Source organism: Pygocentrus nattereri, chromosome 4, assembly GCF_015220715.1.
Source record: "Pygocentrus nattereri isolate fPygNat1 chromosome 4, fPygNat1.pri, whole genome shotgun sequence".
In the NCBI taxonomy this organism is placed as follows: Eukaryota; Metazoa; Chordata; class Actinopteri; order Characiformes; family Serrasalmidae; genus Pygocentrus; species Pygocentrus nattereri.
Genome location: NC_051214.1, coordinates 17,655,370 through 17,727,061, shown reverse-complemented (window position 1 = coordinate 17,727,061; position 71,692 = coordinate 17,655,370). Strand labels below are relative to the sequence as shown.

General features: G+C 42.3%; 5 protein-coding genes across 13 annotated transcripts in view; 2 read left to right on the top strand and 3 right to left on the bottom strand.

Annotated features, from left to right (window-relative positions):
• mpv17 (mitochondrial inner membrane protein MPV17) overlaps nt 1-9,608 on the top strand; it is a 48,572-nt gene extending 38,964 nt beyond the window's left edge. The window contains exons 5-8 of the mRNA XM_017701033.2: nt 3,710-3,805; nt 8,037-8,069; nt 8,593-8,645; nt 8,900-9,608. Of these exons, the coding sequence (XP_017556522.1) occupies nt 3,710-3,805; nt 8,037-8,069; nt 8,593-8,645; nt 8,900-8,969 (252 nt within the window). The 3' untranslated portion in view covers nt 8,970-9,608. The remainder of the gene's footprint in view (nt 1-3,709; nt 3,806-8,036; nt 8,070-8,592; nt 8,646-8,899) is intronic.
• Nucleotides 9,609-14,479: 4,871 nt separating this feature from the next.
• Nucleotides 14,480-16,573, top strand: uts1 (urotensin 1). Its single transcript, XM_037538102.1, has 2 exons — nt 14,480-14,973; nt 15,384-16,573. Exons 1-2 carry the CDS (start codon nt 14,747-14,749, stop codon nt 15,991-15,993), a joined length of 837 nt encoding a protein of 278 aa, XP_037393999.1. The 5' UTR covers nt 14,480-14,746; the 3' UTR covers nt 15,994-16,573.
• A 6,453-nt stretch (nt 16,574-23,026) lies between these two features.
• trim54 (tripartite motif containing 54) lies at nt 23,027-56,386 on the bottom strand. The gene is made up of 9 exons (XM_017701032.2): nt 56,008-56,386; nt 52,420-52,592; nt 50,474-50,648; nt 43,668-43,763; nt 43,228-43,461; nt 42,023-42,045; nt 39,175-39,299; nt 27,719-27,848; nt 23,027-25,655 (listed from the first exon to the last, which is right to left on the bottom strand). The coding sequence occupies exons 1-8, from the start codon at nt 56,173-56,175 to the stop codon at nt 27,748-27,750; spliced, it is 1,095 nt and encodes a 364-aa protein (XP_017556521.1). The 5' UTR covers nt 56,176-56,386; the 3' UTR covers nt 23,027-25,655; nt 27,719-27,747.
• On the bottom strand, nt 29,762-37,981 carry LOC119263274. Its single transcript, XM_037538130.1, has 2 exons — nt 37,774-37,981; nt 29,762-37,228 (listed from the first exon to the last, which is right to left on the bottom strand). Exon 2 carries the CDS (start codon nt 36,680-36,682, stop codon nt 31,523-31,525), a length of 5,160 nt encoding a protein of 1,719 aa, XP_037394027.1. The 5' UTR covers nt 36,683-37,228; nt 37,774-37,981; the 3' UTR covers nt 29,762-31,522.
• Nucleotides 56,387-61,217: 4,831 nt separating the features above from the next.
• Nucleotides 61,218-71,692, bottom strand: part of dnajc5ga (DnaJ (Hsp40) homolog, subfamily C, member 5 gamma a) — a 19,313-nt gene continuing 8,838 nt past the window's right edge. For 5 of the 9 annotated variants that reach the window (XM_017701025.2, XM_017701024.2, XM_017701026.2 and 2 more), the window contains exons 3-5: nt 71,543-71,692; nt 70,737-70,896; nt 61,218-63,333 (exon numbers count right to left, since the gene is read on the bottom strand). The exon at nt 71,543-71,692 is cut by the window's right edge and continues 64 nt beyond it. In XM_017701025.2, coding sequence (XP_017556514.1) covers nt 63,233-63,333; nt 70,737-70,896; nt 71,543-71,692 — 411 coding nt within the window. In that variant the 3' untranslated portion in view covers nt 61,218-63,232. Of the gene's footprint in view, nt 63,334-64,741; nt 64,782-66,784; nt 66,927-70,736; nt 70,897-71,542 lie in introns of all 9 variants that reach the window. The other 4 variants (XR_005130211.1, XM_017701028.2, XM_017701029.2 and 1 more) reach the window with 4 other exon arrangements.

The window sequence follows — 71,692 nt, the reverse complement described above, 5'->3', positions numbered from 1 at the left end:
CGTTAGTTTGTGTTCATGGTTTGTGTTGAGTGGTGTTTTGGCCTTTGTGAGCTGCATTTACAGATGAAGCCTTATCTATGCAGATACATTTGTTGTGGTGTGTGTGTGTGTGTGTGTGTGTGTGTGTGTGTGTATATATATATATATATATATATATATATATATATATATATATATATAAATAAATAAAGCAATAACAAGGCACAAGAGGCTCCTCCCTTTTCTGTGATAAAATCACTGTAACGCACGGCCTCAAGTGGCGTATTGCTTTTATAACATATAGAGAAATATAATATATCATTTTATAAGAAATAGAAAATAATTTGTTAGTATTAATAATAATCAACATATGTGTTCTGCCAAGAAGTGTAGTTCCTTTGGAGTACGGTAAGCATGAACTGCTGAATGAAAAGAACGTTCGGTCACCTGTTGCTGTGCATTGCAGTCATGAATTTCATGAATTTGTAAAGTTTTTGTCGTATAACAATGAACATATGATGTCACAGCACTGTTAAATGCAGAAACCTTTATCACTGTTTATGATATTTTTAGACTTTTGTACAGCAGTTTTACAGTAAGTCACAGCGTCAGTGCTTTAAATCTGTGATCCTAATGACCATTTCTAGTGAGTTTATGAGAGAAACCTAACCTTTCAGTGATGCAAAATTCTTCAAAGAAAACCAAAGTCATACTTCAGCTTTTGGCACTTCTGGAAGTTCTTGTGAACTAAAATGAATCACTTGTTCTACTTCATACTTTAAGCACAAGAGCATTGAGGTGGTTATGGACGACCACTTATTTCACTGAAGTATGAACCTGATTTACTGTGTATACCAAGGACCTTCAGTCATCCACCACCACGGGGTAGATCAGAGCATTCACACGTAGAATGGACATTCATTTTTATAGCAAACGGCAACACACATAGCTTCACGGTTGAAAACAGAATCTTCCTGGAAGAGGATCCATCTGCAGTGCTGTGCAAATTATGCTGTGTTATATTAGAATAGCTACAAATAATATTAATACAATAAGGAGGCATTTTATATGCAGATGTAATCTTAGGGCACTGAATAAAATGTATATAATTTTATAAACATTACAGCCAGCAGTAAGAGTCACACTTACTAACCAGCTAAAAATGATCCTGGAAATGAACTGAAAGCTTAAGTAAGGAAAGTTAAAGGACTCCAGCACTAGCTGGACAAACATTTCTGTCTCTTTCATTCTTGTTGTTTGTTATTTAGTATTTTATTTATGTTAGTACTTTGTTGCAGATCTCAACTCTCAAGTCTTCTAGGCATCAGAGTTTTCGCAGCTGATGCTTAGCCAGGCTTATCAAATTTTCTCTGTTTGATCTGAGTTTTTACTCTTCAATACATTTCGAATTTGCCTTGTATGTGTACCATTTTCATTATTCCCAAGAATCCCAAGTTTTTTTTTTGTTTGTTTTTTTTATGTCAGACCAGTTAAACTCAATATTCAAGGTTTATTCGTTTTCGGACTTCCTCTGTCTTTCAGAATATTTATGAAATTAAGGCAGTCCTATCCACAGCGCCCGGAGAGCAGTTGGGGGTTAGGTGTCTTGCTCAAGGACACCTCAATCATGTATTGACAGCTCTGGTGATCGAACCACCGAACTTCCGGTCACAGGGCCGGTTCCCTAACCTCCAGCCCATGACTGCCCAAAATTATGTAACAGTAGTGACAAGCATCACCCACTACACCTACTACACTGTACCAAGTGGTATTCAAAAGGTAGAACCTTCTATAAGGTCAGGTGCAGGAGGAGTTCAAGGGTCACCAGTTCTGCAGATGACGCCTCTGTGTCAACAGACTGTTTAAAATGCTTGCCAGAAGAAAGTCTCTGTTGTCTTCACATCACCACTGTTAGAGCCTGGAGTAAATATCACTGAACCTTTCATTGGGATTTTTTGATCAGGTGAGACAAAAGTACAGCCTTGTGAGTTTGTGGAAATGAGTCGAGGTCATACAGAAAATAATGTGATCCCCTCTGTGAGGTGTGAGGGTAGATCTGTGCTGGTGGGGCTGGGAATCTTTTATTGGGCTGAATGGCATCAAATACTCCATCTAGTATCAAGAGATTTGCAATGTCTGGGCTGCCTCTGCTGAACCTGGGTTATGATTGGATCTCACAACAGGAACATGTTTACACAAAAATGTCCACTGTCACCCTCTTCCCCTCACTTTGACCCTCTTTGATCATTTGTGGAATGAGCTGAAGAGTCTACAGAGGAGGACCAGTAATGCTGTAGTATTTGGAAACAATTTTCCTGGAGGAATTTTTGTGTATGTTTATTTGTGGGTCTCAAACCTCACTTGACCTTCAAACATTGAAGTTTTCACGGACTCCTAGCTATTACTACTACTAATACTACTGCTATTAATGTTAGTAGGTAGTTTGACCAGAGGAGGATGGGTCCCCCCTTGTGAGCCTTGGTTCCCTTCCAAGGTTTCTTCCTCAGCTCTGAGGGAGGTTCTCCTTGCCACTGTCCCCACTGGCTTGCTCACCTGGGGGTTTTACATTCATATTAAAACTTTGTCTTTACTGGAATTCTGTGAAGCTGCTTTGTGACATCAGTTGTAAAAAGCGCTACAAATAAATTTGATTTCTTATTGAAGTCTCAATGTCAGTAATTGACATTTTTAAAATATTTTTTCCTCCAGCAAAATTAGTTTACTTCTCTCTTATTTCACCGTAAGATCAAACATAATAAAGACTTTTTTCATTTGTCTTTCAGAGCGGAGTTTAGTACAGACGGACGTAAATCTGATGCAACCCCAACAAGCAAGTCCTTCAGATTTACTGCTTGGGTTGTTGATCGTTTCATTTTCTGTGCATTGTCTCCTCAATGTTTTTGATGAAATGCCCAAAAAGCTTTTACGCAGAAGCCTTTAACTACATTTGCTTTTACCCTGTCATGTTTCTGAGTGGCTGAAACGCTCACAGCAATTATCTCATTTCTGTGGGATCAAGAGTTTTCATGGTGTCAAGTTTTATGATGAACGCAAATATTAGTCAAGTGTCTTATGGATAAAAATACATGTAATAGTTTAATGTAGATTTCTTTTCTGACAGTATTGGTCCATAAACGTGGACCTACAGTACTTCATATACATACGTTACTCCGTTTTTCAGGAGATCTTTCCAGGGACATTAGGTGAAGAAAAGTATAAGAAAATGGACAGTCAAGTGAAATTAATCTTCAGATCTGAAAACATCCACAGGTGTTTCTGTCCATCCTTCCACTATGAGAAGACCACTCAGCGCTGTGGGTCTGAAAGGATGTGTAGCCGCCAGGAAGCTCTTACTGAGAAAAGAAAACAGACAAAAAAGAACCTCCAATCAAAAAAGCTGCTGGTTTTCTCAGAAGTCCAGACTTTAGCATCACCTATAATTGAGATTAATTGGATCGTGAGAAGCAGAAAATACAACCAACTTCTCAACTGAAAGCGTGAACAAAACAAATCCTGAACATTTTGATGTTTTATTGTTGAGGTTTCTGTGTAGTTTTTGGTAAAATAGACACATTTCTGCATTTTTCTGTCACTGTAAAATAAATAACTTGTATTTTTTGGCTGTACTGAGTGAAAATGAAACAAATGAGAGACTTTCTTAGACTTCATGCAGTACTTTACATGCTGTTGATGCCTGTGAGTCTGCAGTCAGGCTTCTCTTTGTTCGCAGGTGTGCTTCGCTCCATGTTTTCTCTGCACCTTCCTAGGAATCTCTGGAACTCTCAACGGGCTGAGTGTGGAAGAGAACGTGGCTAAGCTCAAGAGGGTCAGTGTGCTACACATTCTTTTACACAGTACTTTCTGCTCCACGTCATACGGTGCTGCAGCCCAGAATAGGTGTTTGTTTGTCGATGGAGCCGTGTAAACCCAAATGACCTTTGGGTACCGCCTGAAACTGTCTGTCCTGAGCAGTGGGGATGGCCCTCAGATTCACGCGGTATAATTAGAAACTATTTCCGCTGATGGTGAAAAGGACGGGTTGACCAGTGTTTGGTGACTCATGCGTTTGGAAGCAGGTGGGGGGTGGAGTTGACGCAGTTGCTCTCTCAGCCTGGGCCATCAATTATTTATGTAAGGAAGGTGGTTGAGTTAAAATGAGGCTGAAAGGTCGATCACCTAAATGTCAGAAAAGACAGAAAACGGATGACAGATGTGCTCGTTAAGGTAGCAGCTCGTGTGAAATGAAATGCAAGGTGAAAGGCAATCATGGCAAATACCTACTTTTGGGCCGGATGTCGGGACGGTTGCTGCAGAGCATCCTGGAATCGGAAGGCCATTTGTCGGCCTTGGCCCTGATGATGTTCAGTAGGGTCTGTCCTCATCTCATCTGCCAGCCACGATGATTAAAACTATCCACTTAAAGCATCGCACCATGGGAATGAGTTAATTTACTACAGGACTAATTGTATTTGCCCCCGAGCGTTGTGGCCTCACAGCTCATGAGGTGAGATTTAGGTCACGTCTCTTCACTAAACTCTATCTTCCTTTACCGCGCTGCATACTGGCTTTGCCCCATAGTCGATGTTTGCTGGAAAGGTCAAGTACACATTTAGCTGTGAGGACGACAAAGATTAACAACAAACAATTCATCCGTGCATTATTGCTCTCATTAGGAGCTGTTGGAGGCTTCATGGGGCTGGAACTTGTACTAGAGCATAATGAGCTGACAAAAACTATTGGCAACTGGCTTTTATAGTCTCAGAATGCACAAGCTTGTTGTTACCCCACTGTAAGTGACTGGCAGCTCATTACTGGGCTTTGACTCCACAGTTGATGACATTTCTATTATTAGGAGTAAATTACGCTAAGCAGTTCGGGCCTGATGCACTTCCGTAACATTTAAGAGCTTGAATTTCAGAACACAAAAATCCCGTTCCGGCTATGGACTCCGCAGCCTCCTCTTGGAGAGTGTGTTACTGCTGTTACCTCAGGCTTGCCTCTAGAAGATCCAGGAACTGTTTGAAGTGTTTTGCTGATGGAAACAAGGAATAATTCATGTTAGAACCGTCTTCTGTTCTGCCTTGCTGCGTTTTGCTGTAGTCTTCCTGCAGAGCTGAATCGGTGTGACGTCAAACTTAAGGAAACGACGCGAAGGCGTGTCTCACCTGGAGCAGGTTTGCCCCAGGTGATCACAGTCTTGTTCACTCTTAATTAGAAACTATTAAGGCAAAGAGCACAAGCAAAAAAGCACAACTCTCCAAACACAGACTTCTGTTTATAGATCCAATGGTGCACAGCTGACCTTTCAAAACCTTGTGATTGTCAGTGACACAACGCTGCTGTTCCAGATGAGTTCATTTTTATAAGGCTGTTGAGGAGGAGCTGGTCGTGGACCCCCTCTTCATATCTGCTGAAAACGTTTAGCTGGTAGATACAACACCACACTGTCTGGACAGATCCTCTCAGCCGGGTTAGGATGGACGCTATGAGCTGTGATATAATTCAGATTGTAGGTTTGTGGTGCAGCAAAGTGAACAATTCAAGAACCAAAAGATTCACACAATGTTTGTGGTTCTTAAAAGTTAACTCCACCGATATTTCAAATTTCTATATAATTCAGTTTATATGTAAACAACGTCATTCAGAGTGTGGATTTCTTTACAGTGATGTTGATGGGAACAAGGCATCAGGGACACAATATATAAATATATATATATATATATATATATATATATATATATATGTATGTTTTTACTCGAAATGATCTTTGAGTGATATTAATCATGGTAAAATAGCGATAAATTGTTTAAAAAGGGTTCTTTGGGGACTATTTTGCCTTATAATTTTACATGTACCTCTCCACCATAATGGAATAAAAAAAATTTACTATTGTAAAACAATGTTTTGTGTAGTAAGTTTCTGTGAGAGAGTTTTTAGGGGAACATTTGGTTCCTTTCACTACACTTTGAACAGTTCTGGCTCTGAGAGTTTGTCGAGAACAAAGCATTTTACGTCTGAACGACTTTGTTTACACCTTACACCAGTAGTTAAAGTCTGCAGAAAGTTTTAAAAATTAATGAAATTTCCCCTTTAAGCTTACTACACATTTCAGTTCATGGATTTGTCAACCTGCATTGATAACATTGTTTTACATATCGCTGCTGTCAGAACAAAACCTCATCTCTCCATTTTTCAGTTTTTGACCATTTGAAAATACCTGTTGGTCTTTATATTGTGTGTAAATTTCATGACAAATGGACCAAAATGACTTGGAAGAAACTCTGGTTCCATTGACTTACAACCCCAATTCCAATGAAGTTGGGACATTGTGTAAAACATAAATAAAAACAGAATACGATGATTTGCAAATCCTTTTCAATCTATATTCAATTGAATACACTATAAAGACAACATATTTAATGTTCAAACGGAAAAACTTTATTGTTTTTTGCAAATATTCACTCATTTTGAATTTGATGCCTGCAACACGTTCCAAAGAAGTTGGAACAGGGACAACAAAAGACTGGGAAAGTTGAGGAATGCTCAAAAAACACCTGTTTGGAACATTCCACAGGTGAACAGGTTTATTGGAAACAGTTGAGTGTCATGATTGGTGTATAAAGGGAGCATCCCTGAAAGGCTCAGTCGTTCACAAGCAAAGATGGGGCGAGGTTCACCACTCTGTGAACAACTGTGTGAGCAAACAGTCCAACAGTTTAAGAACAACGTTTCACAACGTGTAATTGCAAGGAATTTAGAGATTTCATCATCTACAGTCCATAATATCATCAAAAGATTCAGAGAATCTGGAGAAATCTCTGCAAGTAAGCGGCAAGGCAGAAAACCAACATTGAATGCCCGTGACCTTCAACCCCTCAGGCGGCACTGCATTAAAAACTGACATCATTTTGTAACGGATTTTACCACATGGGCTCAGGAACACTTCAGAAAACCATTGTCAGTGAACACAGTTCGTCGCTCCATCTACAAGTGCAAGTTAAAACTCTGCCATGCAAAGCGAAAGCCATATATCAACAACACCCAGAAAGGCCACCGGCTTCAAGTTCAGCTGAGATGGACTGATGTAAAGTGGAAAAGTGTCCTGTGGTCTGACGAGTCCACATTTCAAATTGTTTTTGGAAATCATGGACGTTGTGTCCTCCGGGCCAAAGAGGAAAAGGATTGTCTGGATTGTTATCAGCACAAAGTTCAAAAGCCAGCATCTCTGATGGTATGGGGATGCGTTAGTGCCCATGGTATGGGTAACTTGCACATCTGTGAAGTCACCATTAATGCTGAAAGATACATACAGGTTTTGGAGCAACATATGCTGCCATCCAAGCAACGTCTTTTTCAGGGACGTCCTGCTTATTTCAGCAAGACAATGCCAAGCCACATTCTGCACGTGTTACAACAGCGAGTAAAAGAGTGCGGGTACTAGACTGGCCTGCCTGCAGTCCAGACCTCTCTCCCATTGAAAAAGTGTGGTGCATTATGAAGCGCAAAATACGACACCAGAGACCCCGGACTGTTGAGCAACTGAAGTTGTACATCAAGCAAGAATGGGAAAGAATTCCACCTACAAAGCTTCAACAATTAGTGTCCTCAGTTCCCAAACGCTCATTGAGTGTTGTTAAAAGGAAAGGTGATGTAACACAGTGGTAAACATGCCCCCGTCCCAACTTCTTTGTAACGTGTTTCAGGCAACAAATTCAAAATGTGTGAATATTTGCAAAAAACTATAGTTTATCCATTTGAACATTTAAATATTTTGTCTTTGTAGTGTATTCAATTGAATATAAGTTGAAAAGGATTTGCAAATCATCGTATTCTGTTTTTATTTATGTTTTACACAACATCCCAACTTCATTGGAATCGGGGTTGTACATTAAAAGTACATTAGCTTTATCCTTCTCCTGTAAAGTTAGCATTTTGGAGATAAGAGGTTTTCTTCTGACAACAGCGATGTAATTGTTATGTAATGTTGTATTGTTTATGATGTATAACACGTTGACATGTGACTGATATGGATTAACATGTTCTCTCACTCTCCTCAGGACTATACGGATGCCTTGATCTCCAATTATTATGTAAGTTTGTACATGTTCAGTGCAAAATAAGTGACCAATTAAACCAGTATAAAGGTTAAAACTGACAAAGGCTTTAAAGAACCTGTTTGAGAATTTGGGTCAGTATAAAAGTAATTAAAACAGTAGTGGAAACAAAAAGATGTGAACTTGTCAACTTAACGGCGATTCCACTTTATTGATGTGTGTGAGAGGTTCACCTTGTGACACAGCAAATAATATGATTGATCACATCCAGCTTATTGCGGTTCTCAGAGTCTTTGGAACCCTCAGCTCTTCGGTGAGATATTGGGTTGGATCTTCTTGAAAAATGATCCAATTTCCCACCAGAAATTGTTCAAACACATTTCAAACAGTATCTGATGACAAAAGTCAGCTAAAGTTCATATTATTGACATATCCATGTATAGCCTGGTGTTTCCGTTATTGTGTCCTTTTACCATGTATTCAGTACTTTCTTTTGCATTTTTATACATTTCAGAGCCAGTGTGCTTAAACTAACACATTTATTTTGGGTCTTTAACAGCTGTGGCCAGCTGTTCAGATTGCCAATTTTTATTTCATCCCACTTCACCACAGGTGAGTAAATGCCTTTAGACTTCATGATGCACATTCATTTCTGACTGTTGTTAAAGACGTGTACATGGAAAAAAGTTTTCTTTTAGGACTATTTTGCCTTACAACACCCTGCATGTGCCTCTGTGACATGAATAAATAAAAAAATAACATTTTAGGCCAAAACATTTTCACAGAATTACTGTAATGCAGCGAATTCTAAAACTAGTAGAATATTTCTCCGAAATGTCTAATGCTGAAATTTCTGTCCTTTGCAGGTTAGCCGTTGTCCAGATTGTGGCTGTCGTCTGGAATTCCTACCTTTCCTGGAAAGCCAATAAGCTGTAGTGACACTTCCCATAGTCCCTCTCCTTATATCATACAGTAAAGCAGGGCTCTGTTGGAATTTGGCTCAGTCGAGCATGATTACCATTAGAACAGAACCTCACTGTGTAAAGGGAGGATATTATAGTTTGAAGACTCACAAGCTGTGAATACAGAAATTCATTGCTTTCTGTTAGTTTTTTTTTTTTAATAACCTGAGTAATTGTGATGCGATATTTTCATTAAATGATCTTTAAACTCCTTATACAGAGATTACACATTTTTATATACCTGATATTGATGTAGAGTTCTTTACTCAGCTACTCTAACTTTTTCCACTTTTCTAGTGCAGACTTGAACAAAACCACTTGAACAGGCATTTACAGTGTAATTTGTGGTAACTGATTTTTTACACTACCATTCCAGTGTTATTTAAATACCATGAGAAGGTTTGCTAGTGTTCACCTCTCATGAACTTTACTCATGTTCTGCTGAGATCACCATTAAACACTAAATAATGAATGTTGCTCACTTGTAGATTTTTATAAAGTTTTCCCAACATATTACCTCAAGTGAGCATGATAAGTGGAATTTTTTAAATCCTATGCACTCTGAGTCTCAATATCAGCATTTTTGTGATAAATAAAAAAATATACAAATCAAGTTCATTAATTTTTCTTTGTTAGGTGGGAAATAAGAAAATATGTATTTAATAGAAAACTATATAAACAACTGATTAAATGATCACATTGTCCAGTATTTGGTGCGTCCAAAGTCTTGAAAAGTAACTTAATGTCCACCTTGTTTCTTTAACTTAAGGGTTTCCTCACTGTATGTCAGTTGGTGTTGCTGGTACACACAATAATATTATAATATAATAAAGGTAAGGTAAGAGAGCTTTATTGTCATTCACATCACATGTGGTACATGAGGTGGAACGAAACATTGTATTCACGGTCCAGTCAACCCCCAAAGTGACAAACAATAAACAATAAATAGAAGGTGTATAAAGGGGAGGACAGATAACAGCAGCATGGACCACAGCAGTATGAGTATGAGGTAGACGGTGTACATCTTAATACTGGTAATGTATAAAGTGACATGTGTAGGGTTTACAGACAGGCGGTAAAACATAGTTATACAAGAAATTATAAGTATTCATTTAGAATCGGAAGAAAATGAAATGTCCTTTCTGTGTGGAGTTTTCATGTTCTCCCCATGTCTGCGAGGGTTTCCTCTGGGTTCTCCAGTTTCCTCCCACATGTGCAGTCAGGCTGATTGGACGTGGTAAATTGCCCCTAGGTGTGGGTGAATGTGTATGTCTGTTTGTCTGTCCTGCGATGGACTGGTGACCTGTCCAGGGTGTATCCTGTCTTCTTCCCTATGACCACAGGGATAGACTCCAGCAACGCCCCCCCCCCCCTCCCACGCAATCCAGAAGGAGAAGAAAATGAAACAGATGAAGTAAGAAGATAAAAACCATGTGATGCAGAGTTTTAATTAAACACTGAGTTAAAGAGCCGCATTTTCAGTTGTTTATTAAAAGTGAGCTCTGAGCTCGACTGTCTAATAAAAGCTGAACTGAGCTCCACAATTTAGAAGCAGAAGAACTGAAAGAGTCTGTTTTCTGTGTTTTACTGAAGGTGTTTGAAGGTCAGAAATCTGCAGATCTAAGATCATAAACAGACATTTTGTGATGTCAGCGGAGCTTTAAGGTCATTTAGAGCTAAAACTAGTAGCAGAACTTTAAACTCTATCCTGAGCGATACAGACAACCAGTGCAGCTCTTTTAAACCGGACTGATCTGATCTCTCTGTCCTGTTTCTGTTAGGATGTGGACGTATTTTGTCCGAGTTATAAAGGATGTATTGTTTTCTTAGGAAGTTCAGTATGAAAACTATTACAGTGATCAACTCTGCTGGAGCAAATGCATGAACAAGTTTCTCTGCGTCACTCTGAGACAGAAAAGGACAGACTTTAGTGATTTTCTCACATGAGAAAAAGATGATTTAGTGACTATTTAAATGCAGATAAAACAGAGCTCAGAGTCTAAGATCACACCCAGGCTTCTACTGCAGGTTTGGTTTATGGAGCTAAAGAACCAATCTTTCTCAGTTTCCAATGATCAGTATTTCAGTTTTTCATGATTTAATTGTAGAAAATTCCACTGAAAAATATCTGACACACGGCTGGTCAGTCTGTACACAGAAAGAATGGAAATGTATAGGCGGGTGTCGTCAGCACAGCTATGAAAATTTATACTATGCTTCCTAATGACATCACCTTGAGGTACAGTGCATCCGGAAAGTATTCACAGCGCTTCACTTTTTCCACATTTTGTTTTGTTACAGCCTTATTCCAAATTGAATTAAATTAATCTTTTTCCTCTAAATTCTACACAAAATACCCCATTGTGACCATGTGAAAAACGTTTTCTCGAGAGTTTTGAAAATTTATTAAAATTAAAAAACAAAGAAATCATATTTACATAAGTATTCACAGCCTTTGCTTAATACTTTGTAGAACCACCTTTGGCAGCAACTACAGCCTCAAGTCTTTTTGAATATGATGCCACAAGCTTGGCACACCTATCTTTAGGCAGTTTTGCCCATTCTTCTTTGCAGTACCTCTGAAGCTCCATCAGGTTGGATGGGAGACGTCTGTGCACAGCCATTTTCAGATCTCTCCAGAGATGTTCAATCGGATTCAAGTCTGGGCTCTGGCTGGGCCACTCCAGGACATTCACAGAGTGGTCCTGAAGCCACTGCTTTGAGATCTTGGCTGTGTGCTTCGGATCGTTGTCCTGCTGAAAAATGAACCGTCGCCCCAGTCTGAGGTCAAGAGCGCTCTGGAGCAGGTTTTTATCCAGGATGTCTCTGTACATTGCGGCATTCATCTTTCCCTCTATCCTGACTAGTCTGCCAGTTCCTGCTGCTGAGAAACATCCCCATAGCATGATGCTGCCACCACCATGCTTGACTGTAGGGATGGTATTGGCCTCGTGATGAGCAGTGCCTGGTTTCCTCCAAACATGACGCCTGGCATTCACACCAAAGAGTTCAATCTTTGTCTCATCAGACCAGAGAATTTTGTTTCTCATGGTCTGAGAGTCCTTCAGGTGCCTTTTTGCAAATTCCAGACGGGCTGCCTTGTGCCTTTTACTAAGGAGTGGCTTTCGCCTGGCCACTCTGCCATACAGGCCTGATTGGTGGATTGCTGCAGAGATGGTTGTCCTTCTGCAAGGTTCTCCTCTCTCCACGGAGGAACGCTGGAGCTCTGACAGAGTGATCATTGGGTTCTTGGTCACCTCCCTGACCAAGGCCCTTCTCCCCCGATCGCTCAATTTAGACGGCCGGCCAGCTCTAGGAAGAGTCCTGGTGGTTCCGAACTTCTTCCATTTACGAATGATGGAGGCCACTGTGCTCATTGGGACCTTCAACGCAGCAGTAATTTTTCTGTATCCTTCCCCAGATTTGTGCCTCGAGACAATTTTGTCTCGGAGGTCTACAGACAATTCCTTTGACTTCATGCTTGGTGTTTGCGCTCTGACATGCAGTCAACTGTGGGACCTTATATAGACAGGTGTGTGCCTTTCCAAATCATGTCCAATCAACCACAGGTGGACTCCATTTAAGCTGTAGAAACATCTCAAGGATGATCAGTGGAAACAGGATGCACCTGAGCTCAATTTTGAGCTTCATGGCAAAGGCTGTGAATACTTATGTAAATATGATTTCTTTGTTTTTTAATTTTAATACATTTTCAAAACTCTCGAGAAAACTTTTTTCACATGGTCACAATGGGGTATTTTGTGTAGAATTTTGAGGAAAAAGATTAATATAATTAAATTTGGAATAAGGCTGTAACAAAACAAAATGTGGAAAAAGTGAAGCGCTGTGAATACTTTCCGGATGCACTGTAGCATGTACAAAGAGAAAAAGAGAGGCCCTAAAACTGAACCTTGAGGGACTCCACAAGAAATGTCCGGTCTTTTTGATGACTGATTTCCAAGTGAAACCATGAACTGCCTATTAATTAAATATGATTTAAACCATACTAAAACTGATCCAGAAAGGCCAACCCAACATTCAAGATGCTGGAGTAAAATCTTGTGGTCAACAGAACGAAAAGCTGCATTAAAATCTAATAAAACCAGAATAGAAGGATTTTGTGTGTCAGCACTGAGCCTGAGGTCATTCGTAACGCAAATCAATGCTGTCTCTGTACTACGGTTGGAACGAAAACCTGACAAACTTCTCATATAAATTGTTTGATATGAATTTAATTGTTTGAAAACAAATTTTTCTAAGACTTCATACTTATAAAGTAAGAGGTACGATATCAGTAGCCTGTACTTTATAAGAGCCCCTAAGGCTAAACGAAAGCCTTACATGAGCTCACGCTTTTAAACACATGTTATTTCCTTTTCTTTACTTTCTGTGTGTGTTTGTTTATTGGTTTTGGTTTGGTTTTGTAGAGGATTAAACCCAACAGGTATCGGTTTGACGCTGGAAGGTCACAGTGGTCATAATCGTGCTGAAGCTTATGTGCCCCGACTACTCCTGAGGTGCCACCAGCGGTGACACTGACCTCGACCCTGTCTGAACCATGTTTGCTGAACTTTAAGAAGTTGTGCTGCTGATTTTATTGAATGATACTCTCTCAGAAACCAAGGTACTAAACTTTCTCTGGGGCAGTTCTCCTCTCATCACTGGGGTGGTTCCCTTGGGGCTCCATTTCAGTACCTTTAGTCAGGGAACATAGCTGAACCATAATCCACTGAAATGATATGTTCTAAGCTGTCTGACTCCACACACCCCGCCTCGCCTCCAGACTTTTATTCTACTGTTCTGTTTTAAAACATTTGGTTATGAAAAGGTACAAATACCAACTTTTCACCTGGAGAAACTGATTTAAGGTTCACAATCAGACCTTAAACCCATTGTTGGAGCTTTGAGCTAACATTTACACTGTACCTTGATGAATGAAAATGGACCTGAACAGAACCTTCATTTCTAACAGTGTGGGATTGTTTTCTTATGAAATGATAGAGAAGGGAATTAATTCTTATCAGCTGTTATTAGAAATACCAAAATACCAAAAAATAGAATAAAGAAAATTGTCTGCTGTGTTTTTTGAACACACATGTGCATCTTCTTGGTTTAAGATTCCTTCGCTTTCATAGTCCGTAAACTGGACCCACTGCCTCCCTAGTGCTGGTCCTGGGTCTTGTAGTCTGAGCGGGTTTCAGCACCGCGGACAGCGTTGCTTCCCCCGCTGTTTCCCCCCACTGAGCGCTTTGCTCTCCTCGTGCTCGCGGTGGCCACTGATGCAGAAATGCATCACGACAGAAGGTCTCAGTCCCTCACACACACACTCACACTCACAGACACGCACACACACTCATACACGCACACACACACAGCGCACACACACACTCACACACACACACAAACACACACACACACACACACACACAAACGCTCATACTCACACTCACTCACACACACACACTCATACACACACACACACAAACACACACACTCACATACACACACTCACACACACACTCTCACACACACACACACACACAAACACTCACACTCACATACTCACACTCACTCAAATACACACATTCAGCAGTGGAGAGCTGCTCTCCAGTCCTCACATCCCAGGACAAACTTCAACTTCTAAAAGTTAGGAGGTTCTAGGCTCGTGTGGAGTAACGAGGTCTGGTCGGAGGCATCAAAGCCCCCGAGACCCTTTTAATTAATGCTGTTGTTGATCCCGCGCGCTGTCAGATGGACTCTTCACCTTCGCGCTGTCCACAGAGACGCGCACCTTCCGGACCCTCCGCGCCTCATTTACAGGCAGGTTTATGCGCTCGCACTGACGTCAATGGAGCGATGTTGGATGTATATAACGGTCCAGCTGCGCGTGCTTCGCTCCCAACGCCACTCGCGAGGACGCGTCCATTCCAAGTGCCCAGCCGTACCTCCAGGAACTCCCGAAGCCTCAGAGAAGCGAAGTAAGTGTCCGTGTTTGGTGTCTTGGTGGTCGGGACTGTTTGTGTTTCAGACTCGCTGTGCCGAGGGAATCGATTACCTGGCGCGTGATACCAACTCTTAATATTTAATGGTTCTGTTTAGTGGACTTTAGTGGTTACTCAGAGAACCGGGACAACTCGGTAAACCATGTGGAGTTTTAAAGGTTCTCCTGAGGGAGGTCCTGTTTATGGTTCTACAACTTTAGAAACTCGTTCAGTAAAGCACTAAAATGGGTTCGACTCTAGCTTTGGTTCTGTGTGGAACCCTGTTTGCCGAGAGTCCGTCTGGTTCTCGGGAACCTCACATTCATTAAAGGACATGTTAGTAAGTTTATCTTTCTTAAACTGTTGGACTGGAGGTTCATGTATATCTGTGGTCCCCTTTAATCCAGCGACGTCCTGCCTGCGTCCAGCATGAAGCCCGTGCCCGCCGTCCTCCTGCTAGCCGCTGTCCTCCTGACCACCCACATCCCACTCAGCGCGTGTCGACCCCGGGACCTGGGCGTTCTGGACGGCCGCGGGTACAAGAAGCAGCTGGACGAAGTGCTGCTGAGGGCGGGGGACAGCGCCGTGTCCTACCTGCTGGGTGAGAAGCTCCTGCAGTACCTGCAGCAGAGGAAGCCCTCGGCGCACCAGAGCGCCTCCATCAGTGCACCTGCAGCGGGGCTGGGACATGGGTTGGGACTGGGACTGGGACTGGGGCTGGGGCTGGGGCAGGGACAGGAACAGGGACAGGGACAGGGACAGGGACTGGGACTGGGACTGGGACAGGGACTGGGACTGGGGTTGAGCGCCGAGGGTCCAGAAAGGGGGCTCTGGCGAGAAGATGAGGGCGGCTCGCGCGAGGAGCTCGTGGGCTTCTCCAAGAGGAGCGAGGAGCCGCCGATATCCATCGACCTGACCTTCCACCTCCTGCGCAACATGATCGAAATGGCGCGGATCGAGAACCAAAGGGAGCAGGCCGAGCTCAACCGCAAGTACCTGGACGAGGTGGGCAAGTAAGGTGGGGGGGGCGAGTCCAGACCAGCCCCTCACACCTCAGCTCGCGCGCTCTCTCCAGGTTCTTGCAAAAACACAAAACAAAAGCATCGCATGCGTCGCCGGAAGCCGCCAGAGCTTTAAGGGAAAAACGTGGCCGAGTCGAGCAGTGACCTTCCCTCCAACAGGACCTCCCGACGGACATCGAGCGCGCGAGTGCGTGTGTGTGTATGTGTGTATGTGTGTGTGTGTGTGTGTGTGTGTGTGTGTCTCCTGCACAGCCCACATCTACACAGATTATCCGTCTTATAGTTCAGTTTCTCTTTAATTGTCAACTCATTTGGTCTTTTACGCTCCGCATAAACTGATGCGCTCAAATGACTTGATTTAAATGAGTCCATTATTCCCTCATTATTAAATATATTAACACAGTGTTTTGTTGCACTTTTGGCTGTTGGATGCAACACCAGTGGTACCAAGTACACAAACCCTGTACTTGAGTTAAAGTAGATCAAGGTAAAATATTACTCCAGTAAAAGTAGAAGTTCCTCCCTTTAGTTCCTCCCTTTCCTCACTTTACTAAAGTATTTACCTTCAAGTGTACTTAAGTATAAAGTAAAAGTACTAAAAGAGTAATTATGGCTCTGATGTCCTGTTATCATTTTTATAACAAGACTCACTTCATGAACTCATTTTAGATGAAAATCCTCCAGTGTCTCTCTTGGTAAACCAGTCTTTTAATAGAACGTCATTAATTAGTGACGCTGACGTCTATGAAAATGATCATAAGCACAAAACACTGAAGGCAAACAGTTTCCATCAGGGAGAACTGAGTGGCTCTGAAATTTTATAAACAAGCAAAGTTTCAGTTTCAGATTTATTTACAACTTAGTTCCAAGTTTCAGTTTAATAAAAACTGGCTTTAAACTCAGGATCACAAATGAGTTTCCTTTACTATATTGATCTGTAGGTCTCTGTTCATAAACATAAACCAGCCCAAACTAATTTACGATAAAATGAAATGGTGTTTGTATAAATTCAGAAAAAAGCCGCATCAGTCACGACTGCATATGTGGACATATTTCTATATTGTGCTCTATTTACACAAAGTTAGGTTAGTTCATCATTTATGTTGAACAGACTCTCCCAAAAGTTTACGCCACTGCGCCGACGTTGAATCGTGTGCTGTACTGGGTCGGTATGACCAACAGGTCAAAACAAACTCTAAACAAAGTGACCGCTGTGCCCTGATTGGTGTTCTTGATGCTCTTGATGGTGCTCTTGCTTTGCGCTTCTTTCGTTTTGGCATGTTACGTTTTTATACACACAGAAACCAAAAGAAACTACAGATTTCTCAAAATGTAGTGGAGGAAAAAGGAAGATATTTGACTTTGACATGTAATGGAGTGAAAGTAAAAAGTCGACCAGAAAAACTTCAGTACAGATACATGAAAAACTACAGAAAGTAATTACATTTACTTAGCTACTTAATTACTTAGTTACTGTCCACAACTGTGCAATATATAGTATTCATGGTGAAATGATGTGAACATTTGAATCAAGTCAGTCTGATACTTCCTTTATTTTCATATTTAATGTTTATCATATATTTGGATTATGTTAATGATGAATGAAATTAAGGAATGATTAAGGTGAACTCAAATTCCATGGAGCTCATCTGACTATTCTGTTAGTTTTTCATAACTTTAGCTGTGGTTTGTGCAGATGGAGATGCTCAAATGCTAAAACTCTTCTATCATTGTAAAAATCACTTTTCGTGGCCTTATTGTGACTATCTGGGTTCCCTGTCTCGATTCTGCCACTCCGGTGTAAATCACACTTGGCCTTCATGGAGAAACATGTGTCCTAATCTGGCTCATCTTAAAACCAAGTGCAGGAAAAATGGTGCCGTGACCCGAACTCTGCATGGCTGGGGAGGGAAATGAATCAGAGCACCTCTGAAATACCAGACATGATAAATGAAATGTTTTTGTGTGCCATGTTTAGCTCTGCTGTACATTGTATGTATATAAATATATATATACTGCTTGACATAATGCAAAAAGTACATAGACAACTTTGTATTTCCATCAAAATGCAGAAATAAATGATACCAAATGCTTTTCCAAGTGCGTGAAACCTCTCAAACCCAAAACTGCACATGCATTTCATATAAGACCATGTGAAGTAAACATGTGATGCAACGTGAAGGTGATTGCGTGTGAGATGTTAACCCCATGAGAAATGACTCTGAATGAATCAGTGATGAGAAAAGCACTGATTGAATATAAAAAGGTGCATATAACACTAAATAACACTCAGAAGTAGTGATTATTTCTCAAGTGAAAGTCATGTTATTTTTCTGTGAGGGCAAGAAAGCAGTGGTCTTTAATGTGGTAATCAGGACCCCCAACTCTGTCCACACTTTTGTTCCATCTTTATGCAGGTTGTAATGAAAATGTGGACAGACTGGTGGCCCTGATGACCAGTTTAAAGATCTCTGTTCTAAAGGCTAAAGAGACTAAATCAATCTGAAACTGTGCACTGCTTTTCAGACAGTTCATCCTGGAACAAAACTATCTTCTATGTGAAACAAGTGTTTGTTAGAGTTTAATCTGCATGTAATTATGTATTATATTCCCAGAAATATGGAATGTCGTTTAGAACTGAATCACAGGGCGATAGCTAATCAGATAACACTGAATAATCATTTACTTCTAAAACATTAAACAGATACATCCCACCTCATCTTACACCTTCACGGAGAGACTCAGCTGTCTAAAATCAGGAATTACTTTCAACAAAACTACAGATATAATATAGCATATAATAATACTGATTCAGTACTTTTAATAGAAGGTGAGCATCTAATGAAACTATTCAAACACTCACTGCTTCACAGAAAGAACTGCTCAGATAACAGTGGTGGCACTATTTTAGGACAGATTTGTTACAGGAATGGGATCTGATTCACTCTTTATCCCTCTGATATCCAGTATTTTCTGCGGATATCACTCTGATACTGATCCCTTGTATTGGATCAGCGCCGTAGGTAAATTAAATGCAAGTTTATTAGTGAAATGATGATAAACAGATCACATGCATTCTAGTATGACCTCCATGTATGTACTGTATGTAAATGACAGACTTGCAAGCAAGCAAAGTTTATTTTTACAGCGTTTTATACAGCAGCTGTTGTCACAATGCAACTTTACAGAAAAATGAGTATTACAGAAAGAAAATCTGGGTCCGAGCCCCCGTGAATGTCGCCAGTGCCGACGGTGGCCAGGAAAAACTCTCTAAGAGCAGGAGGAAGAAACCTTAAGAGGAACCAGGACTCAGAAGGGAACTCATCCTCCTCTGGTCAACACCGGACAGCAAAGTGTTAGTATGAAGTATTATAGTACAAAGTGGGAAAAACAGGTGGGCAGTAGTTAATCTGATTAGTTTATGATTAGCAGCAGCAGCAGCATCTGAGGGTGAGGACTGCAGAGTGTTGTACAGCAAGAAGCTCTCCCCCCTGATGTAGCTTTATTGATTCTAGGTACCAGTAGTGTGCAGCGCCTTGTGATCTAAGTAGGCATGATGGTTGATAGCAGGAGACTTGCTTTGCCTTAAGCAACTTTATGGTATATTCTTTCAGAAACTACTATATTTATAACCCTCAGTGATACAGCTCAGTTTGCCAAGCATGGGAAAGGCACATAATACAGTGTTGCTGAGTTTTTTTCACAGTAATGACTGTAGCCTCCCCTCCTCAGTGCTCACTGATTCAGAACGTACTTGGTCAACAAGTCAGAAAGTCCAGAGTTACAGATACACAGTGTGGGAAGGTAGGAGGTGTTTTATTGCACTGCCGTGACATGTTGCTTCTTCAATCCACAGAATAATACAAAATCAGAACAGACAAATGAAAGAAAGGATGAACAGCTCTTCTGTTTGGGGGATTAAGGAAGAAAAACCTCCTCCCTCCTGAGGCTTGGCTGGAGAATCAGAAAAACAGAAAATATGAGATGAATAATTCCACTTGGGGGGGGGGGGACCTCAGTCCTGTCATTAGATTGTGTCTATTTTTAGTTTACTGAAAAACGGGGACAACAAGTAGGAGCCACTTCGTCGATAAATGTGCTTTGACACCAGCCCTCATTGTTTTCAGGAAGGAGGAGTTCGCTTTACTGCTTGTTACATAAATGATTTTTATTCTTTCACAAACGCTGGACGTTCTAAACAGCGATCGCCTTAACTGGCCCCTTTATTCACCCCCACTGGCTTTGTTGTTTTGCAAAGAAAATGGCAATAATTTCTGTTCAAGTAAGCGTTAAACACACACAGACAACTGGCTGCCCCTCACAGAATCAGTGTCCCCCGTTACCCTGAGTGGTCTTCCCTTGTTTTGGGGAAAGAAAACAGCATCTTGGAGTTGCCAAAGTCATTCGTGACCAACCACATCTGCCACACTGATCCAGAGCTGAGGAGGTCTGCATACACAAACATGCTGAAACTCTGCTGGATCCCCAATCAATTCGGCTCTGCTCTCCTGAGCTCCGTCATGAATTCATCAGTAGGTCGGCCGGTCTGGTGACAAGGTCAGAGCCCGCAAGCACAGGCTCAGTCAGACACTCATATATCCCAGTGTCATAACGACCACAGCAGTTATTAAGTAATGGCCTAGGGTAGAAACAAGGCTCCAATGTGTGTGGAGAGGGAGGGGAAAAATGAGGAGGCCACAGCTCTGAGAACCTGCCCAGGCAATGTGCTCCAGGCTCCAAGACGACTGTAGGTTTGGTCCTTTTAAATCAGCTGATGAGCCCTGAGGAGGCGCCCATATCCTGCGGCCCTTTTTTAAAGCAGGAACGGGATTACCTGACTAAATACTGCGCAGCGTGTGGTGAAAACCAAAAAACATCTTAGAGCACAGAAAACAACCCGCTGCCGCATGAACTCAGACTATCTAATTAACTGTTGCTCCACCTGTTTTTCCCCGTTTTGCATTCTAATATTATACTAACACTGTCTGCGGAGGAGGACGGGCTTCCCTTTTGAGTCCTGACTCCTCTCAGTGTTTCTTCCTTCTGCTCTTAGGGAGTTTTTCCTTGTCACTGGCAACACACATGGGAACCTGGATTTTTCTGTAAAGCTGCTTTGTGACACCACCTGCTGTAAAAGGCATCGTATAAATAAACTTTGACTTCACTTGAACACCTCAGCCTGAGAGTGTCTACCAAACTGCTCACAGTCATGTTTCTGCATAGATATTTAAAGGTAAATCTCAGCTGGACCTGTTGCCTCGTTTCCACTCCATCCCCCTTCCCTTTACTCTGAACAAACAATACAGCCTTGTTTGCACAGTGGGGTAAACCGGTAAACATGATTACATGTGTCAACGTGTTCTGTGTTGTTATTGACTGCAGTTGCATTTGCTGTCATATCCACACTGGTTGACACAGCTGTGCAGGCAAAATATCATTTTTTGTTGCATATTCTGATGTCAAGAACTGCCGCAGAATGATTAAAAATATTTTTTTTGCTGTTCAGACTAGAAAATCTTTGCACTGCCTGGATGAAGGAAGCCCATGACACTTAGATGGGAAGAACAGGGAGGTCCAGCATTCCATTGCTTACTTCTATAACCAGACATTCACAAGATGATTTATGCAGGTCGAGTCTTCAGAGTCTGGGGTTTAAGTTGAACATCTAGTTTTAGTAGAATAAAAACTTGTCAGGTTCAGATTTCCTTAAAATAAAAAGCCTTTTTAAAAAGTTTTCAACAAAACGTCGTTTCTCATCTTTCCTCCAAACATCATGTTCACTGCAAACACCCTACAAACATGGTTTCGTTGTGACAGCCTTTTGTTTTGCTGCTCACAATGTCACAAAGTTGAGATGGAATTCCTTACAAAGTTGTGACAACATAGTGGCAACGTTGCTAGTATGTTGTCACAACCAAAGAGCTTGCAGAGAGAATTCCCACTTTGTAATGTGTTCTGGGGTTTCTCAAACGATAGAGGGCACTCCAAAACGAATGGGTTGATATGGAATGTTTGAGCAAAAACATAGTTTATAAACGCTGAAATATTTTTAATGTAAAAGAATTCAATAATTTCCTGAACAGCATAAAACATTTTAACACCGCTGTTATATTTAAGAGCTATCAAACTCGAGTTAAAGGCGCCTCATGTACATTCATGACGTCAGAGAGCGCGAACAGCCAATGAGCTGCTTCGCTCGCCAACCAATCAGCTCTCAGTATCAGTAAAGCCCGCCTTCTGCTGCCCAGAAATCTTTTGCTGCAGAATAAAGGAAACATACAGGTGAGTTTTCTCTGCTTTTTTAGTGAAACACATCCTTCTACTGTCTAACATCAAAGTAAAGTTCTGGGTGATTAGATACTATTTTAACTATTCACTCCCATTCATTGAGGACTCGCTCATGGGCGCTCTCTGCTGTTTAGCAGTCCTGCTTTTGATATAACGGGGTAAATAGGAAGCGACCAGACTCCTCATAAACCAGCTCTGGTCACAACCTCTTAGGATCTTTCATAAGTTCCATTATGTATTGTGTGGAATTCATTGGTAGTCATACTAACACATGGCAATGTTGTGACAGCCTTGTTTAGACAACAAAACAGCGCCACCCGTTGACAACACTGTAGGAAAGTAAACCATATTGTGACATTGTTGTGTGTGCAGGGTAGAGCTTCGTTCTGTCCATCAGACTGAAGGCCTGTATTTATATACAGCATGATAGACTCGTTACTTGACTTATCGATCCTGACACTGTTACGACCTGAGAGGGAACAGCATTTCTATAATGACCGTAGCAATGTCCCACATGGCGGAAGGTTGGAACTGAACTGTTTTATTCATTTACTGCGTGTTGATGGTCCAATGTTTTGCTTTTGTGTGTTTCTGCTCAGGTTAAAATTTTACAAGTCAAAGTTACAAATCAGTTAACATGCAGCTTAAGTCTGAGTCCACATCTCTGCCTAGAGCTCACTAGCTTGGCCAGTTTCCCCTGATTTTCACACAGGTACTGAATAACAAGGCTTTCACTGAAAGAGGTTAAAGTCCAGTGAGAAAACTGTTCATTTATTTGACTCAATAAGAGAAATGCATTTTATTATGTTACGATTGGTTATGATTTTCATATGAATGCACTTCACTGGACTTATGACCATCTGAACTTTCCATACATGTCCTTATATGTTGCAGCCGTACGTTTTTGCTCATGACTGATTACAAGTGAAGGGTCCATGCGTCTCAACTGACAGCAGCGCCCTAATAATTCACACAGCCGGACAGTTAATAAGCAGCATCTTGTGCCAGTATTTCAGGAGATATGTGTCAGGTATTCATCCTGGAGCTCATGTGTTCCGTAATATATCATCTCTCCATCCATCAACAGTAACATCAGTCACTCCAGCTTCTCCAAGGCTCAGCAATCTTGACGTACACCAGCAATGTTTGTGGGTCTGAAGGGTGCAGTGTTCTTGCCATGGGGTGAACAGCCAGCTTGTGGGATAAACAGAGGGTGCAATTTATTGTGTCCAAGAAACTCTGGGTACCTGATCCCAGCATTTATGAAGCCTTTGAAGAGTCCTAAGTCAGCAGAATCTCTGTAATGGAGCTCGGTGGGTGGTGACGTGTTTGCTTTTGTAATCCATTTTGTGGTTAAAGGAGAGACGGAGACTTTCATCTTTCATTAAAGATAAAGATGAAGATAAATCAAAAAGCCTTCAAACCAACAAACAAGGAAAAGATGCACTCAAAAGAGATTAGCTGAACCTGACCACAGGTCACCACGTCATCGAACATGACCAATCTGATAAACTGGGAGACAGAAAAAAGGATTTTTCTGACGCGAACAAAAGAAGGTGATTCTCATCGTATTTGACACGTTTGAAAATGAAAAGATATTTACATTAAAATACAACAGGTAATAAACAATAACAAAGGAGTTGCTTTTTGATTTTCGGCTGTATTTTGGCTCTCAAACATCTCTGATGGTCAGTAAGCTTATCACATCTCCACTTCCCGTGGTTCGACATTTCCTATATTGGAGAAGTTTTCGATGAAAACCTATTCCGCGCTCGTCACTGACAGCACTGCGATTCACAGAGACGAAATCCAGATGACACACATAGTCATTTTTTGCTTTTTGATCCCCCAAAACATTCTTAGTGATATTCCTGACTGACCCTGTGCTGTTTTTTCTGCTGGACTTCATTGGCCTTAATTCTCTAATTTGAGAACCTACAAAAATACTTTTTTTGACACCACTGAGAAATGTGTTCTCTGCCATTTTGATCTATTGCCTTGACAAAGTTCTCCATCAGTCCAAATTTATTATTATGCTATAATTACCCCTTACCAAAGGCAAACATACAGTTATATACAAATGACTGGGCACGCCTGGCCAAACAGCATATTAAACACCTCTGCCACAAACAATTTTAAGAAATGTGCAAATGTTAATTCACAGTAATTTTGTATTTGATGAACTTTTAATAAAAAATAAATAACAATTGTGGCAAAACTTTGTAGGGCTTAATTTAACTATTTAAGTAATTGTCAGCTGATGACCAGGCCAGAGGATAATACATCCCCTTACTCTTCAAACCTTGTGCTAACAAACACTCAGCAACCACTGAAAAAAAATGAATGGTGGAAAAAGAAATAAAAGAACTTCCAGCTCAGAAATGTTCACCGTCTAAAACGTCACTACGTGTGGGCACCAGAAAGGCAAAGCAAAACCCCCAAATGATCTACAGGAACGTTTAGCTGACACTGGAGTGGTGGTGCACCTTTCTTTCACAAACATGACATGGAATTGTCATCAGAAGGAAACCTCATCACAAAAGTCAACCTCTGAAGTTTGGAAACCACCACCTTTTAGGAAAGTAGAGTGATGAAGGAAAAATGGAGCTCTTAGGTCTCTCTGTTGTTCACAATCACCAAAAGCATGTTTGGAAAAGAAAAGGATCAGCAGCATTTGATGAAAAGAACACCTGCCAGCTGTTAAATGCAGGATGGATCTGTTATGTATTCGGGTTGTGGGTCACGTCGCTTGAAGGACAGAAGAATGGATTCTACCATCAGCAAATTCTAGAAGTAGAATGGTTAGATCCCATTCTGCAGCAGAGAGTGGGCAAAAATTCTTAAAACTAGAAAAGCTTCGCAAGGTGTGACATCTGCCAAAAATATGAAATATTTTAATGAATAAGTTCATTAAATATAAAGTTACAGATGATATAAACATGCACCAGTTGTTTTTCTTAAATAGCTGCCTATGTTTACTTTTTTCACTTAAAAAATATCTACAAAATATGTGATTTGGCCAGGAGTGCCTACATTTTTGCATCACATATACAGGGTGTCCCAAAAAGGCAAACGAAATTAAACAGGCTTCATGCTGAACAAGATTTATCAAATTTCAAGCAAGAAATTCAGAGGGATGTAGATTTTATAACCGATTTCACAAAGCTGATTGATGGTATCTTCCAATGCTGGTGGTTGTCCAGAACCCTTTGCCCCGAGTTTTTTGGGCTGTGTCCAAATCTGCTTTCCAGCTTTGGCATTTTTACTGAATTTTCTCGAAAATGCACTGCTCAGTCTTGTTTGACTGTGGTTGAGCGTATTCGAACACACAAAATGGCTTTTAATTTCTAGTGAACGCAGTTCTTCAACCTGAAAAAAAAAAACAAAAACAAAAATGTAACCTGGATAGTTTTTACACATTGTGTTAAAATTTGAGATTTTGAGGGAGAATTGGCTGCTATTAGACCACCATGTATAACCACCATCACACAAAATCTTACACCATATTTCAATTCAGCATGTAAAAACTGTACAAAATGTTTTCATGGGACAAAAAGGTGTTTATTGTCACTAGGGTGGGCCCTTTATATGGATACACCCAAATAAAATGGGAATGGTTGGTGATATTAACTTTCTGTTTGTGGAACATTAGTGCACTGCTCAAAAAAATAAAGGGAACACTTAAACAACACAATATAACTATATGCTTTCACACTCATGGTAGCATGAGACGGACACTACAACCCACACAAGTGGCTCAGGTAGTGCAGCTCATCCAGGATGGCACATCAATGCAAACTGTGGCAAGAAGGTTTGCTGTGTCTGTCAGCGTAGTGTTCAGAGGGTGGAGGTGTTACCAGGAGATGTGGAGGAGGCATTAAGAGGGCAACAACCCAGCAGCAGGACCGCTACCTCTGCCTTTGTGCAAAAAGGAACAGGAGGAGCACTGCCAGAGCCCTGCAAAATTACCTCAAGCAGGCCACAAATGTGCATGTGTCTGCACAAACGGTTAGAAACTGACTCCATGAGGATGGTATGAGGGCCCGACGTCCACAGATGGGAGTTGTGCTCACAGCCCAATGCCGTGCAGGACACTTGGCATTTGCCAGAGAACACCAGGATTGGCAAATTCACCACTGGTGCCCTGTGCTCTTCACAGATGAAAGCAGATTCACACTGAGCATATGTGACAGGCGTGACAGAGTCTGGAGACGCCGTGGAGAGCAATCTGCTGCCTGCAACATCCTTCAGCATGACCGGTTTGGCAGTGGGTCAGTAATGGTGAGGGGTGGCATTTCTTTGGAGGGCCGCACAGCCCTCCATGTGATCGCCAGAGGTAGCCTGACTGCCATTAGGTACCGAGATGAGATCCTCAGACCCCTTGTGAGACCATATGCTAGACCTCATTTTGACTTGTTTTAAGGACATTACATCAAAGTTGGATCAGCCTGTAGTGTGTTTTTCCACTTTACTTTTGTGTGTGACTCCAAATCCAGGCCTCCATTGGTTAATAAATTTGATTTCCATTGATTTTTGTGTGATTTTGTTGTCAGCACATTCAACTTTGTACAGAACAAAGTATTCAATGAGAATATTTCATTAATTCAGATCTAGGATGTGTTATTTGTGTTGAGCAGTGTGTTTGAGCAGTGTATATGGGAGGGCGAAAACTTTTCAAGATGGGTGGTGACCATGGTGGCCATTTTGAAGTCAGCCATTTTGGATCCAACAATATTTTTTTCAATGGGAAGAGGGTCATGTGACACATCAAACTTATTGAGAATTTCACAAGAAAAACAATGGTGTTTCTGACCACTTATAAAATGTGTTCAAAGTGCTGCCCATTGTGTTGGATTGTCAATGCAACCCTCTTCTCCCACTCTTCACACACTGATAGCAACACCACAGAAGAAATGCTAGCACAGGCTTCAAGTATCCATAGTTTCAGGTGCTGCACATCTCGTATCTTCACAGCATAGACAATTGCCTTCAGATGACTCCAAAGATAAAAGTCTAAGGGGGGCAGATCGGGAGACCTTGGAGGCCATTCAACTGGCCCATGACGACCAATCCACTTTGGAAGCTGGCACGTTCCCTGAGTTTTTCCAGCAAGATGGTGCACCACTCCATTATGGGTGTCGGGTCCGAGCATTCCTAGATGAACAGTTTCCTGGAAAGTGGATTTGTCGTCGTGGGTAAGATTACGTTAAAACCAAGCACACCATTGTTTTTCTTGTGAAATTCTCAATGTTTGATGTGTCACATGACCCTCTTCCCATTGAAAAAACTAAAGTTGGATGCAAAATGGCCGCCATGGTCACCACCAATCTTGAAAAGTTTTCCCCCTCCCATATACTAATGTGCCACAAACAGGAAGTTAATATCACCAACCATTCCCATTTTATTTGGGTGTATCCATATAAATGGCCCACCCTGTATATTATCTGTGACTCCAGATGTCCTAGCATTTCCCTGGTTCTCCTCCTATATCAGGCAGACAGGCTTGGTCGTCAGCCACCTCATCCAGATCACAGCCGTCTTCCCCGTCGTCGCCCAGAGAGACTACAACACACGGCATGTTTCACAATAATAAACAGATCACATAAATAAACTGTTCATGCCTCCTGCGTGCTAATGTTGCCTGGTCAACATGTGACATATGGTTCATATGAGTGTGTGTTTCCTCCACACTACAGGATGCTGAGCTGTAAATACTGTTTACAGCTTCACTTTCACTGTAAATTCTCTGTTTCACACCCACCCAGACAGAACAAAACTAATTTCATCTCCGTGTCTTTTCCTGAGTAAACAACCGCCCACCTGTCCAGCCAGACACTGAAGGACGACTGACTGTCGAGCCCTCCTGCTACCCGCTTCAGACCAACTGCCCACGCCTCAGCTATCGCCACCTGCCTTGGACTAGCTGCCCACCCTACATTGAAGTTTTCATGGACTCCTAGCTATTACTACTACTAATATTACTGCTATTAATATTAGTAGTACAATAACTCTGTAGGTAGTTTGACCAGAGGAGGATGGGTCCCCCCTTGTGAGCCTTGGTTCCTCCAAAGGTTTCTTCCTCAGCTCTGAGGGAGTTTCTCCTTGCCACTGTTACCCCTGGCTTGCTCACCTGGGGTTTTTTACATTCATGTTAAAACTTTGTCTGATGTTTTTACAACATCAGTTGTAAAAAGCGCTACAAATAAATTTGACTTCATTTGATATTCAAAATCAGTGCAACCACGACTGGCCTGCAGGTTGATGGAAGGGTTGAGACTGGATTATATCCACACACCACCTGAAAAGATCACGATTTAAGATGAGTCTGAAATCAGGATGATTGTCCTGTAGTTTGGGCTTTAACTGGCTCACTATCTGAAACAGTACCATTCAGTCGCAGAGTTAATGAACAGCTAATAAACAGATACTCTTGTTGTACTAAAACCTGCAAAAGACTTTTGTTTTAACTGATTACCATTCATAATTTCCACTGGCACTCTGAAGGGAACGACAATTATTATGTTATCCAGCACAGCAGTGGTGTTCATTCATATATTCCAGCTTAAACATGAACATTTAAGCTTTAACAGACCTTCAGGGATCACTTCATTGTTGTTTACAGTGATCTATCACTGTTGACCAGGTCATCCTATTCTAACGTCATGTTCTCTTCATGCTGTAGTTGAGCGACACTTATGAACTACAACAAAATCACGCCATTAACTAGTTAAAGTCATTAGGTAACAGTACAAAACATCTAAACACATCACCGCTGTCCAAAGAAACACACATATCTTCATTTTTGTGAGTTTTTATTTTTGCCCATTGAGCACAGCTGCTGGCCTTTTCATTGCATTAAAATCTCATGTTAAATGGACCAACAGAAACGCTCCAAAATCACGTTCGACAAAACCTCTTTTCATTAACTTACACTGAAAGTAAAGCACATTTTTGCCCTCACCTGTGAAGTTACCTGTTTTTCTTTGGACCGTGATGATACACAGTTACTGGTTAGCTTTTGTTTTTAAAAACAATCTAGAATATTAGTATTAATAGTATTGAGTAAATAATATATAAAGTAATGAAGATATGCCAGCAGATGTGGCTACAGACTGACCCAGAGAATTTCTAGTGAGGAGACCCGACACTCACTGATGTCTTCTAAGTTTGACAGACACTAGAGTGCGCTCCTGAGAGACATCAAAATGAATGGGGAACTATGGAAAGCTTGGCCAGTTCAATCAACACAGACCTGTATTGAATTAATAGTGTTTTGCATTAATTAACCAGACATTTTAATGACTGATACTTCTCCCCCCTCCATCAGTTACATTTAACCCCACCTGTAATATTTGCACTCACACCACTTTTGGGTGAACTCTTCATAGACGTTAGGTGTTGGAATGAATGTGTAGGTTGTTTGTACAGAAATAATACAGATTTGGCTGGTATAATGGTTTTCTGGTTTAGTGTATAAGTGTATTTTTTGTCTGTCCAGTAAAAAAAAAAAAAATTATAGAAACCATTAGAATTTTCTGCTGGTTCCTGGTGTTGTCCAGTGGACCCTGATGGTATTTTGTTTTTTCCTGATGGGTAGATATCACAGTGTAAAGGACTCTATGGGTTTAACAGGTGTTCTGGAATGCAACTGATGTTTTTCCAATGGGGTCTAAAGTTGACCTTCAGGAAACTAGTGGTGTTGAGGGGGCGAGACTCAGGAAGAAGAATTGCTGGTTGAGGCGGCAGATCATGGACTATGATCCCCGTTAAAGAATCAAGGCACTTGGATAGAGAGATGCTTTCTTCTTTATTAAAGGGTTTATCTTGACATCCCTTTGCACGTGTGAATGTGTGTGTATTTGTGTGTATGTGTGTGTGTGTATGTGTGTGTGGTCTGAAAATATACAGAAAGGTAATACAATGTGTTAGAAATGATGAGAACCTTCCTCAAATTACATTTAAACATTAACTAATAACCTGCCATACAGTTAGAAGTTGACTAGTAAGATTCCTTACTTCGATACAAATTGCCACTTACGCATAATACCGTAACAGCCATGTAATATCAATGGCGGAGAAAAGTATAGAATTGCCAACGTAATATTCGCAGAGGTAAACATGCGTAACAGCATAACTTTATATGGTATAAACGACAACAAATAAGTCGACGTTTCAAACTCTCAAATTAAGCTTAGTCACAATCACTACAATAAACCAAGTCGGATAAACCGAGTCGTAATATAAACATTGCAAATGAAATATTCGCCATTATTAAGCCATTACAGGCATTCAAAGTTAGCTGCAGTGCTAGCTAACAACATTGAGCTGCAGGCTACTTGGCTAACTCAAGCTAACCAAACTCCCACAATATATTTCCGTTTAACACAAACTGTAATAATAATCAAACTATCTATCACTAAGGAGATGGAAATCGCTTACATTTGTTCAAGAACGCACACGGGATATGGCAAATACACACGGAGAGTCCCAGCAGCTTCAGTCTCTCCCAGCAGCTTCAGTCTGACCCAGCAGCTTCAGGTTTCAGTGTGACTGGGCATGTCCTGACATGTTCAGACTGCGTTAATGCCGTTTTACCAGCAGATGACGTTTCACCTGCTGGGCTTTCTAACACGCCCCCAAATGTCCGTCCTGAGGACATTTGAACTCCCAGAGAAAGCCCATCAGTTAGTGCCATCCTCAGAGTCACTGATTTTAGGCAGCTGGATGAGCCGGGCGACAGGTCGAACGTAGGTCCTTTCCTTAACCTTTACAGTGGCTGTTCTGACGTTCCCATCTGCTCCAGGATGTAATTTGACCACTTTTCCCACTGGCCAGAGCGCTCGTGGGAGCTGTGGATCAACTATTAGAACGACCTGGTCCATGGCCAGCTGGCCTCCATCAGTCTGCCACTTAGATCTTCCCTGTAGGCTTGGCAGGTACCGTCGGATGAAGGTTGACCAGAAGTTGTCTGCTAACACCTGACTATGCCTCCATCGTCGTGTCCCCAGAATACTGCTTGAGTCATACAGGGCCTGCGGCAATGAGGAATCACGACGCCCCATAAGTAGAACGTGTGGCGTAACTGGGTCAGGGTCAGCAGCGTCAGCTGAAACGTATCCAAGTGGTTTAGAATTTAGAATCCCTTCCACTTCAACGAGAACGGTGTGCAGGACCGGTTCTGGTACTGACTGATCACGGAGGATGACTCTGAGCGCATTTTTCACGGATCGGACTTCTCACTCCCATTCCCGCTCTCCCCCAACGAAGTTGGTACCATTATCACACAGGAATTCAAACGGAGTGCCGCGCCTGGCTATGAATCTGCGCACGGACAGCAGGAAGGCATCCGTATCAAGACTCTCTAACAAGTCGAGGTGGACGCACCTGGTGGTCAGGCATTTATACACAATCCCCCATCGCTTCTCGGTCCTGCGGCGGATTTTCACAGTGAATGGGCCAAAACAGTCCACTCCCGTGGAGTAGAATGGTTGTTTGTAGATACGCAGCCTGCAGAGTGGAAGATCCGCCATCTTGGGAATGGCTGGCTTGGCGCGCCAGAGCTGGCACCCCCTGCAGCTGTGCTGATGCTTCCGTATCGCCTCCCGGGCACGCAGGACCCAGTACTGCCGTCGCATCTCGGCCAACACCCGTTCGGCCCCCGGATGGAGAAGCTTGTCGTCGAAGTCCTGAATCAGCAACTTAGTGATCTGGTGTGCTGGATCCAGAATGATCGGATTGATAGCATCTGCTTCCAGATCCTCTGCCTGCCGGAGTCTACCCCCAACGTGAAGTAGTCCTGTGGCCTTGTCATATTCAGGTGAGAGTGTGATCAGGCGACTATTAGCTGAAACAGGTCGACTAGCTTTAAGGGCCTTTAAATCCTCAGGGACAGAGTCCTGCTGAGCCTGGGCCAGGAGTAGCTTCTCTGCGAAGAGGTAGGTTGCAGCGTCTGCAGCCTGACAGTCACTAGAGGCAGCCGCCCCATGAAGGGATGTGACGGTAGTCTGGACTAGCTCCTTCCAGGTGTGGAACTGCGCCGGATCAGGTAGGTCTGGGTTCCGAGTCTCAGATGTTATACCGACAAAGGTGGACTTCCGGAGTTCGACAGAGTCAAATTCATCGTCTGCTGCTGTGGTCATAGCCGGCCACTGGTCCAGAGGCTGACGGAGGAAATCTGGACCATTGATCCATCTGTGTGAATGCGCCATATCTGAGAGCCTCAGGCCTCGTGTTACGTCGTCCGCTGGATTCCTCGCCGAGTCCACATACCTCCAGCTGGCTACCTCAGTTAGAGTTTGAATCTCTGCAATACGCGTGCCGACAAAGACCTTGTAACGACACGACTCTGATCTTAGCCATTGGAGCACCGTAGTGGAGTCTGACCAGAGGAACGTCTGTTGAATGGGTATGGTCAGCTCTGTCTGGATAAGCTTGGCGAGCTGAGCGCCAGTGAGTGCGGCGCTAAGTTCCAGACGTGGCATGCTAAGGCGTTTCTTCGGTGCCACTCTCGATCTAGCTAGCACAAAGGAGGTGTAGATGTGACCTTGGTCGTCGACGGTGCGTAGGTAGGCTACTGAACCATACGCTCTCTCTGACGCATCGCAGAAGACGTGAAGCTCCCTAGATGCAGTGGGCCCGTCGGCACATGGAGGCGCATAGGTTCGTGGAAATTGGAGGTGGATGAGATCAGGAAGCTCCGTCACCCAATCGATCCACTGTTCTCTCAGAGACTGAGGCTCAATTGGATCATCCCATCCAATGTCTTGCTTCCAGATATCCTGGATGATGACCTTAGCGCTGGTGATGAAAGGATTGATAAAGCCCAGTGGATCATACTGACTCGCCAGAGCTCTATAAATAATCCTCAGGGTTGGCTCGAGGTGGTCCACTGGACGGTGCTTGAAGCCTAGTGAGTCGGTGAGACAGTTCCACTGGAGGCCCAAGGTCGACTCCTGCAAGTTGTTGCTACCCTTAGACAGCCAAAGCTCACAGCTGTCTGATTTGGCTTCTGGGGGAAGATGCTCGATTACTGCTGGCACATTACTCGCCCACTGCCGGAGATCAAATCCTCCTTCCAGGAGTAGCTTGCGTAGGTTGTCAATGAGAGCTTTGGCTTCCGCAGCAGTGTGGGTGCTCTGGAGACAGTTGTCCACATAGAAGGAGTGCTCCACAACTTCGGCCAAGTTGGAATTGCCGCCACAGTTATCTTGAACGTGACGTTGGAGAGCATATACAGCACAACAAGGGCTGCATGTGGTCCCAAACGGCAGCACCTGCCATTCGTAGATAGTTGGCTCTTCCTCCCTTTGCATGTCTCTCCAGATGAACCTCAGCACTGGTCTGTCAGTGGGCTGCAAACGGATCTGATGGAACATTGCCTTTATGTCCCCACTCACAGCAACTGAGTGCTGACGGAATCTCAGTAAGACACCTAGCAGTGAAGGTCCCAATGTCGGTCCAGGCAACAGGAGTTCATTCAGTGACTGCCCTCGGTACTGGAAAGAACAATCGAAGACGACTCTATCCTTTCCGTTGTGTTGGACCATATGGTGTGGTATAAACCACGACTCTGGTGACTGGCTGGCTTCTTGTGGTGAGATCTTTGAAACGTAGCCTGATTCCTCCAGCCTCCGGATCTCAGCACAGTAAGATTTAGCTTGTGTAGGGTTCTTAGTAAGCTTCCGCTCTGTGCTGCGAAGCCTGGGGAGTACTGCTTCCGCAGGAGCCAGGAGAGCTATGTCGGTCGTACGGCGAAGAAGAGGAGTGGCGTAGCGTGGCACGCCATCTACGGTCACTCTAGTGGTGGTTGTCTGGAGCAGAGCGAGAGCGTGTTGGTCTTCCTTCGAGCGAGTGATAACTTTCTCACTGTAGGGCAAGGTGTCCATTTGCCAAAGGCATTCCACATTCCTGAGGAGCTCGCTGGGAGCTGAGGCCGTGGTGATGTGCAGGCATTGTTGGACTCCAGGTAAGAAATGGACAGTATCAACTGGCCCTTGAAGAGACCAGCCCAGCTTAGTGCAGATGGCAACAGGTCCGCCTGATGGTCCTGCGTGCACTGGTTGGACTGGAGTGATCAGGTGGGGCATATCAGACCCGATTAGGAGTAGAGGTTGAACACGGTTCACAGGAAGTAAGGGAAGTTCTCGGAGGTGTTTGTATTTCTGCTGCAGCACACCAACTGGATAAGTGTATTCAGCGAGAGCTAATCCCTCGGCGGTGAAGGCGTGGGGTATCAGGTGCTTCTCGTATGGCCGCAGCGGTGATGATATCTCCAAGGAGACTGATGCGCCATTAAGTTGCTTAACGCTTTGGTGCACAGTCTGCAAGTGAAGAGTCTCTGGATGGCTGACAAGGTTGAGCTGTTGCACCACTTGAGGAAGAACAATGCTTCTCTCTGACCCGTCATCTAGTACTGCGTAAGCCTCCATCATTTGGTCGCCGTTATGGAGGAGGACCTTGACCACCTTGAGCATTACTCTTTGAGACCTGTTGGGCCGATCCAGGAATACCCTTGTGGGAAGTAGGCTGACTGCGTACACTTTCTGTTTGGTTTCCTGGACTGACTCGTGCAAGATGGTGAGGTGTGTCTCCTTGCAGGTTTTACAGGGGCGCTTAAGTGTGCACCGGTCCTCGGGGTGATTGCGTCCGCATTTTCGACACCGATTGCCATCCTGAAGCCACTTCAGGATCTGATTGGTGGTCAACTTCTTGAATTCCTCACAGGAATTAAGGTAGTGGTCCTGACTGTCACAATAGGGACAGAACGGTTTGAACTTGGATTTGGCCTTCATCCGCATAAGCTCTGTGGAAGATGTCTCTTTCCTGTCAGCTACATTGAAGCACACAGTATCTAGCTTCTCTTTAGGTTGAGCATTTCGCTGATCCCTTCGGGCTGGTCGAGGGGTATTCATCTGATACAGTGCTGCCGCTCTACTGGAGATCCGCCTTGCTTGTGACTTTGTTTGGAGCCAGGTCGCCAAGTCCAAAAGGGTGTAGGTTCTGTCGGTGCCAGTCTGTAGAATACCATATCGCAGGCAATACTCAACAAAGCCATCGCGGTAAGTGGGGGGCATCTTACTGAGCAGACGATCAACGTGGGAACCACAGTGGAGCTCATATCCATTCTGTCCCTCGAGTGTCTTTAACATGCCTACCAAGGACTGGACTGACAAGGCGAATGAGTCAAAGGCGTCGGCATCACCAATCTTTAGAGCAGGCGCGTTGAGTATAGCACCTAGCTTACTCTGGACCAGCTGTCGTGGTTGCCCATATTTATCTTGTAGAGCCTGCAGCGCACTCGTATAGGGTGCCGGGTCATGCATGTACGCCTTGGCAAGCTGCAGCGCGCTTGGGAGCTTAATGTGTCCTATCAACACCTGATATTTATATTGCTCACTGAGGTGATGGTTGCTCCCCAGTATGTTGTCTAGTGCAAGCCTAAGCAGAGCAAAGTCACTCTCCCGACCACTCTCGAACACTGGAAGGGAAGGCCGAGGGATTCCAAGTGCTGATGCTATGAGTAACTCAGCTCCGGGTAGTGGTGTGTAACCAGGGTAGGGAGCAGAGAGAACTGGCACAGGCTGGTTCCCATGGTGAGTCGAGTGAGGCAGCAGAGCTCTGTGGCTGGCATGCTGAGCAGTGTTAAGTGGCTCCATGGCTGGTTGGCTGTAGCTGTACGCGGGTTGGTACGCTGTTGAGAACTGAGACTCTACAGGATTAGCGGGACATTGTAGGTTGGAGTGCAAACTCATCGCCGGTGCTAGGCGACTAGGGTGGTTTGACTCAAAGGTTGATGCCACTTGAGGCGCGTGATGAGTTAGAGGTGCTGAGGTGACATGCACTGAAGGGTGTGGCACAGGCTGTAGTCTCACAGACATAGGTGCCATGGGTACTGGACTCTGGGGCTGAGCTGTTAGATCTGTAGGAGAAGCTGGTCTCGCTGGGGTGGCCGCAGGTTGCAGCTGCTGTGATCCAGCAGGAAGTGCCATAGAGTTTGGAGTGGCTTGTTGCTTCACTTGTAGGGAAGAAATGGGTGAGTGCGGAGCAGGAGCAGGTGGTGGAAGTAACTGGGTCGACCGTAGCTGGGAGGAGGTTGTACGTTCGTTGACCTGTCTCACCTGCTCTGGCGTTGGTAAGCCCAGAAAAGGGTCTGACTTGTCAGAGTGCGCAGCTGAATGTGTAGGTGCCCAGCTACTGGAAAGCATAGAAGAACGAAGCTTAGCAATCTCAAGGTCTTGTTCAGCCCTCTTCAGGCGCCGCTCTCTTTCTAGCCGCTTAGTGAGTGCTTCTCTGGCTTTGAGTGCCTCCTCTTGGAGTCGCTGTGCTTCCTTGGCTTGACCATCCAGCAGTTCACACTCAAAATCAGCTTGAGTTTCATGCTCGATCATACAGCGCATATCTTCCAGCTTTACTCTGCTTTATTCTCTCTTCCAGGATTGCAGCTTGAGTTGTAGAGAGACCCTGAGTGGGATAACTGAGTAACATGTATGTCTACTAGTTCTGCTATGGATGTGGGAACTTCTGTTGGACAACCTGCTATGGTTACTGCTGCGATGGCTGTTAGAGCGGGATACAGCAGTTGTTAGGTCCATGGTCGCAGAGGGTTGGAATCCAACTTGGTAGTCATCCAGGTAAGCAGGTAAGTGATGTTCTCTCTGTGGACGTCTTCGGGGCTCTACGTTGTCTGATGCTGCATTGTCCATGATCCTCCTCTTAGGCTGCACTCAATCCGGCTCGAAGGACCAATGTTGAGGGGGCGAGACTCAGGAAGAAGGATTGCTGGTTGAGGCGGCAGATCATGGACTATGATCCCCGTTAAAGAATCAAGGCACTTGGATAGAGAGATGCTTTCTTCTTTATTAAAGGGTTTATCTTGACATCCCTTTGCACGTGTGAATGTGTGTGTATTTGTGTGTATGTGTGTGTGTGTATGTGTGTGTGGTCTGAAAATATACAGAAAGGTAATACAATGTGTTAGAAAGGATGAGAACCTTCCTCAAATTACATTTAAACATTAACTAATAACCTGCCATACAGTTAGAAGTTGGCTAGTAAGATTCCTTACTTCGATACAAATTGCCACTTACGCATAATATCGTAACAGCCATGTAATATCAATGGTGGAGAAAAGTATAGAATTGCCAACGTAATATTCGCAGAGGTAAACATGCGTAACAGCATAACTTTATATGGTATAAACGACAACAAATAAGTCGACGTTTCAAACTCTCAAATTAAGCTTAGTCACAATCACTACAATAAACCAAGTCGGATAAACCGAGTCGTAATATAAACATTGCAAATGAAATATTCGCCATTATTAAGCCATTACAGGCATTCAAAGTTAGCTGCAGTGCTAGCTAACAACATTGAGCTGCAGGCTACTTGGCTAACTCAAGCTAACCAAACTCCCACAATATATTTCCGTTTAACACAAACTGTAATAATAATCAAACTATCTATCACTAAGGAGATGGAAATCGCTTACATTTGTTCAAGAACGCACACGGGATATGGCAAATACACACGGAGAGTCCCAGCAGCTTCAGTCTGTCCCAGCAGCTTCAGTCTGACCCAGCAGCTTCAGGTTTCAGTGTGACTGGGCATGTCCTGACATGTTCAGACTGCGTTAATTCCGTTTTACCAGCAGATGACGTTTCACCTGCTGGGCTTTCTAACAAGTGGTCTCTAATGGTAACCATTAAGCCTGTTCAAATTAGAAAACAAAAACCGGATTTTAATGCTAATGGTTCTACTGATCTTTTTCCAGTAATAATAATAATATAATAATAATATTTTTTATTTATATTGCACTTTTCATGCCGGTGGCAGCTCAAAGTGCTTTACAGACAGGTGATAAAACAGTTATGCAAAAAATTTATTTAGAATCAGAAGAAAATTAAACGGATCAAATTAGAAGATAAAAATCACAAGACGCAGAGTTTTAATTAAACACTGAGTTAAAGAGCTGCGTTTTCAGATGTTTATTAGAAGTGAGTTCTGAGTTCGACTTTCTAATAAAAGCTGAACTGAGCTCCACAGTTTAGAAGCAGAAGAACTGAAAGAGTCTCTCTGCTTTCTGTGTTTTACTGAAGGTGTTTGTAGGTCAGAATCTGCAGATCTAAGATCATAAACAGACAGACACTCTGTGATGTAAGCAGAGCCTTAATGTCATTTAGAGCTAAAAACTAGTAGCAGATTTTTAAACTCTATCCTGAGCGATACAGACTACCAGTGCAGCTCTTTTAAACCAGACTGATCTGATCTCTCTGTGCTGTTTCTGTTAGGATGCGGTATTTTGTCCGAGTTATAAAGGATGTACTGTTTTATTGGAAAGTTCAGTATGAAGACCATTACAGTGATCAACTCTGCTGGAACAAACGCATGAACAAGTTTCTCTGCATCACTCTGAGACAGAAAAGGACAGACTTTAGTGATTTTCTCACATGAAAAAAAAATGATTGTGACTGTGTTTACATGCAGATAAAACAGAGCTCAGAGTCTAAGATCACACCCAGGTTTCTGCTGCAGGTTAGATTTATGAAGCTAAATAACCAAGCTTTCTCAGAGTTTCCATTTCATTTTTTCATGATTTAACTGTAGAAAGTTTAAGGTATACATAGTTTAACAGAGCCGAGTGTCGTGAAAAACAGCACAGCTAGTTATTTGTTATTGTGTGTGAGGGAGAAAAACCTTAAGTGCTTTTTTGGCAGACTCGCTTAGAGTCGCTCAAAAAGAACAACTGGAGGCCTAATCGTTCATCGTGGGTGAGGCGGTGAGTCTGAGGCAGTCAGCCTGTTAGTTACAAGCAAAATGCTTCTAAAGTTCATATTCTCCATGTGGTACCCTGCGCTTTTCTCTTAGAGCTCTAATGACTTCATATCTTTACCTGTGTGGAAGTCGATGGCTCTCAGCATGTCGGCGGCGTCGTCTGTGTTGACAGTGAAGTGAGCCATGCTCTCGTAGCCTGCCTCCGATCGCTCCAGGTTGGAGGCCTTGGCAGTCTCTGTAATCCTGTCAAGGACATACCGGCCCCACAAATAAAAGTGACGGATAGCTGCATGTTTTCCTGCGCTTGGCCGTGACGCAGGTGCACGAGACAGCGTTCCGTCCCTCCTCAGGTGGAGGAGCACGAGACATAGCACCATTAAACAAAGCAGCTCACAGGCCAGGCTGTAAGTGTTGTTTCCGTTCTGAGCAGTTCTATGAGGGGTTTGGGTCTAACGATGGAGGATGTCTGAGAGGAAAATGCTTTTAATGGGTTTTTTAATTTCATGTTTATAAGCCACTAGTCTTTCTTTTTTCTTTGTAATCCCTCCTGTCATCCATTTTACTGACTCAAGCTGATAGTCATTATTCCAAACTGCTGCTCCTCCTACAGCCCGATTTGATGCTTCAGGCTACAGACACGTGTCGCTGCCTTCTGAGCTGATAACCCACTTCTGTCCGTTTATCATCCCTTGTTTTTGTGAGCCCCATGGATTCTTCCAACTTCGCTAACTATTTGAGGGCCACTTTGGCTTTGTACCCTCTGTAATGAGAGTAAGAACAGGCTGACTGCAGAGCCGCAGCTCCAGATATGACGTTATAGGTGTTGAGAGGCCTAGTAGCTAACATAAGGTATGTTTCAGTACAGGGAAGGCACTACTCAACATTTTTAGAAACTCTTAAACATTATGGCTCTTTACGGCCTACCTAGTGCACTATATATCCTGTAGGGAACTGTGCACATGAAGCTGAATCAGGTGCTGGAGCCCTTATTGTAAGACCTGCATAGTCCACTACGTAGGTAGGCAGCCGTTCGAGATTCAGCCTAAGCAATCATTAAATAAAATGAAGTTGGTAGTGCAGTCCAGTCAGAGAGATGGGCAGCGTGAACGAGCAGCTAATCAGTAAAGATTTACACCTGTGTATGTTGATCTTCAGCTGGCAGTACGAGATACACTTTAATGCTAATAAATAGAAAAATGTGACTATAAACACAAGTAGGTCTAGTTTCTCATCTAATAAGAGTGATGTAGTAGAGGTTCAATCCACCGAGCCAAAAGTGCAGCTGTTGTTCTTAAACAGCATGATCTGAAAGTCCAACGTTGCCTTCAAGCTCTCCTCAGAAGTCCCTACTTAAGACTTCGGAGGTTGTAAGTACCACTTGATTTGTGTTCAAATGGTTTTGGTTGAAAATAAGAAACGATGTCTTTGGTTTACTTTTGTTTTTCTGTTATTAAAGAGAGTGTGTGTATACATTACATCTGTATTTCCACGTGGGGATGGTTTCAGGCTACAAGGTTGTGGCTGATGAATATCTGAAATACGGCCAACTCGAAAGCTCAGGCTCACTAAAAAATTCAAGTTTTTGAATGGAAAGCTATGAAAGTACAACATTGTGGTGACGTTCATGTGGCTCCATCTGGTCAATGCAATATATCCAACACGAATTGAAGGAAGCATAAAAAGCTGCAGCGCTGCAGCTCTGCAGATGGACACTACTTGAGTCTGTAATTGCTTTTATTCTGTTCTTCATTTGCTGTTTTATTTTTTATTATACAGGGTGATTAAAAAAGATTAATCCAATTTCAAAATGATTGATTTCACCTGTAAATCATTACAGATCAATGCAGTGAGCTGAAAACGGTTTAACTGAGCATAAAGTTTATTATGTAATTGTACAAGGTCTCAGTCTGAACCTCCTTCAGCTGTACAGATGACATCAACACCACAGTCAAACTCATCCCATACTGGATTGAGCGTGTGAGATCTGGTGATGCTGGAGACCTTTTTCTTGGAACTGTTGGTACCAACGACGAATGCTCTGAGCTGTTGGAGGTTCACTGCCAGACTGACAGTCAGAAACTCTATGACCCACTCTTACAGTTGGATTGGTTCCTAGGTGCCTCACGGTGGTAAAAATGGTGCTTTGAAATTGGATGAATCTTTTTGAATAAGTCTGTATATCCTTATGTTGTTTTTTTGTTTTTATTTCAGTTCAAATCATTGAATTCAGGTGTTTCAATCGCTTCCATTGCCACAGGTGTATAAACCCAAGCCCCTAGGCCTGCACACTGCTTCTACAAACACTTGTGAAAGAATGGGTTGTTCTCCGGAGCTCAGTGAATTCCAGATTAAGAAATGGATGTCACTCAAGTTCATATGCGTGTGAAGCCAGACAACCGAATACTTTTGGCAATATAGTGTATTTAGGCTGTAAGCAAAACCCTGTTTGGTGGCCTAAATTTACCTGTATTTCACTGTCCAAAAAGGTTTTGTTTTCCTTCTAAGTGGTGAAATGTGACCAAAAACAAAGAAAATGTCAACTTTAATGACTGTAATTCTTTAACGAAGTGCAGGACAAACTGAAGCTTAATGGGTCATGCAGCTTTATTTTTATGTGTAGCCTCTAGTTTGTTAGTTTGCAAGAGTGTCTATTAGCTGAGGTGGACATCTCAAACACAAACAGATCACAGTGTAATATTGTTATTACAGTGTAATTGTTGTAAACATGTCTCTAGGATAAAAATGCTTTCATAAGCATTAAAGGCCTTGGATAGCACTTTTATTACAGATTAGATGGAACTGAAAATGATCTATATGTTAAAAGGTGAAGTTGTTGTAATTCTTGCAGATTCTGAGAGGTCATTTATCATCATTTATTACCAATGTCATAAACATGTTTACTGACATGAACATGCAGAATGTGAATTAGTTCAAAACTTGCACAGCAGCCTTTAAGGAGGACTTACTTTTTGAACACTTCCTTCGCATTCTGTGGATGTGGGAAGCAGAAGATCTTTGTTTAGACAGTAAAATGCAACTCCAAAGACAAACACTTCAATCTTCTCAACAGCCCTCTCATCGTGAATGCCACCAAAGAACATGCTGTGACAAACTGTCCCAACCTCTTGTTAGGCAGTAAAGTGAGTGGGTGCCACGAGTGATTGTTAAACAGAAAGGCTCCTGGCACCTGCAGCTGGTTTATGAAGGTATTTTTCACTCTTCCATCTGGACGTCTCTTAACAGAGCGCAGCCCTCAGTTGAGGAACACTATCTATGGCTGGGAGAAGAACTACTCAAATACAAGAGCCTGGATTCCGGCGGCAGTGGAAGGCTCTGGAAATCAATATTTGCTTGTTGGCACTAATCAGAAAAGGATGCGTACAGCGTGAGGACAGGTAGTCTGTCAATCAGCAGCCAGAATATAGGAACATAGGAGCTTGAGGAGGAACTTGTCTCCCCGGGGGGGCTTCTACAAGCAGTGAGCTCCGCCACCCAGCTTCGCCATCGCTTCTCGGTTAATTAGGGTTCAGTAAAACTGCCAAAGGTGCACAAGAGCCAGAACCCCAAAACTTGTTTGGAATATAGTGTGAAATATTGTGTTTCATGTTGTGCTTCATTTTTTTCTGCACAGTTCAATCACTGACATGTAAATAAAGTAATTGAAAGTCATTTGATGGTAAACGTGCCTTTCTAGAGAAACTCTGAGTCACAATTGTTCACAGCTGTTGTGATTTGAAGTGTTAAGTATGTCTAAAAGCTAAAGCTGTTACCCAAAATCATTACATAACATTATGCTGCCTGATGCCAATTATAATAGTTTTGAATTTTTTTAATCCAAAGTTCTGAGGCAAAATAGTCCCTCAAAAGTTTACCACTCTTACCATTACATTCTAAATGACTTCTTTGAATTCTAACAATTGAACTATGCAGCAATTCTGAAAAATCTGTATGTGAACAACTGCAATTTTTCCTGGATTTGAACCGGGTTTATATTTCTGTAGAATGGCTTTGAGTGTATGTAACATGCATCAGTCTGTATCAGTTAAGAAGAACTCAGAATAATCAACATACTCAAACTCATTTTATGAGTTTAAATGAAGTTAAACACATGGTTAAACACCCACAGTTACGATGCCGCTGAGAAAAGGTCTAAGAAAGAGAACCTGAGTACCTGAAGGAACACAGCCATCTGCGGCTCTTCCATGGACTGAATGGCCGTCTCTACCAGTTTGACGGCCACCTCCAGATAATCTCCGTGGCGGCGGATGAGAGATCGCACATGGCTCAGTTTTTGGTCCTGCTCACGGCTGATGCACTCCACCAGCTCCTTCTTACGCTCATCCAAGACGGCGTAGAGGACTTCAAACTTATCGAATAGCTGCTGCTTCTGCCGCCGACCATTTTCCTAAAAAGCACAAAGTTATATGCCTACTCTGACTTCATTTATCAGCAGATGTCCTTCCTTAAACTCTTTTCTGTGAAATAGTTTAACAGTTTTCTTTTTAACACCATCACCACAGTCTTCATTGTTCTGGTCAGATTGCTCATCACAGTGTAAAGCAGGTTGGCCGGCTTAGATGTGGCCTTTAGGTGAATGGATTTCATTCTCACTTCGATGGTCCTGCAAATGTCCTCCATCTGTGAGATCAAGGCCTGGACTCTGTCATTTCCTACAACCAGGATGGCAATGCCGTCGCTCAGCTCGGTCTGAAACAAAACAGGGCAACACTTGAGCGACCAGGCTTCATACAAAACATGACCATCATTCTCTAAGTGTCATCTTTCACAAGACAACAGTGTCAGACTTGATTATGTCTCACTTGTCAAATCCGTTCTGACAAACAAGGGAGAGCAGTACAGCGAGTGGACTGGGAGCTGGGTTTGTAAGGATGTTCACAGTCATGACTGACCAAACTTTTGCTCATTTGCCTTTGTAATCTGTGATTCACTGGACGAGCGAAAATGTCACTGCAGCCACCTGTGTGGAAGCATGACTGTCGTCAGGAGCTGACCTGCCACTGCAGCATTTGAGCTCCACTTTGGCTCGGGCTGGCATTATATCATGCCATCGCCAAAAAAATCAAGCGAGGCCGTCTCTCAGCAGGAGCAGCCACAAGTAGGGAACTTCTCCCAGTCGTGCAAATTGACCTTCGGCAGAGCAAAGTTGCACATAACACACCGACATATGGTGTCCTCCATGCACGCAGCTTCGCTGTTGTGCGAGATGCTGGCTCTATTAGTCATTGTTCATCTGGTGGCTGGTAGATGTTGATGAGAGTGAGCTGAGAGCAGCACCTTACTCCAAAAACACAAACTCAAGTAAAAGACCAAAGGAGGCAAACTATGATTCAAACGCCGCAGGGAGGGGTGAGTCATGTCTCAGGGCCAGCCGTAACCTGATGAGAAGACTTTGATTACTGTCCAGCCCACTGGAAGCAGGTCAAGACCTTAGCACTGCGCCGGGCAGCCAGCGAGTTAATGAAGTGAGTTGCTGCTGTTAGGCAGACTGATATCTGTCTGGGTGCTCATAGTGCTCAGTTCATTTTCAGTGGAGATCAATCAAAATCTTATTTTGATATAAAACAATACTGGGTTGGCCAGTTGTCCTGGTTAATGATCATCCATCTGTTGTCAGTTAAATGCTCTAATTTATAGTGAACATGTTTTTATATGGACACATAATATAGAGACATGATTGGTCTCTGAATTTTGGTATTGGAAGCTTATGGCCACCAGTGGGCACTGTGCAAACCGCATTCTGATCTCATCACATTGTCGCCTCAAACCACATGGAGCTGTGAAAGACCCAGGAAACTGAATTCTGTGTTCTCTTTCTGATCAGGTTAATCTTGTTCTTGCAGTCAAAAGGTAAATATGTACTAAGTTCATCTTTTGAATAAACGAGCAATATATTTCACCATATTTCTCTCCTCTCAGGGGCAGTCAGGAGGTCAGGGAACCAGCCCTGTAACCCGAAGGTCACTGGTTCGATCCCCTGAGCCGACAGTACGTGACTGAAGTGCCCTTGAGCAAGACACCTAAACCCCAACTGCCCTGGATAGGGCTACCCACCACTCCGGGCAAGTGGGCTCACTGTCCACTAGTGTGTATGTGGTGTTTCACTGAAGGGATGGGGGTGAAATTTCCCGTCTATTAAAATAAGTGGTCCTAATTTTGGTTTAACGCTTATAAGCAGGATAGTAACATTACTGCTGCTGTGTGCTGATTAGCTGATTGGCTGATTGGATGATTTTAGGTCAGTATGAGTGGCAGAGCAGGCTAGGAGTGTTGAGAGCTGTCAATCAAGCTGCTCACTAGACACGCCCCCTCAGTTCTTAGACAGGTTTGATCAGTGTTTTTAAGATGTGTTTTATCATTTATATGTCATATTTATAATTCAAGCTTTGCTGGACATTTAATATGACACTCGTGTTTAATATCATATAAACATTTATTCATTTTCATATCCATTTTATTATGTTATCCTGTGTTTCGTGGGACTTTAAAGTCAATGTGAATTGGAAATTACATTCCATGTATTTATGAGTGAAAATCAAGGAGGTCCTTCAGAGACACTTTTGTCAACGGTGGGAGTGGAAGAAAGGATATTATTGGTCAGTAATGTTTTGACACACCCACTGATGCAAGGTGAGAAGAACGTTCTCCTTTAGGTCAAATATGATGAGTCAACCTCCACATGACGAGGTAGAGCTGACAAAGTAAATAAGGGCCATTTTGATCTCAGGTGGAGATGTAATCTCAATCAGTGGGAACTGGAAAAAAGTAGGGACAGAATTTAGGCTTCAAAATTGCTCCTATTAATGTTTTGAGCTGTTTGATGTACTGCTGTTTTGTTTTGGTGTGTGTGAGTGTCTGATGAGACACCTGAGCTGTGATATGAGACTCAGCCCCTTGTAGTGCGAGATGCTTGCTGGGTTGTGCATCATCCACACACACCTGCTTCTCCTCCTTTCAGTTCACACTGTCGCTCCAGGTTTACTCGGCCTTCCTCGGTGTGGTGAGTCGTGTGGTGAAGGTGAAGACTTCGCAAACCTTTGATTAAGTGGCTGAGTTTGGAACTACAGTGAAGCACAAGTGCAGTGCCTTTGGCTCCACAAGGACCTGATTTTGCAGTCCTCATCCTGTTTAAGCCCTGGACTGCACATTTTAGTGTTTTATATTCTCTAACTCAGTGGTTCCCAATCACGTCCTCAGGGCCTCCAGACAGTCCACATTGTTCCTTCATCCATTTGTGAGGTGGGTTGGAGCAAAAATGTTGTCTGTAAATGGGGGCTTTGAGGACCAGTTTGAGAACCACTTAATACACTTTAATGTACTCTCATTTCCTGAACACTAAGGCCCAGTCCCATTTCACCCCTTGCCCCTACCACTTGGCCCTTAGTCCGCAAGACGGAGCACAAGAGACCAAAGAAATCCACAAATGTGAGAATTTTCTCTGTTAGAAAATTACAATAACCATTGTTTTATCTTACTTAAATATCATTTGGGTATTTGTCGTTTTTCTTCATAACAAGCATAAAAAATCTCTAATAGAATGCTATTAGAATGGGGGCAGTCGTGGGCTGGAGGTTAGGGATCTGGCCCTGTGACCGGAAGATTGCCAGTTCGATCCCCAGGGCTGACAGTTCATGACTGAGGTGTCCTTGAGCAAGACACCTAACCCCCAACTGCTCCCCAGGCGCCGTGGATAGGGCTGCCCACCGCTCCGGGCAAGTGTGCTCACTGCCCCCTAGCGTGTATGTGGCGTTTCACTTCACGGATGGGTTAAATGCGGAGGTGGAATTTCCCCATTTGTGGGATCAAAAAAGTATCACTTAACGTCTCTGTAGGAAGCTAGCTAACTTTCCCGTTCCACCTTAAATAATCCAGCAGTTCTGATGCCTGCAGCGCTAGAATGTAACTGCTGCTCCATTTAAGGTTGAACGGTAAAATGTGAACAAGAATCTGGTGAATATCTGACTTCAGCTTCATATCACTGAAGAATTCGGAGGTGGGTGGGTGATAAACAACTGCCCCTCTCTTTGAAGGCATATGATCCCTAAATGTAACTAAAGCCCAGCAGTGAAGAGCTAAACTTTACCCTCCTCTGATGTCACTGCAGACAGGCAGGGTTGCCTTAATACATAAATACTACAGACAATCTATTTTAATCCCTCAGTAATAATATTTAGTGTGTCAGTATCGGACTATTTTCAGCTCAAATATGCAATTTGCATTATTTCTCTAACTGAGCTGATCCTAAGAGCTGATCATACTTTGCCTGAGGTGCCAGAATGTAACTGCTGCGCTCTGGAAAATCTGTACAAGTAGCTGCTAAATATGAAGCCAACATTATCCTTGTCGCATCTATCGCACTACTGAAAATCATATTTCCAAATCAAATATATTGCAAATGCGGCTTCTATTTCAGTGTAATCTTGCTGTGTGAATGTGTAGAGCTCAGAGAGGATTCATTTCTGTTAGCATTTTAGTATCTGTGCACTACTTTTAGCTTACAGTGCACCAGCTTTATGACCTACCCCTGTGGGAGGGGCTGAAAATAAAAATAAGACGCAGAACTACAAAAGTGATTCTACGTTAGCCCTTCTAGCCTTTTCAGTACTTTTAAAAGCCCATCAGTGGAGCAGGGGACTGTTCTGTCTTGTTAGCTGTGGCGGCTGCAGAGGCCCAAGGTTATTTCAATGCTGGCCTGAGGCACCAGAAAGTAACTGCTGCCTCATTTAAGTTGGAACAGGAAAATTCAGATAAGAAGCTGGAGAAAAAGAAGCCAATTTCAGCTTCATTGAGAGCTGAAAATCATGTGACAACTTATTTTGCTGTTTCACAGAATCAAGAGGTCACTACCATATGCATACCTCTATGTAAGGCGATACGTCTGTGCATCTGCCACATTGGAGACGTCAAGATCCGCTTGTGAACAGATTCACTTGTATTGGGAGACAAAGAGTCTCAGGATTAAATCAGCCACAACTTCCTCATTACTCAACCCATTTTCACCAAATCTGTTTTATTACAATCCTCAGACACAGATTAATCCAGGCTGCACTGCTGCTCGGTTCTCTCGTTCCACCTTAAATGGTGCAGCAGTCACTTTGTGTAAGAAGGTGCTAAAGTTAACCTATTATGAATATCTACGCGGATTAAGGAACACTATAATTCACTGAGCAACAAAGCTTTAACCATCACTGTAAATAAATAACTACTACATATAATTAAGATCCCCTGAATAGACTATTAAATGAAATAAGCTTAATATAAAACCAGAGGAAAAATAATCACATCAACAGGTTCTCTGGGCCTCATTAACCACACGACCATATCTACACAAACATCACACAGACAATAAACATCACACAGACATGAGTGTGGATCTCTGCGTTCCCTCCGTTATATAATCCTATCCCACTTTCTGAGAGTGATATTCCTGAAATACTGGAATTTTGGACAGTATCTTTATCAAAGCTGTAAAGGTACTGAATGCAGTCCAGCAGTGATGTTGACTTCCCCAAAATGGCGGCATCCCCTGACGCGCCTGGCTGGACCCAAGGCGGCATCTAGGCATGTATATCTATGGTCAGTACAATTTTGTCCTGTTTGCTAATGTTTGTGTTTGGCTTTGTTGGTTACATTTCTTGCTGTGCCGCTGTTTGTCCTAAAATATGATGGCTGCGCAATGTCTGCGAAGAGTTTTATGGTCATGAAGATCTAATAAAAAGTGTTTCTTGCTTTCAATCCTCTTCGTCTTCTAGGGATGACAATGTTTGTGGTGATCTTTATGACGGCCAACTTCTTACTTTGTGTACCTTTTTTCCGAGTAAACAACCACCCACCTATTCAGCCGGACACTGAAGGACGACTGACTTTCGAACTCTCCTGCTACCTGCTTCAGACCAGCTGCCCACGCCCCAGCTACCACCACCTGCCTTGGACTAGCTGCCCACCCTACACTGATGTTTTCATAGACTCCTAGATATTACTACTACTACTACTGCTATTAATATCAGTAGTATAATAACTCTGTAGGTAGTTTGATCAGAGGAGGATGGGTCCCCCTTGTGAGCCTTGGTTCCTCTCAAAAGTTTCTTCCTCAGCTCTGAGGGAGTTTCTCCTTGCCACTGGCACCCCTGGCTTGCTCACCTGGGGGGGGTTTACATTCATGTTAAAACTTTGTCTTTACTGGAATTCTGTGAAGCTGCTTTGTGACATCATCAGTTGTAAAAAGCGCTACAAATACATTTCACTTGATTTGTACTTGCAATTAAGATCAGGGCTTAAAGCCTATGGACTTCCATGGGGCTGTCCTATAGCTGCTCATCCTATTGTGGATTGGATCCAACCATATATGCCCTCCAAAGGATGTGTAGCTAGGATCTATCGTAAATTGATTGAAGCTACTATGAAATCTCTTTCTGTCACTGCATTACGGAGAAGAGGGAGCTTTTCTGCCTTAAATTAACTCCGGAATGGGGGACTATTTGGTCTAATCTTAGCAGAAAATCCAAAAATCTCACATACCAACTTATTCATTTTAAATTTATTTATAGATAAAATAAATTAATAGCGCAGGTTTTATAAATAGCTATAGCTCAATTCATTCTCTGAGGGTACAGATATTAAAATTTCTATTTTTTTCTTCTTCTTAATGTTTCACATGTTCTATATGTTACCTTTTTTCACCTTTATTGCCCCTTGTAATATTTGTTTGCTTGTATGTTTGTAGTTTGTTGTCCTCCCTCTACACGATGGCAGCATATATGAAAAGAAATTTGTAATACCAGTAATAAAGAAAAATTGGTCCTCTGAAGAGGTGGTGGTGGCGGGCGAATTAAAAAACAAAATAAAATCATTTTTAAAAATACCTATTATTGTCATGTACACTATATTGCCAAAAGTATTTGGTCGTCTGGCTTCACACGCATATGAACTTGACTGACATCCCATTCTTAATCCATAGGGCTTAATATGATGTCGGCCCACCCTTTGCAGCTGTAACAGCTTCAACTCTTCTTGGAAGGCTTTCCACAAGGGTTAGGAGTGTGTTTATGGGAATTTTTGACCATTCTTCCAGAATTCCATGCCCAAGAGGGTTCAGGCAGTGCTAGATAATAATGGTGGTCACACTAAATATTGACACTTTGAGAACAATTTGGACACATTCACTGTGAGGTGGACTCATGTTGCCAGCTATTTAGACATTAATGGCTGTGTGCTGAGTTCTTTTCAGAGCACAGTAAATCTGCACTGCTATACAAGCTGCACACTGACTACTTTGTTATATCCAAGTTTCATTTCTATAGTGTTGCCCCTTGAAAAGATAGAATATCTGCAGAAATGTGAGGGGTGCACTCACTTTTGTGAGATACTGTACATGTATGTCACAGTAGACTGTTCTCTACCTTCTGACTCTTGTAAACAGTCTGCAGTGGAGCCACATCACAGTCCTTGTGTGCACCAAACACTTTGCACATAGAGCAAGTGGGCATTTCACAGGTGAGGCAGTAGATGTTGATCTTCTCCTCCTCGTGCTCCTCACACATCAGCTGCTGCTGGTCTGGTTTGGGTAGGAGTGGCCTACAAAGAGAATAAGAGGCTGAGAGAAAGAGAGAGGAGGTTCCTGAGGCCGACATGGATATGAAGCACTGTTGTAAGGCTCACTTTGGTCTTTGTCTAGTGAACAGTTCAAGGCTCGTCATGATCATTAAATTTACTGACATATAAATATTTGCGATTAATGTTTTCTTGAAAGTCAACTGAATGGTACCAAAGCCTGAAATGGCCAGACTGACAGAATAGACAGTTTGTTTCTTAGCTATCGTTACTTTATAGCTCCCAGGTGTGATAAAAATCTTCAGCTCAAATAAACAAACATGACTCAGTGCTGCCCCTAAAAGTGGTGCAGGGGATTAGAAATAGGAAACAGGATATCGTACCAATGAGATGTTCAGACTATAGTGACAGGGTGTCTAAAGTGACCCACCAATTTAAGTAGAAACATTAAGTGGAAAGAGATCTTCCTATTTTTTTAAGATCAGGGTTGAAAAACATTAATATGATCCTTCTGCTGTCGCCACAGTAAAGCTTGTGTGATTTCCAAATACTGGTCTTGTGAGATGCTATTTTTATGACAACACTGCCATCCTCCTGCTGTGACATCATAGGTGTGATGTCACGTCCCTCAGACGGGCAGCGCCATCCTCTAGCTTGGTGATTTCAGAACTCTGCTGCCTTTTAGAGCCACTGAAAGTGACTGATAAGTCTCATTCAATATTCTGGACCAAAATGAGAGGAATACTCACAAAGACCTTTTCAAAATGCTCCTGTCATGATGCATTCATCTTTAATGGCTTGTCAAGTGGGTGAGGGATGGTCTGTCCAGCGAGCTGGCCAGGAGCTCTCATAGACCCAGAATTGAAATTTGGGAAGCAGTGCCACCCAGTGGCTGGATCAAGTGGAAGCTAGGTTTTTTTAAAACTGATTCATCAGAGCCGGATGAACAAACAACAACAGCAACAACAACCACAACCACAGCAAAAGAACAAGCAAATCTCAAATATCGGTTCAGGTCTTGATCCAAGGTGAGAGCTTCCTGAGTGTTTTTAAGCATGTGATCCTTTGAGTAGATTGTATTAATGATATATTAAGGTTATATACTGTAAAAGGATGTTAAACTTAAGTGCATCACTGATAAGAACAGAAAACATGAGAAAAAACAAACGTGATATTTGAAGGTTGGACATTTACTAAAGAAATGATTTAATAAAGAGATGATTAGATGATTTAATGAAATGATGATCTTACAAATGACACGGTTTCAGTCACATGAACAGAATGAATGAGACAAACTACTTGCTCCTCGTTGGCGTTATTTAGATGGGTAAATGATGCCACACTCTCCGGCGTTCTTTCGTGCTTGAATGCCAAGTTGGAACTAATAACAGACAGTAACATCTGAATGACCATATTAAATTTTCTTTTTCTACACACTTCATATCTCAGGAGGTTTCATGACGCATTGTTTACTGCTTTAGGGATGAAGCGTCCTGGTTATTTTTAGCACTTTGGCTCAGGATTTGAAGCAATTACTAAAGCCTGAGGTCCTGCCTGTTAAGTTTACATAGTACGTCAAAAAATCTCTCTCAACCTGATGAAACACCCACATGGCCCACTGCACTCACTCGGCTCAGGAAATGCTGTGGCAGTCTGAGAAGTTACGACAGCTCAGGGTTCCTCCTGATATCAGACAGAGATCCTTTAAAGCCTGAAGTGAAGGTAACTGTAACTTTATCACTAATCAGGTTTCCTTCTGAACCACGACTGAAACAGGTCCACTACACAGACTGACCTGGTGGACTCTTGTTTGTAGATGTCAATTATGTTCTCCACTAAGAGGTTCCTCTGAAGGCCGTACACTCCATGCCGGTCTAGCACCACCTCGTGTCGGCAAGACGGGCAGCGGAAACGGCCTCCAGTGGACACGGTGGTGGAACCACGCGTCTGCCAAAGAGGGTTGGAGGCCTAGTGAAATGAAAACAAAGGACTACATCAAAGTGGTGTCGTGTCTTCTTGGCAGATACATACTGTGCAGTCAAAATGTGATGTGTGTCCCATGTCCCGGCACCCAGGAGAAGAAGCTCCCCTGATGCCATCTGTCTCTATCTGACATATAATTGATCTGTCAAATCATTTATCATTGCATTCTTCAAAAAAATGTTCTTACCACTTTAACCCTTGTGTGGTGTTCAGGTCTGTGGGACATGTTTTCAATGTTTACAAAAATAAAAATGATGAGATTTATTAATATTTCATCCTCAGATTCTTGGTCTTTGCTCATTTTCTTTGAAGAACATATAAAATAACCCATTTTCAGTGCTTCACTCTGTTCACCCCCCACACATTTATACTACACATGTCGTGCTGGGCTGAACCCGGTAAAAGTGTGGAGGTGCTGTGTCCTTCACTCTATTCTCCTCCTATATGGCCTGCTGCTAGTGTGTGGGTGTGTGGGTGTGAGTGTGGACAACATGGCCAAGCTGCTGACTGGCTACAGCTGCTAAAGTAGAACCCTACGCTAGACACTGTGATATTTTAAACACCTGGTATTTTTACATAAACTGTTCTGGCTGTACTGATTAAACAAACAATAATGTGGTGGGTCCAGCAGACCACTGAGTAACACACACCCACACACACACACAGGTTAATTATCCTCTTTGAAATTAAAATGAGAGGCTTTGATAAACTCAATTCTTATTGACTGCTCTTTACTAAGCTATGACAAAAAACTAAAATAAAAATACCATTTTAATTAGTTAATAATTCTTGATGATAGACAGACAGACAGACAGACAGACAGACAGATCTATCTCTCTCACAACTGGAAATATACAAAAATATGCAATAAGATTAATAATTTTTTTTCTTAAAATCCAACTTTCTTAAAAACTCACTAACTTCATATAAATGTAATATATGCATACATAACAACAAACAAAAGAATGAATGGATGGATAAATGAATAAAAATTACATTAGACTTCAAAAGGTTTCCCGGGAGCAGATCTCAGGAACGTGGTTGGTCTCAGAGTTAAGCAGAGCTCAGTCACTCCGTAAACATGCAGGAATTAGATTTGCCCCATCATTGAGTCAGGAAGGAAAATAGAGAGAGACACCGTATGCTTGGAGGGAGGTGGGGTTGCGTGGGGGCTTCTTCCCACATTCCACCCTACAATGACTTTGACGTTCAGAGCTCTGAAAACACCTCCAGATCTTCATATAAAGCACAAAGCCAAAACTCTTAGAAATGGGAAGAATCCAGGTACTATTTTGACTGATATCACACATCAGTCACAACTCTCAGGAGCTCAGCACCACTCAGACCCTTCTCATGCTGCCAGATCGTGATGTCTGTTCTACTCCACCCCCCGATCTTCTGTAAAGAATTGAATTTTCTACCCAGAAAGACTTTGTCTACATCTTTAACAGGCAGTTCTGACACACTAGAATGGAGGAATACACGTCTGTTTTATCCTAATCTTTTCAGTTTGAATTGGATTTTTTTAACTATCCTAATTTAATTTCTCATTTGATCTTTTTAAATAATGTTTAAATAGCATTTTTAAATCTAAATCATTTTTAAGTCTATTTTCGTTTACTTTTCTAAAACAACTCTGTACTTTGTATTTTCTCTTTTGTAAAGCACTCTGAATGAGAGCAGTGCATAAAAGGTGCTGCATAACTAAACTTCAAGTCAAATTTATTTGTATGCTTTTTACAACTGATGATGTCACAAAGCAGCTTCACAGAATTCCAATAAAGACAAAGTTTTAACAAAAATGTAAAACCCCCAGGTGAGCAAGGAGAAACTCCCTCAGAGCTGAGGAAGAAACCTTGGGAGGAACCAAGGCTCACAAGGGGGGACCTGTCCTCCTCTGCTCAAACTACCTACATAGTTATTATTCTACTAATATTAATAGTAGTAGTATTAGTAGTAGTAGTAGCTAGGAGTCCATGAGAACTTCAATGTCCACATGCATGACAGCTAGTCCAAGGCAGGTGGTGGTAGCTGGGGCATGGGCAGCTGTTCTGAAGTGGGTAGCAGGAGGGCTCGACAGTCAGTCGTCCTTCAGTGTCCGGCTGGACAGGTGGGCGGTTGTTTACTCGGGAAAAGGCAGGGAGATGAAACTTGCCTTGTTTGCACATCACTACACATTACAGCAGCTCATCTCAAAGTGTTTCACTGGTGTTCAGTGACTTGACTGTTTACCAAATTCAGGGGATGAGTTGCTGTGCTATTCAGTCTATGATAGATCTCAGTTCAACGACAGAACCTAATCTTCTCAGTTTTGAAGTACGTTGAAGTGCTGATGTCTAATATCACCAACAGCTCACATTTCCCAAACAATGGTCCTCACGTTAGCTTTTAGACTACATACACCAGAAGAAGAAAGTGTTCTACCAAAAGAGGCTGTATGACACCTACATAAGCTTGTCATGATGACTGACATAAGCCTACATAAGTGTTTATAAATGCTTATTATGATAGGCTACTTTAGCTAACTTTAATTAAAATTGGCAAATGTAAACTTTCTAGTGAATGAGGCCTGTTGGAATAAGCATTTGTAAATATTTATGTAGACTTATGTCAGTCGTCATGACAAGCTTAAGTAGGTGCCATAGCCTTATGAACAGAACCCTACAGTAAATTGTTACTGTTATGCTTAAAAGAGCTTAATACTGCTATGAATCGCTCTATAAAGCCCAGTGAAAACTAAGGAACAGCATCCATAAGAAAAGGTCAAGAACTCAGAGATCTATAGATTTTCTGCATGGATCATTGTGTGTTATCAACCTCTTCAGACCTCGAAAGGACACCACGCTGTTGCCCTGAACAGAACCATGTGCTGCAGAGCAATAAAAAGCAAAAAATAAATCAATAAAATAGAGCGGTGTCTCGATAAGAGTACATCATTTACCCAAAGCAATGAGCAAAGATCTGTTCATGTAAAAAGGCCATTTAAAACACGGACCACTGTCAAGAAATAAATCGTGAACCAGTGAAATGACCTCATTTTTTTAATGTGTGGTATTGATTTGTCAATAATCAGTGATAGTAAATGGTTCATCAGTGTATATTTTGATAGAATTGCTGGGACTAAGAGTCCAGGAGTCTTACATCCAGCTTGTCAACATGTTTGATGAATAGGGCTGTAATAGGTTAGCCGAGTTACATGATCAGTATCAGTATCAGACCTTGCCCATATGACAGCTCAGGTCAGAGGTGAAACCCACCTGTTCACTCAGTCGCAGGGTTTAGATCTAAAACTGGCCCGTTTGTAACTCGTTAATTCTTCTTTGCTGGTATCCAGTTACTAGTTACAGCTACTTCACCAAAGTCAGTGACACTGGAGCCCATTTCAGTAAACATGGATTACCTGGAAGACGTCACTGGCGCACTTCCTGCAGAGGTTGTGTTGGCATGGTAGTATGACCACTGGCTTGGTGAACATCTCCAGGCAAATGGGGCAGATGAGCTGCTTCTCCAGGTTCTCCATGGAGCTGGACTCCCCCACTGCCAGCTTGAAACCCAACGCAAAGTTCATTCCCACCTGCTTATTTTGCCTTTTCCCTGAAACGATGAGTCTCTCCGAACAGCGTCCTGATTAACAGAAGCTCTGTTGAACTGCCCGTCTTCACTCTGATGTCCACACCCTTCGAGCTGTGGATAAAATTGGTCTGTTTATCCTGTGTTGGGTTACTATCCAAATTGCACCCCTCCTCCCCGGCCTGAAGCCACGGCTACTGCCCTTTTGGAGACGCTATATGGCAGAGTGTTTCATCTCCTGTAACCTGAGAGGGGCTGCGGGCTGGTACTGGGGAACGGGAACAGTTGGTGTGTATTGGCTCAACGGCTCCAGAGTCACCAGAGTGACAGAGGAGATCTTGCGCCGATGACACGAGCTGCTAAAAACAAACCCTGGACACAACACTGAACACACATTTAACCTTATTATGAGGGATCAGAATGTTCTGTCCGATCTCTCTTAGTCAAATGTAAAATTCAAACTTCTACGTGAAAATCAGTAACCCGTTCTCCACAGAGGACTGAAGGGTGACATTTTCTGCACATTTTAGTACAGCATTTATTTATTTTTTATATTTTTTTCATTTAACATTTTGGAGGAAAATAAAACAAAGTATAAAACGTGGCCTATTGCACAGGCTGCATTTTGTGTTATTCACTCTAAATTATCTTTTTCCAGCATGTTAAACTCAGCAAAAAGACTAATTGTGGATCAAAAATCAATGCAAAAAATGCAAATGTGTGTCTCTGCAGATGACGTAGTCATTCAATCAATAAGACACTGTTTGACGGGGTGCCAAAACTTTTGCACAGGACAGTATCACTAATACTCGGCCTCATGCAACGTTCGGGCACCCTGGTCAAACTACGTAATCTGTTGATTTTGTTATTGCACGCAACAACATTCAACATTTTCTACTGGGGAACTAACATTAATATAACATGTCCTGCAGGTTTTCTGTAAATTTTTTTGCTGAATTTATTACTTTGGGGAAAAGGAAACAAAAAGGCCAAATTAAAGAAACATCGCCTTAAAATATGCAGAATTTTGTTCTATGTGGAGGATGTGCACTTATTGTAACTTAGAAAAATAACATGTTAAAAAGGGGTGATAAAAAATATAACAATAATAATAATAGACTTGTTTTATTAGACCATTTATTAGCACACCATAAGGATCTGTGCCCTAATCAGAAACACATAAGAAAAACAGAAATATTGATGGATAAAATGAGTTAATAGGTTTTTTCCATTGTGGTCCCTTAAGATAGAAGCTCACACCAAAGGCGGCAGATTTAATATGAGAATGGCACAATCAATATAAATCTTATGATGTATCCAAATCACAAGGATTAAACTATAATACATGTATTTCTTTTTTTATTAAACCATCTAAACACAGTCCGGAATTATTTAAATTTTCTATTCTTATTAGAACAGAACTACATTCTTATTATTAGAACTACAGTCCCCAGCATGCACTGCAGTGTAGAGCGCATACTGACCCCTTTCTTCAAAAACAATCTCTGGTTCAGCAGTTAAACTAAAAGACGCATTTTATTTAGGATTATTTTCGCATAAGTATTCAGTATTGATGTGATATGATGGCCATTCAGTTCATGGCAAAACATTCAGTAAAGATTAAATAAAAACAGATTGGCTGAGATCTTTTAACACGGCCCTTTTAGTGGTTGAGTTGGACACCCCTGCTTAATTGATGTTTGGATTCAATAAGGCTGGCAGTAATGAGGTCCAGGTTTTATCTGATCGCAGTTCTCGAATAAATTTGAGTTAACTTGGTTAAATCTGGTTTAATATCGAGTTGGAGCTTCACAAAGTTTCTGTATGATGAAGGGATTAATCTGCTGAACAACGACCACAGCATTATAGAACAGAAGTAGAGTCTACATATTAACCAAAACAACTCACCGGCCACTTTATCAGGTACACCTTGCTAGTAAAAGGTTGGACTCCCTTTCTTCTTCGTGGCATACTTTCAACAAGGTGTTGGAAACATTCCTCAGAGATTTTGGTTGGTGATTTGAGTTCCTGTTGCCTTTCTATCATCTCGAACTAGTCTGCCCATTCTCCTCTGACCTCATCACATCAACGAGGCATTTTCGTCCACACAACTGCCGCTCGCTGGATATTTTTTCTTTTTCGGACCATTCTCTGTAAACCCTAGAGATGGTTGTGTATGAAAATCCCAGTAGATCAGCAGTTTCTGAAGTACTCAGACCAGCCCGTCTGGCACCAACGACCACGCCACGTTCAAAGTCACTTAAATCACCTTTCTTCCCCATTCTGATGCTCAGTCTGCACTTCAGCAAGTTGTATAAATGCACTGAGTTGCAGCCATGTGATTGGCTGATTAGCTATTTGTGTTAACAAGCAACTGAACAGAGTTGAGTGTAAGTTTACCGCATATGTGTACATCATTCAACTCTTAACATGAATATTTAACAAGTCAATTAAAAAGATATTCTCAGCTTAAATTCTATTTAAAAGCTCACAGTGTCATTTTATGAGAATTTCTTATAGTATGTACATTTATTTATCAGTAATGTTGGCTCGCTAGTGGAATCTATGATCAGTCTAGATGAGGATTGTTTTTTTTTTAAATGTTAAATCTATTCACTCTAAGATTGTCATTCTCTGACAGGCCAAACAGCCATACACTAAATGTGACTACTTGGTCATCCAAAGGCATTCCGATCATGGAGAAATCCTGCAGCCATTTTCTTCCACGGTCTTCAATACACACTGAAAGCGCCCTTTACAATGGCTCCACATCAGGGAAATCTGGCCCTGTGCTTAACTTGGAGGCAAAGTGGCAGGACCATTAACGAGCATCTGCCCAGGGCTAAGGGCTAATCTGATTACTAGCTTATCAGCACAACTATAGCGCACACAGAGATGGAGTAAGCCACACACACACACACACACACACACACACACACACACACACACACACACACACACACACAAAGCTGGAGTGAGCCAGCATCACACACACATATACAGTGGGGAAAAAAAGTATTTAGTCAGTCACCAATTGTGCAAGTTCTCCCACTTAAAGAGATGAGAGAGGCCTGTAATTGACATTATAGGTAGACCTCAACTATGAGAGACAAAATGAGGGGAAAAAAAAAAAAAAAAAAAAAAAAAAAAAAAAAAAAATCACATTGTCTGATTTTTAAAGAATTTATTTGCAAATAATGGTGGAAAATAAGTATTTGGTCACCTACAAAGAAGCAAGATTTCTGGCTGTCACAGACCTGTAACTTCTTTTTTAAGAGGCTTCTTTGTCCTCCACTCATTATCTGTATAAAAGACACCTGCCCACAACCTCAAAACAGTCATACTCCAAAATCCACTATGGTGTAGACCAAAGAGCTGTTGAAGGACACCAGAAACAAGATTGTAGACCTGCATCAGGCTGGGAAGACTGAATCTGCAATAGGCAAGCAGCTTGGTATGAAGAAATCTACTGTGGGAGCAATAATCAGAAAATGGAAGATCTACAAGACCACTGCTAATCTCCCTCGATCAGGGGCTCCACGCAAGATCTCAGCCCGTGGGGTCAAAATGATCACAAGAACGGTGAGCAGAAATCTGAGAACCACATGGGGGGACCTAGTGAACGACCTGCAGAAAGCTGGGACCAACGTTACAAAGGCTACTGTAAGCAACACACTACGCCGCCAGGGACTCAGATCTTGCACTGCCAGACAGACACTTCAAACTTCAGACGAGCTCGTCTGAAGTTTGCAAGAGAGCATTTGGATGTTCCGGAAGAGTATTGGGAGAATGTCATATGGTCAGATGAAACCAAAGTAGAACTGTTTGGTACACACAACTCGTTGTGTTTGGAGGAGAGTGAACGCTGAGTTGCATCCAAAGAACACCATACCAACTGTGAAGCATGGGGGTGAAGCATTTGGGGCCGTTTCTCTGCAAAGGGACCAGGACGACTGGTCCGTGTACATGAAAGAATGAATGGGGCCATGAATTGTGAGATTTTGCGTGCAAACCTCCTTCCATCGGCAAGGGCATTGAAGATGAAAAGTGGCTGGGTCTTTCAGCATGACAATGATAACAAGCATACTGCCAGGGCAACAAAGGAGTGGCTTCATAAGAAGCATTTCAAGGTCCTGGAGTGGCCTAGCCAGTCTCCAGATCTCAACCCCATAGAAAACCTTTGGAGGGAGAAGTACGTTTTGCCCGCCAAAAGCCCCAAAACATCACTGCTCTGCATGGAGGAATGGGCCAACATACCAGCAGCGGTGTGTGCCAACCTTGTAAAGACTTACAGAAAACGTTTGACCTTGGTCATTGCCAACAAAGAATATATAACAAATTATTGAGATGAACTTCTGTTATTGACCAAATACTTATTTTCCACCATTATTTGCAAATAAATTCTTTAGAAATCAGACACTGATTTTTTTCCTCATTTTGTCTCATAGTTGAGGTCTACCTATGATGTCAATTACAGGACTCTCTGGGAGAACTTGCACAATTGGTGACTGACTAAATACTTTTTTCCCCACTGTACACACACACACACACACACACACACACACACACACACACACACACACACTTGGATTGAGCCAGCATCACACACACATACACACACACTCACACAGCTGGAGTGAGCCACCATCACACACATACACAGCTGGATTGAGCCAGCATCGCACGCACGCACGCACGCACGCACGCACGCACGCACGCACGCACGCACGCACGCACGCAACCGGAGTGAGCAAGCATCACACTCACACACACAAACATACACACAAATCCACACAGAGCTGGAGTGAGCCAGCATCACTCACATGCTCAAACGCTCACAGTGGTGGAGCCATTCAACATTCATCTGACTGCACTTTTATGGATCTAAAACTTCCATTATTAATGGTAACAGCTACCATCAAAGGATAAACAGGGCAAAATAGGGCACAACTGCAGAAACAGAAAGCCGATGGACAGACTGAACGACACCTCTGAATCTTCTGCAAAGCTGCAAACTCAAGAAATAACACGACCAGGTAATTTAAAAATCCTCCCCCAACTTTAATTCCTTTAGAGTCAACAGTATAAATAGATGTTTCTGGATAACGAATCATGTTGGACAGTAACAAAGAAAACAATGACCAAGCTTTGATTGCACAGGTGCAGCAAGGGGTCCCTGTTGTTTTCCAGGTGTGGCGAAGTAGAGACGGACCCACAGGCTCAGGCCTCCTTATGTCCACTACACTATTTAAAACTCCCAAGTTCATATGTTCACTATTGAAAAAAGGCTAAAAATGTCTAAAAGCATTCCAGATCGCAGGGTATTTTCAAGTGTACTAGATGCTGGTGGCAAAACATGATATATATAAAAAAAAATATTTAAGCCAGTATTTTTTAAATCTAGTCCTCCAATCCCACTGCACACCTCAGCTAAACAACAAGTCCTTCATTATTTCAGTGAGCCTGTAAGAGCAGGAAAAACAGTCCTGCAGAGGTGGTTCGAGGACCAGTTTGAAAAACCACTGATTCAGTCCATTAAAATGATCGTGCGCTCAGAGGTTCATATATATCTGGCTGAGTTACTGGGCGTAGTGTTCACCTAACAAACCAACACGGTACGCAGCATCGCGAGATAGGAGAAATATGATGAAATGCTACGGACTCGTACATTTTCATTTGGCATCTTAACTCCAACATCTAAGAATTATTTTAATGGTTACATTTTGGGAAGAAAATATAAAGAATGACCACAACTGCAGGGACAGGATCAACAATAAAAGACAAAATTTGGCATTAACCCTAAATGATATGGACCATCCAACAGTGCGAAACAGCAAGCTTACAATACAAAACCAAAACTGACTGATGATATTCACACATAATATACTGAGCTTCTCCTTAAAGGAGGATGAGAATGTTTGCTCAGAATTAAGATTTTTTTTTAAAGCTTAACAAAATACATGTGACAATGACTGAAATCTATAAAAACTAGAACAATCTTCAAAATAAATAAACTCATTTATAAAGATGTTATGTCACTGGATACTTTTACAAAAAAAAAAAAAAAAAAAGCAAGTACAGCAATGTTATGTGATTTGGCATCGCGTTCACCTAACCTCAATCAAGCTGATCCCATATCAGTCCACTAACTGCATAAAAACTAAAACTGCATTCAGCCTTAAGACCTACTCATGCCTCTGAGAAGGCTTGCATTGCCTTCTGAAAAACCTGACCAGCGCAGGAAAAGTGCATAGCCATAAATTTCTCTGACCAGCAGTTTTCGAGTGGTACGCCGTTAAGACCTGTGCAGCCACCGGACAGAGCTTTGAGCACTAGGCACTGCACCTCTATTAAAGATGTACATGTTGGCTTTGGTCAGAAGAGACTGGCAGAGCAATGCCTTGTCATTTGCAGAAAAGGGCAAAATAGATAAAGCCTAAAATGAAATGACCTGGTTCAATTTGTTGCAAATGCTCGGTGAGCACAGCCCAACTAGAAGAAAATCTGCTTAGATAAGAGTCACAGACACTCCAGTTCAGAAATCAAGAGTAACAGGATATTTGTGGCCCCTCAGATTTACTTTAGGGACAGGACTGGGAGCGGGGTGGTGGAGTGGTGGGGTGTGGGGGTCGCGGAAGGTGTACAGGAGCATGTACAGTGTGCGTGAGTGCTGGACAATAAGGGCATGCAGTTATTGCTGTGCATGCACCCGGATGAGCCTTCAACTCCATGCTACTTACACAAGATAGTCCCAGCGCTGTTTTACCGATTTAAAAAACAGAGAAAAAAGAAAATCAGACCCAGAATAGACCACCCCCCCCCCACAAAGGAATCAAGCCCATTTCCTTCCAGGCTCACAGTTAGATGGGTTTCCAGATGAAAGTGACAGACAATTGAGAAGAATAATTGAGGTGAGCTTGGCAGAAGATTCCCATCCCATTCGCTTCCGATAACGTCAGTGCCGAGGACTTGGGCAGTAGCCACAGTTTGGTGCCCTGCATTCCATCAAAGGTGGGGAAGACCTCACAATGAAACCCCTGCAGCGGGCAAGGTGCTCACTGCTGGGCGGAGTACATGGGCTGGCTGGCTGCGAAGTGGGTGGTCTCCGAAGTGATGATGGTGGAATGCGGCTGGATCACAATAGGGGGACTTGAGCCTGCAGGAACAACCAGGAAAAATTCAAAATCAGTCATTTATTCATGACACAACCATTTGGTTCTGCAGCAGAGGTGCTTTCTTAAAGGGGAGAGCCACACAAATATGAAGATGTACAAAAGCACACAGGACGTGGACGTGGTTTCCAAACCAGCTCCTGACAGAGGCTTGCATTTTCCCTGCTTCAACCAATCAGCTCATTAACAGTGCCTGAATAGAAGTGGGTGGGTTAGAGCAGGGGAGGGTATACCACTGTACCCCACTCATCTGGCCAGTTCTCTTAAGAGTAACCTCCTAGTGTCTTATATTTGGCATAATTTAGTAGACATGGGAGAAAAAAAAAAATAATGCAGTAAATCTTCATGCTAGGCAGCATTACTGCATAGAAGCCCTAGAATCAATTTCCATGATTTAATTTAACATTATCTGCTGCGTGCACGTCTCGATCCCTAATAAAACCACCTGATCAATTTCAGCAGACTGGATGGAATTGGATCTGCCTTAGAGGGTTAATTATGACTGACTGGACATGTATTAAGCCCAGTTTCAGTCAGTGTGTCGTTATGAAAAGTTAGTTTAGTGGATTATATGCTCGGTTTGTATATAGAGGCACACTGATTTTTTTTTGTTGTTTTTTTAAAACACAAACTTATCAGCCTCCTCAGATTTTATTAAGAACTTCAGTGTTTATAGAGAAGCCATTTTCTATTATTCTTGCTTTGGATAGTAAATTAAAATGACTGTAATTACGTTGCAGACATCACAACCCCTGGTTCCCATCAGCACCACTGTAAAGAAATCCAAATTCCTCTACAATGCACTGCGTTTCAGATTAAACCACTCTGAAGGACTTCGTTCACGTCTCAGTGACGGAATTATGAAGGATTCCTCTTTAAGAAGCAGGGAAAATCTGTTTGAATGTTGGAGGAATTATTTGCAGTTAAGCAATAAACCACAATACGGCAACATACACCAAAATAGTCATTACAACTGAAGTACAGCCAAATCATATCCTGGGGGCAGTTTCAACTCCTACCCCTTAGATTATTGTTATAACCATGTTTAAGGATCTAGTTTTGATACTGAGAATGAGATGAAAGTCTATTTCAACTCAAGCACAGCTGATCAACTCCTCTGTACCTTAAAAGGCTGAGATGGGTGTGTCTGTGTACTTGCACACCACATATCACAGGACTAGCCCTGTGTGATGTCACTATAGCCACACTGCAAAACATAGACACAAATCCACAGAGACTGTTACCGATAGACCTTGCAGGCAGAGTCTAATGAATTACAGGAGTATTTTTCAACATTACACTCTATTCAACACCACAGCAGCTTCTTTGAGCTCGTCAGTGCTACCCTCCGCTCCTGTCGGAGGTGTAGACACGTTCAGCCAAGAAACCTACCTCCCCATCCCTGACGCAGCTCATCCAGCTCATCGTCTCTCTAACGGACACCATCCATATGCAGCAAGGAGGGGCAAGACAAAAAGAATGATTATGATGAATCCATAATGAAAGCACCATCTCTCACTAAACAAAGTTTCAGCCATGCACAGAAACTGCATGGAAGGAATGAGGAGGAAGGAAAGGAGGGGGGGGGACTAAGGAGTGAAGGGACACTCAGCACCATGTACCACCAACTGGGACAAAGTGGGGCTTAGAGGTGAACTGAGCATGATAGGGCGCAACAGATGTCTGGCTTTGACAGGACAGCAGCGTCTCTGTGTGGAACTCCCGTCTCACTTCTCAATGACAACCTGGAGCTCACTACTGCACCCAATTACGTCCGAGTTCTACAGTTAAAAGCCCCCACACTCACTAACTTGTCAAAGCTTAAAGTAAATAAGGTTTTGTGCCGCAGTAAGCTTTTCTGAGCATACTGTGGATATTTAATACTTAAATAACACAGAAAACCTGTATGCTTCATCAAAAAGAAAACAATTATTTCCGTTTATCTAGGTTTTCTGTAGTATTGTATGTATTTCATTAAACAAAAACACTACACTGTATAGTGTCCGAGCATTATTTAAATTCTGGCACTTTATTCTGTTTCAACTAGGGCTTATTATTATGCACTACAGTATAAATTCTACTTATTTATTTTGTGATTTCATAAAATTTTACTGACATACTACAAGATAATGAACAAACATCACTGCTAATTTTCATAGCAAGTTGGATGGTCCTGCTTAATCTGGCAACCCTGAACAGGTTGCCGGTTCTGTTTGAACAGACATGCAGTGTAGCAGAGCAGAGAAGACAGCGTCTTTTTAACCAACTATATGGTCAGCTCTTGCCAGAGAACAGTGGAGTGATCAAGGTTTTAAAGCTACTCAAAACACTGGCGTTAACATGCAGTGCAGTCTGAACAGATTTCCTACAGGTCTCCTTTATTTTCAGTAATATGTGCTTTTAAGAACATGATACCTGGCTTACAGTTTGGAGCGGCACCTGGAGTTGTTGAGATCTTCCCTCTGAACTCACTTCATTAACAGCTACTAGCGCTGCTCTGTAGGCGACGCTGCCTGTCTGCAGTGACAGCAGAGGAGGGTAAAGTTCAGCTCCTCACTGCTGGGCTTTAGTTATATTTAGGGATCATACGCCCCCTCCCCAAATTCTCACATTTGTGGGTTTCTTTGGTCTCTTGTGCTCTGTCTCGCTGTATATTTTCTCGTTTTCTCATATCTCTCTGTTTGGAGTCCCTGAAAAGCCTCCATTTGGAGGGTCATGTAGCCCAAACACTTCACCCTCCCACCCCTCTCTCTCACCCCACCCCTCTATCTCAACAAGAATTGGGACACCCTACCCCTAGACGTGAACGCACAAAACAGAGGGGTAAGGGCTGAGTGGTAGGGGCGAGGGGTGAATTGGGACTGGGCCAAAGTATTTCTTGGTGTAATCTTGACTCAAACTAAAATACATGAAGCTTATAAAATTTTTGGCAGCCTTTTAGAAGATGTACGGTTCTGATACGGGGCAGAGGGGACAAATCTTAGTAACACTGTGAAATCCAGATATGATTTCTACCAGTTCTGTTAGACAATTAAATTCAAACAGTCTCTGAAAACCAGATGAGGTTTCAGCATTTGAAACTGCATTGATTGGTACTGAATATTGATGTAGAAGCACCAAGTTATGAACTAGTTTTACTAGGTCTGATCAAACAAGGCAAATCTGAGTTTCACACTGTGTAAATCCTCACTAAATCACCCAATCCAAGCCCATAGAAACTCAACCAAGATGCAATGGTCAAATTTTTTAATCAGAGACCATTTCATTTAATCAGATTTCATATTTTATATCATGCTGTAAACACAAACTTCCAGGGATTAATCGGCATGCAACAAACAACAAGCAACAAACAAGCAAACCACGGCAAAGCAGATGAAATGAGAGACGGGTCACGAGATGGACACTCGCAGCTGATTAGTAGAAACGAGTGCGTACTGAAGGAGGTGGGCGGATCGTGCTGACAGGAGTGTGATATTTGAACAGGTTAATCTTACGAGTCATTTCGACTCCGGCAGAGCGTCACTGGGATTCTCTGGACCTGGACTTGGCATGGGCTGTACAATTATTATTGTCTCACCTGTCCAGTGAAAGAAAATAACACACTTACACTCATTCGCAAGTTTTTTTTTGTTACATTATCAACTCATATGTACAGGTTCAAAAAGTACTTATTTATGCTTGTTTACAAGAGTTAAGTTAGTAAACCTGCTAAGAGCCGCCACACTTTCAACTAGTACACTAATTAACAACAAAACTATATGACCAAAAGTCTTTACTTGTATTTACAACACTAATTATTTTAGCTCATACTGTCAAAATTAGGGCAGACCATTATAAAAATAGGTCAAATATTTATTATGACCACACACCAATCAGTCATAACGTTAAGTCTGACAATTAAGCTTGTATTGCTGTAATAAAAGGTGACAACTTGGTTAGAACATAATCTGCTTGTTAAAAAAATATAGGCAATATTAATATATAATACATTATATATAATATAGGCAATATTAATAGCCAACCAATATAACAGTCAAGCCCTACATCCTAGGAAAATAGTGTACCTTTAAATAAGACACACATACACCACATAAGACAAAGCCACATATCCAACACAGTAAATAAGTGAGGCTTGTAAATCATAATATGTTCATCCAAGTTAAAGCTACAATATGTAGGTTTTGGGGATCTGGAGACCTCTCTGGTGGACACATTTAACTGCACACAACACATTTTGTAATGTCAGATGTACTTCAGACACTTCCCAGAATGGATAAATATGACGGAAGACGCTGATGAATTATCTACTGTCATCATATCTTCATCAGTATAATGTTGATTTTGCATTTGAGACCTCAAGCAAGACCTTCTTTGAGCCTGTGCGTGTGACATTAATAAGGCACATGACGACGTGTGTAAAACTCACCTGAAACCTGACTCGACACCTCTGACTCATATCAGGCTTTACAGGGTGATTCATCGCAGCGCATGCACACTATATCTTTGATTTTTCTCTTCTGCTACTTCTTTCAATTTTACTAAAATTTTACATAGTGCCGCTTTAAAAATAAAGGCTTAAAAATGCTCACTTTTATTGTTGCGCTACGACAAACCATACATTTTCTACACAATGGATGTCACAAACCACTGAGCCAAAAACACGGCCTTGCTTGCACTCGGCATCAACTGTCAAAAGCCTCAAACAGGTATAAAACCAAGTCGTCAAACGATGTTCCAGTACTTCAGAAAGATGTAAAAAGATGACTCTTCTCTACCAGAGAGATGGCCAAGGACAAAAAGGCTCTTGGCAGGAACGCTGCCTCATTTGACACTTCATTCATCTCCATACTACACATCAAGGCAAACTGGGCTTCAGATGGACTGAAAAAACGAAGTGGTTTCAAGCAGTGGACAAAATGAGGATTCTGTTCTTGTTGCTGTTTTACAGTTGAAGCAGTCTGCAATACGCAAGAACTACCGTCAGTGCGTGACAGTAATATTGTCATGTCTTGATAAATTGGTTATAAAGCAATTTGCAAAAAAAGCAATCCAAAGTGAGGAACAACTTGCATCCTCAGACATGTTCTACTGCTTCTAATTAACTCCAAGCTTTTTAAATAGCTGCTCTTTCTGCCTGATTAGAATAACAGAACTGCAACTAATGACTTCTTCTACAACAATTCATCAATTAATATAGTGATTATGCTCCTATCTCAGTGAGAAAAAAAAATTTAATTACCGACCGAAAAGTGAAAACATTAAATTTCTTTTGTTTACATTATGGTGACCTTAATTTCTCAGTTGAAATTCTTTTACAAAAATCCCATTGAATCCAAAAACAGTCAGACAGCAATAGTCTGTAACAAAAGCAGGACTGAACACAAGAAATTATAAAGGATATAAGAAAGGTTTCCAAAAGTCTCCAAAGTTAAGAACAACATTAAAGGACTTGTATCTTTGTATCTTGTAAGTTTTTGAAAGTCTTGTATACTTGAAGTGACACGAAACTCGCAAGGTTTGTATTACAGCAAATTCACAAGTTTAAAAGCTTGCATACTCCGTGATATACTGTCTACTGTTTTGCTTTGGCTGTTGCATTTGATCCAAATAATCTCAGGCTTTGTCACATAGCATGTCTGTCCACGGAGATTTCGCCCATCAGCCACATTCATGACATGGCAAGCGTCTTTATGATCACTTCATACTGTTCACCCAATCAGATGAACGTAGTCTCTGCAACTTTACCAAAGCTTTAAGTGTTAACGCAACTTAATTGTGCAGAAACAGCCTCATTTACTATTTCTTCTCTGGGACAACTTACTTCGTCTCTTCTGAGAGACATTAAATTTCCTGACAAGTAGCCAAATATTACAGGCACTGACTCAGAATCAGCGGGAGAAGAAAACACAGTGGAACATTTTTGCGCACCAAAATCGCATTGCTGAGAGACAAGACCTCCAGTTCTGTGTTTTGTGCTTTGACTTTTCTGTGTTGTAACTTTTGTGGGTCTTGCTTTCTTGACATCATCTCACTTTTCCACAACCATCATTTATACTTGTCTGTGAAAATGATTTCTGTGGACAAATGCCATACTGCGACCATGTCCACAGAACATGTGGAATATATTTAATAAACGTACCTACACTGTTAAAAAGATTCTGTTTAGGTACATTTTTCATTCATCAAGGTACAAACAGTGTAAATGTTCCCTCAAAGGTTCTACAGTGGTTCTAAGGTCGCAAGGCGGGGTGTGTGGAGTCAGTACAGCTTAGAACATATAATATCAGTGGATTATGGTTCAGCTATGTTCCCTGACTAAAGGTACTGACATGGAGCCTTGAGGGTTCCACCACAGTGACAGGAGAGGGGACTGACCCAGAGACAGTCTAGTACCTTTATTTCTGAGAGCGTATGAACATTATAGGGTGCAATATAAAAAATAAATTAAATCCTACATCAACAATTAGTCAGCTTTGTTTTCTAAACTGTTGCCCAAAGTAACGTGTTAGATCAGAATGAAGGGTGAATCAGACGTCTCTGTAGGGCTCCCTTGTCCCCTTCATTAGCCACATTTACATGCAACCCAATTATCCGTTAATAATGCAACTAATAGCTCAATCGGAATCATATACGTCCATATATACACCGCAGTCAGAATAGTCTAGACAGATTGAGACCATTCGGAATATAGTTTCTATCCAATTGATCGAGGTGGATAACCCTGTAAATAATCCTTTAAATAAAAGAACAATATCAGTGTAAACGTCTGTATCTGATTACATTCCCTATCGGAAAGTTTAAGTCCATTCTGCAGAGGAGACGAAGTTTATACTCTGATCTTTAAAAGATGACGGTGGGACGGACGTCCAGCTTATGTGTCTCAGTACAAGACGTCTTTCTCTCGGCCTTCTTTAATAAGGACATGCGAAGGAAGTTTTCCTGAGTCTGACGTCATTTTAAAGCAGTTAAAAACACAAGCACTGCCCACTGCTGCTCATCTCACTGACTGGAATCACGGGATGCTGGTTGTCATGGTAACATCTACACTAAGCGGTTCTCTGCGCACTCTCATAATTTTGGATCGGATTACTTGTAGTGACAATGTTAATGAAGATTTCCCATCAGATTGTTAAGCAGAGTGAGAATAAACAGCACAGTCTTAATCTGTAATCAGAATATATTCAATCGGACAGGCCAAAATATTTGCATGTAAACACAGTCACTGCTCCTCTCTGAAAGAAAGTGAGTTTCCCGTCAAACAGAAAAATTGACGTATGCTCCGATATGGACACCACAACGGTGGAGAAAGGATCATGGGGCAGAGACAGATTTCTTGATTTCCACCTTTCCCCAGCCAGATGATACAGAAAATGTCACAACGACTCACCTCCCCCGTCCTGTTCTGCTTTGATCTGAGCCTCCAGGTCCTCTGGATCCACGTACTGGTAGTTCTCGTCATCCTCGGGGGGCTTGCACTTCCCGCAGCAGAAGCAGCAGCAGCAGCAACAGCAGCAGCAGGTGAAAAGCGTGCAGCACAGCGCCATCGCCTGCGGAACAGATGCCGAACCCAGATGAGCCATCATCCTTTCACAGAGACTCATCAAACTCTATCAGCCACTCCATGGACTTTGTCTCAAGGCCAAAGGGACAAACACGCCACGCTAAGATTGCCTCCTCGTCATCAACCGTCACAAACTTTAAAGCGCGTGTTTTGTGAATACGCATCAACCTGGCATCAAAGACACCAGGGCCAGTACAAGAAAACAGCGCTAGTGCATATCTCATTCACAAGGAGGAGTTTTGCCCATGTAGATCAAAGCAAGCTGAGGTCCTCGACTCAAACTGAATCGCCTCACCATCTACATTAACACCACTCTAGGACATGAGGCCTGGATCAAAGGCCACTCTTCCAGACGATGTGAAAGGCAGACTGTTCTGAAAGGCTGATTGCTCTAAGAACAAAGCTGATTCCGGAGAACATCTGCTCACCTTGCCTCTTTGTCATGGTAGGTATAAACCGTTATGTTTAGTGTTAGTTACTCTGGTTACTTTTAAAACTGCAGAGATCAGAATTAAATTCATGTAAAAAGCATAAATTATTTTAAACTTTACCGCCCTGCTACTGAAAAGGATCCAGATTCCTTCTCAACTGTGGAAAAATAAATCAAAATCAACTTTAAACCCAGTTTTTACCTTAAACCACCACTTTGACATGAGGAAGTAGTATTTGACACTCTCCTCTCCAAACTGCTCGGAGACATAAAGACCCATGGAGCCATATTCATCATAGATCTTCCTCTTGGTGTCATCGTTGAGGATGGAGTTGGCATTGTTGATCTCTTT

Coding starts and splice junctions, on each gene's coding strand:
- uts1 (XM_037538102.1), top strand. CDS start 14,747: ATGGACTCTTCACCTTCGCGCTGTCCACAGAGACGCGCACCTTCCGGA. Junction 14,974..15,383: donor CGAAGCCTCAGAGAAGCGAA/GTAAGTGTCCGT, acceptor CCTTTAATCCAG/CGACGTCCTGCCTGCGTCCA.
- LOC119263274 (XM_037538130.1), bottom strand. CDS start 36,682: ATGCGCTGTATGATCGAGCATGAAACTCAAGCTGATTTTGAGTGTGAA.
- trim54 (XM_017701032.2), bottom strand. CDS start 56,175: ATGAACTTTGCGTTGGGTTTCAAGCTGGCAGTGGGGGAGTCCAGCTCC. Junction 42,046..43,227: donor AGATGGCTGTGTTCCTTCAG/GTACTCAGGTTC, acceptor CCACATCCACAG/AATGCGAAGGAAGTGTTCAA. Junction 27,849..39,174: donor AGCCATCGACTTCCACACAG/GTAAAGATATGA, acceptor CGTGTGTTGTAG/TCTCTCTGGGCGACGACGGG.